Source organism: Diplotaxodon limnothrissa, linkage group LG7 (genome assembly GCF_057381915.1).
Source record: "Diplotaxodon limnothrissa isolate DT_005_m linkage group LG7, D_limnothrissa_male_GT1.1, whole genome shotgun sequence".
Classification (NCBI taxonomy): Eukaryota; Metazoa; Chordata; class Actinopteri; order Cichliformes; family Cichlidae; genus Diplotaxodon; species Diplotaxodon limnothrissa.
Genome location: NC_140602.1, coordinates 42137667 through 42209755, shown reverse-complemented (window position 1 = coordinate 42209755; position 72089 = coordinate 42137667). Strand labels below are relative to the sequence as shown.

General features: G+C 40.3%; 2 protein-coding genes across 2 annotated transcripts; both read right to left on the bottom strand.

The window, feature by feature from the left end:
* Positions 1–908: 908 nt before the first annotated feature.
* urm1 (ubiquitin related modifier 1) lies at positions 909–10871 on the bottom strand. Its single transcript, XM_085358096.1, has 5 exons — positions 10837–10871; positions 7923–7993; positions 3585–3666; positions 1983–2031; positions 909–1406 (listed from the first exon to the last, which is right to left on the bottom strand). Exons 1-5 carry the CDS (start codon positions 10869–10871, stop codon positions 1338–1340), a joined length of 306 nt encoding a protein of 101 aa, XP_085214222.1. The 3' UTR covers positions 909–1337.
* A 6465-nt stretch (positions 10872–17336) lies between these two features.
* Positions 17337–70898, bottom strand: sh2d3ca (SH2 domain containing 3Ca). The gene is made up of 16 exons (XM_085358095.1): positions 70846–70898; positions 68823–69089; positions 68256–68706; positions 65336–65375; positions 28535–28663; positions 25845–25994; positions 24788–25065; positions 24558–24635; positions 23731–23858; positions 23243–23615; positions 21914–22043; positions 21609–21724; positions 19130–19301; positions 18926–19037; positions 18641–18847; positions 17337–17513 (listed from the first exon to the last, which is right to left on the bottom strand). The coding sequence occupies exons 1-16, from the start codon at positions 70862–70864 to the stop codon at positions 17338–17340; spliced, it is 2826 nt and encodes a 941-aa protein (XP_085214221.1). The 5' UTR covers positions 70865–70898; the 3' UTR covers position 17337.
* Between the last annotated feature and the right edge of the window lie 1191 nt (positions 70899–72089).

Below are 72089 nucleotides of genomic sequence, written 5' to 3'. Positions count from 1 at the left end.
AAGCGTGATGTAAAACCCTCACTGTGTTAAACATTTGGATAGGCGGCCCCTGTGCGTGATACCACCTTGCAGCCAAAAAATGGACTCCGCTGGAGGAGGGAGATTTTGCAATTGGCAGAAGTAGTAAGACACATTGTGCTTTTGGAATTTGTAACAAAAAATTATACAAATAACACAAATAGAAAAAGGTGCGATATTAATTGCCTAAACACACGGTGACTTGATTTATGATACGAGGTCGATCGCTACGGGAAAAAAGGTAATTTCTAGCGATTTATGCGGTATTTGTAAATTTAAAACGACAGCTGTGATAGTGTACAAATTTATATAAAGAACGTCTTCTTTACTTTAGTTTTTTGGTAGCATTTTTCTGTCGTCTAGGTTTAGAACCCCTCACCCCCCAAAAAACAAGCCAAAATAAATAAATAAATAAAATAAATAAAAATCCTGATAAACTGAATGTTGAAACGGGGGGGGGGGGAAGTAGCAGAAAAAATGTGACAGAAACTGTGGTACAAATAGATGTATATATTAAAACGAAGGACAATTTTAAAGACAATGAAATTGTAAAAAAAATGTAAAAAAAGGAAAAAAAATTAACCTTTTTTTTTTTAGACATTTAGGGCAAAATACATTGAGGAAAAACATTTCATAAAAGGTTTACATGAGATTAAAAAATGCTCTCAAGGGGATACAAATACGTTTTTAGGAAGTAATAGACTTGTCAAATACAAACAAACATGTAACTGGCTGTTTGTATATGAACACATTATTGACAGCAACATAACAAATATGTAAGCATATTAAATATCTTTGAGTTGGTTTTAATTGTTTACATATTTATAAACACTTAAAGCACAGTCAGTGTGTAATAAACCATTTATTAAATGTTAATACATTGCTCTGAAACACTAATGGAAGAGGGAGTAACGTGTGGGTTTTTTTTCCTAAAGTGGTGATTTGCAGCTAATTTTTAACCTTCAGGACAGACATGCAGGAAGAGTGTCTGCATGGAGATGAAGGCAGACCCAGTAAGTGTAGATACTGATATTGGTGCCTGGGAGATGGCCAGTGCAACCAGGATTTGTATCGCTTCCCATTACACCAGTCTAACAGTTTCCATCTTTCTATATGAGAATTTCTCCTCATTCCCATAAAACATCATCAATCCTCTCAGTTGTCGCTGGGCAGGTTGACACATCTGCAACATCCAATAGGGTGATGTGATGCTGGGATGTGGTGGTGGTGGGGCAGTAAGAAGAGATGATGTTGTGAAAAGGCTGAACTGTTAGGAAACATTTAAAATCCTTGCCTTCTTCTTTTTAAAAAAAATGTTTTTATCCTCCATGAAGAGTAGAAATAAACACAACGTTGTCTTGGTCTTGTAGTTGATAGTCCAGTTCCCCCTGAGGTGTAGAAAACACACAAAATAACTGAGAATCAAAAAATCTGCACAAGTCGCTGAAGAAAAAGCTGCGTTTATTAAAATAAATGTGTGAATCGCTCCTGTTCCCACTGGGGTCCAATCAATGCCAAACTTTTCATTTACATCCCATCCCGAGTCTTGTAATTGAATCAATTCATTTAAACTGTAGTGTTCAGGCTGTGTGTTCATGTAAATATGAGTTCAGATAAGAGACCCCAAGGACAATCTTTCCCCGCAGCTTCTTCCTGATTATATGAAACATTAACACACTGAAAAAATAAAAACAAAACAAACAACCAAACAAGTCAACTTTCCACATCCCCCATCTTTTTTTTGCATTTTTAGTTTTGAAGATGCAAGCATATGTAATCTCAAATAATTTGAAATTAAATGCAGTGAAATTCACGAGAAACAATTTTACATATTGTTAGGAAACACACACACACACACACACACACACACACACACACACACACACACACACACACACACACACACACACACACACACACACACACACACATTCTGACAGTAAACATAACTTCCCAGTGCTCACCATCAGTTCCCAGTCTGCATCATTGATAAGTACCAGGATCCCAGGCCTCCTGTGGGAAAACACAACACCATTTTCAGTCAGACGTATCTCCCAAAGGCAACGCAGATTCAACCACAGGCACACACACGTGTAAAAGGTAGAAACAGGTAGCTCGCTCTCATTTCATACATGCTGTACACAAACATTTCATCAATTTACTACAAAAATACATTAATAAATAAACACCTAAAAAAACCTAAAATAAAAACAAAAGAGATAAAAAGCCTAATATTTAAAATAAAAAATATAATAAAGTATTGCACAAAGATGAAAATCTTTAAAGCAGAAGTCGAAACTATGGGATTTTTATGTTTTTCCTCCCAAATTTCAATCTGTAATAACAATTATAAAAAACGACTATAATGTTTTACACACAGGTTTATTAAAATATGTACATATTTTTAAAAAAATAAAATAATAACTATTGTCAACTACAGATTTGTGTTGGTGCATGGCATGGGGATTTCTTTGACAGAGGCTGACAAACTCTACTAATATCATTCACGGACAACACATTTAAAAAGCGATGAATTCTGCCGAACGTCAAAATCTATGCAGAGACAGGAAGCAATCAAATCAGCTTTTTATCATTATTATTTTTAAGTGTCAGAGATATGTTACAAGTATTATCTGTCATAATTCCTCAAAAACCGAACGTGATAAGAGAAGGTAGAAAATGAGGATATAAAAAAAAGAAAATGTAAATGAAAATTATCAGGGCCCCAAAAATAACAACAACAAACAAATTTAAAACAATTGTCATAATTGTGAACGATTACAGACAACTGTCTTTTAATAAAAGATGCTAATGTGGGTTTTTTTCTTTACTGAAGAGATAACTAAGTCACAATGCCTGTGATCATCTGTCCTTTATCCACCTCTTAGATGCTCTGTGAGAGGAACCTGCGAGAACAAATACACATTTGCAAAAGCATGCATGCACACCCAAAACAAAGCTGTGCTGACAAAGAACAAAAGAATAAAAGAGAAGCTTGTAAACTATATCACACACACAGGATCCATGGAGCATTTTAAAAGATAATGAAGCAACACCTTAATGATGGTTTGCTCAGAAAACAATGTGTGCTGCAAGCATAAAGCACACACAAACACACATCTCTTCTATAAGGTTTATAGGTAACCCGTCTTTTTCTCCATTCACTGGTTAGATGGTGCTATAAATAGTCCTGCACAAAGGCAGCTGTAAAAGTCAGCCAATCCTATAAGGCTGCTGTGAGCCCACGATCCACACACACACACAAACACGTGTGTGCATACAAGCACAAATACACAAGCATGTGTGATGCGTGTGCACAGGTAATCATCTTACTGAAACCTACAACCTGAAGGCTAGACTCTCCCCCCTCAACATTTCAGCAGTTTTAGCTGCTGGAAAGATTTTTTTTTTTTAAAGCCCCCCTACACACTGTTCCCAAAATGCAAAAATGCTCCCGTAGAGTTATTCTGATCATGTCTGAAAGTTTGTTTGTTGTTTTTTTTTTTCAAATGACAGTGTAATGTAATGAATTACATATCTACTTCAGGTGTGTCCAGTGCACTCACACAGAGTCTCCTTGGACGAACAGCTCAGGTCGTTCCTTCAGCAGGTTCCTTTGGATCCAGACCAGCAGCTGCTTCATGTCCCCTAGAAAACACACAAACACACACACACGACTTCACAAGACGTTGCATTGACTTGCATTCATGTCCTGGAGAATTACCCTAAGCCTAACCATAACTAATATTTACTTAAACTAAAGAGAGACTGCTTACTAAAATGCAATGCTTTACATATTGAAGACTTATTTTTGTGCCCAAAACAGAGGCAGGTCCCCACTGTGTGACTGTGTAAACAGATTTATGTCTTATGTGCACACACACACACACACACACACACACACACACGCAGACGACAGGGGTCATAGATCAAGGGTTAAGGGTCAAGGTGCATGATTCCAGCCCCCTGGTCGATGTGACGCGACAGAGGCACCAGAAGGGACAGGAAGTGTGTGTGTGTGTGTGTGTGTGTGTGTGTGTGTGTGTGTGTGTGTGTGTGTGTGTGTGTGTGTGTGTGCATGTATATTTATGAGTGTATGTGTATGTTGGGGGGAAGGAGAGGACACTGAAAATGGGGGAAGGTTGTCTGATGTCAATGGCCAAGAGCAACATTTTTCACCTTGGTAGAAAGAAATAAAAGAAATTATTTTAGTGTATAAATGATCAAATGGACAATCTAAAGCCTGAAATTTCATTGTATTAACTGAAATGTGTTATTTCATTATATTAAAATAGTAAGGAAAAATGTAAATACATAGATTTTTTTCAAATCATGTAAGACTAATATCAATTCATCTGAAACTTTGTAATTAAGGTGATTTGTTTTGTAAGTACTAAACAAACAAAATCAAACGCAAAACCAGATTTTCAGAGTAGCAACTTTGCTGTCACACATTAAATGCAATGTCTGAGCTTGAACATCAGCGTTACTTGAATTTTCTATGAGTCTGACCTCTTGAACAATCAGATTGACCTTCCCTCAACAAAAGCCTGAGCTAATGACGGCCCCAAAAGCCAACGGCAACGAGAGGTTTTAGAGTAAATCCCTGCTAAATGAATAACAATGAATATATATTAGAGTTATGGCTCTCTTTAACGTTAAGATTCAAGGTGTCTGGGCGTTAGCTGGGGTTCGTTTAAATATGGTGCACTGATCTAACGTGAGCACACAAAACTGCAACAGAAGTAAAACACGCACACAATCGCAGAAATTTATTGTTTTTTCTTATGAGTGTTTTCTGGTTATGTGTCTGCGTGTTTGTGTGTGTCCGATCAAAGCTGTCTACTTGACATACATTGGGGTTGTCGAATCGTGAAAACAATTCAGAGCCAATCTGCAATCGCTGGTAGCCATATGATACACACAGACGCCCTATCAACTAAGCAGAAATGGCCTCCTTGACCAGTTTACACAGGAGCGAATGAACAGAGGAGACGAGGGGACGGAAATGTACAAGGAAAAAGGGAGAGAAATAAACAGTGCAGAGGAAGAACAAATACTCCAAAGCGAGGAGGAGTGCGGCAGCACATATGAGGATGAGTGGATGACACTGAGTCCTCCAAAGCCAGGTGTAAAGAGAAGAATCTGTACCAGGTAGGCAATGAATCACTCAGAGATCCGAGAGTTCAGACGGATCAAAGGCAGAGCTAAAAATCATAATAACACGGCACAAAGGCTGCAGGCTTTACATTAAACAGACTCAGAAAATGCAAGCAAAATACTGAACGATCACAGGGAGGCACATTTGGATTTGCTTTACTTTTTTCAATGCATTATTCTGCTCATTTATAATGCACACTTTCAGTTAGCATTTAGCAGGATCCAGGGTAAGAGATTACACAGAGACAGGCATTGCAATGGGGCTCATGTGCTACTATATGACAAAAAGAGTTCAGGGTTTAATTATTCTTTCATAAAATCAAGATTAAACAACAGTGACTGAATAAAGTAACACATAAAAAATAACACTAACATATATATAAATACATTAAAACATTGAGATTTGCAAAGGCATAAAACGTGATGCATAAGATCTTTGGGAGTGAGGTCAGGCACGTGCAGTTTCAAGCCTGTGTGCAGGTTAATTGTAGAGCTGTCTGCCAACTCAGTAGTATAATGACAGAGCTAGTTCTCTGTGGTTGCAGGACTTCATATAAAAAAAGAAATAGCTCCCCCTTTGCAACATGTGCACACACACACACACACACACACAAAATGTACAAGGCAGGGAATATTGACCTGCACCTCTGTGGGGCTAAAAACAGAACTAATCACTACAGCAGTCATAACTCCTTCTTTGTGGTGACTCCTTTCTTTACACTCCTGCCTGCCTTTGACTATTAGTATTTTTCCCCACCATTACCTCTTATTCACGCTTTCATCCTCTCAGCCATTTACTTTTTTCTTTGGCTCTCTCTTTCTGCATCTCTCTCTTTCTCACCCACACATACACTCATAAAAGCACTCTTCCCCCTCTTTCACTTCACATTTTTTGCCTCTTCTTTTATATTCCAGTCTTTAAACAAACAGGCAAACATACTAAAAGTTTCACATAGAAAATAAAGCAGGGTTGCTTTAGCTCAATATACAGATTAGTGATAATTCAGACTTTAATCAATTAAGCGCTTTTTTTTATTTATTTATTTTTAAGAGGAAACATCAGGCACTGCCTTTTCAATCGATTTCTTGTAAAATGTTACACAGGCCTACAAATATAAATCAACCCCAGCCTGAACCCAAAAGAAAGACTTATATGGATGCAGTGCTTTACAGTTAAGAGACAATGTATAGAAATTAGGTTGGGAGATGAAAAAGGAAAAGATGGAGGTTGCGGAGAAGCTTCGAGGTTCAGGCTTTACGGTCCAGGTAGAGGGGAAAAGAAAATGAGGGACCAAACAGACAAGGCAGAGAGAAAGTGCGTCACAAGCTCGTAATGCATCCTGGGATTGCGGCGTTGCGTGGGCGAAAAGCAGACACAGAGGGAGGGGAGAGAAAGGGCGCCATTTTGATGTCGATTTAAAACCATTGCTGCTTTTTCCTTTCCTTTGGTGCCGGTCTTTTTTAATTTTTTGCTTTTCTGCCTTTGTGCAATTACGACAATCGTGCGAGTGGGATGAGCTATCCATCTTTTTGCTGATGTGACGGGCAAAAATGGCGTGGTCCTTAGACTATGGGGGTTTTGTTGCGTGAGAGAGGGTGAGATAGAGAAAGAGAGGGGGTGGGGTTTTTCAGTTGAGGGTCATCAATCACCGGCTGGGGTCAAAAAAGAAATACGAAGGATTCAGAACCCATTATATCTGTCCCAATTGCACCCTCTCTGAACCCACACGCACTCTCACGCACACACTCAGACGTCTGCTGGTTTGTAGCAACATTTCCAGGATCAGCAAACCTACTGAGCGAAGCTACGCCTAACATCACGAGAACAGAGGCGAGTAGTGTTCTGTCAGAATGTGTGTACACCTGTGTCTTTAAAACCCAGAGCTATGCTATAAAGCAAAACATCACCTCTTTCTTTCTCTCTCACTCTCACACACACACACACACACACACACACAGGGGTCAGCTGGCACAGCAAGGTCACATGAAGCTGACATTCCCTGTTCTGGTCAACTTTTGTCTTTTTGTTGTCGTGGTAACGTCAGGACCATGGATGAACACCCTTTGTTTAAACAAATACCAAAGACACATATTTCTCTGGTTTGTCCGCCGTTTCTGTGACACGCACACATATGTTTTCAATAAATTTACTACTCATTTTAACCTCTAAGAAGCCATATTTTTAATATACTCATTTTCCTCAATGACCCTGGTCCTAAGTTGATTTTCTGGGGAGGAAAAAGTCCAGCTGAAAGCAGGTTTTCCTTTCTTCTAGGCTGAATGACCTGTATTAATCCAATCTGTTTGGAGCCAGAGGTACAAAACTTGCAATGTAGAAATAATCAAATAATCATCTCTTTAAATCCCTGCCTATCCTTTCCAAAGCAAATATTAGACATTTTTGCACATTAAAAAGTTCTCATTAACACATGCACAGGATTACAAATTGCCTGCTGTGAACAAACCAAGGCAGTGCATCTGTGCACTGCTAGACAGAGGACCTGCAGACCACTCATCAAAACAAAGACTGATAAGTGTACAGTTTTTTCTTCAACAGTCAAGCTGTGCTGTATATATAAATGTACCATCATGAACACATATTGGGTACTAGCAGCTTTCTTTGATTTGTCAGAACTCAGAAACAATGGTATGGTCCTTAAGGTTTAATAGACACTGATGCAAACAGTGGAAGTCTTTTAGGCTCTAATTTTGACGTGTACAAACAGGGGACTGGTGATACTTACAAGGTTCTGACTGGCTTGGAAGAGTCACGTGATGCTTCTTCACACCATTAAATAGCAGCTCTGCTCCTCCTCTGTACAAAGAAAGAGCAGATATGCAAATAAAGAATGTGTGTGTGGCACTTCATCGAATAACTACCAAAGCTAGGCATTTATAACTTCTACAATTACAATCACATTTAAAATAATTATAACAACATAGTTAGAGAAGGTAGAACAGAAAGGACTTGGGGAGAAAAACATTATTTTAATAGGTAAAACAAAAGACTACAAAACATAGTGTAGAAATAGATGATTACATCTAATGCAGTTTAATTATTATGTAGGGTACTTTTTTTGCAGTCTCTGGCAGATTGATAGTGATTGTAGAGCCAATAAAATCAGACACAGTGACACCGTCACCCCTCAGTGGAGAGGACATAAATCTTATGTAACCTCCACAGGTCTATGAAACAACATTACTTGTGAACTGTGTATATTATCTATACAATTTCTTTGTTTTTCTGCTTTAAAGGTTATGCTGCCAACTTAGGTCCGTGTCTGAATTACCTACTAAAATAAAATTGCTAATCAGTTTCCCCAGCTTTGGTGTTCCTCTTCATCTTTTCAGACTGTTTGTTTACTACTTTTACATTTGGGTCATTGTCACTACTAGTAGTGTTGAGATGATACCTGAACCCTACAGAGGTTACCCAGGTAGTCCAACTCCTCCAGGTTGGCACATCAATACATGCCACTGCCAGAATGTTTGCTCGGTCTCTCAGCCCAGTCCCAAGATCATGGAGGAGATTCCAGGATTCAGGCAGTTACTCTAGGAGAGCTGGACAAGGCCATAGAAGGTCCTTAACACATATCTGGTCATTTGTGCAAGGAGGAACATAGAAAGGACTGCCAGTACCCTGCAACATGACCTCCACCAGGCCACTGATGAGACTGTTTATGCTTCTTTAGTCAGAGACAGACTTCATGAGGGTAGTCCGATGGTCTGACACCCTATATTGGGCCCTGTGCTCTTCGCAGATGAGAGCGGATTCACCCTGTGCACATCTGACAGACATGAAAGGGTCTAGACAAGCCATGCAATACATTATGCCGCCTGTAGCATTGACTAGTTTACTTGTGTGTCAGTGATGGTCTGGGGAGGCATATCCATGGAAGGACCCAAAGACTTCTACACGCTAGGCAGCCTGACAGCCATTAGATATTAGCATAAAACCTTTGGATCCAGTGTCAGACCCAACACTGATGCAGTAGGTCCTGAGTTTCTGCTGGTGCACAACAATGCCTGGCCTCATGTGGTGAGCATATGAAGGCAGTTCTTTGAGGATGAAGGAATTAATACCACTGACCAGCCCCCACGCTCGCCTGGCCTAAATCCAACAGAACACCTTGAGGACACTATGTTCCATCACCATGTCCAGGAGCTCAGCAATGCTCTGGTCCAGATCTGGGAGGAGATACCCTCAGACACTATCGTCTCACCATCATCTCATTAGGAGCATGCCCCAATGTTGTCAGGTATGCACACAAGCATGTGGGAGCCATACAAATGACCATTTTAAGTTATTTTTAATCACTTTGATTTTCACATTGTCTTTGAATTAAGCCCTTTGTAGGTTGACCATTTTCATTGCATTACATTTTGTTACATTTTTTTGTGGCTAGTGATGCAATACAGCTTCATGGCAGTATTTTCTCTTTTTTCACCATTGCCTCACAGAAAGCCAGGTTCAGATGTAATTTAACTTTCTATGTTTTACCCATGCGTGCACATGTTCTCTCTTGGTATTCCAGCTTCCTCCCAGAGTCCAAAGACATACTGCCATCAGGTTGCAAATGTATTGTCAGTGGATGAAGGCAAGCAATCAGAACTTGACAGTTATTTGCAAGGACCCTGTAAGTGAAACTGCCACTGTGTAGCAGAGCCATCAGATCGTTAGACTGTAGTTTAGGGGGTTTCCTTAAATTTGTCATCTCTTTGCATCATAGAAAATCACATTACGTGTGCTTAGATTTGATATTGCTTTCTTTCAGTTTGCACTTGTATCAGTCTAGGACAGCTAGTCTCAAATCCTTATTTTCTCAAGCAATTCTGACTCTAGCCAAAGTCTGAGGTTCACAGTAGTCGTTGATAGTACTTCTACTGGTTACCTTATACTCAGCACTCTAGATTAATCTTACTTACCGAGTTTGTCAGTCTAGTACCATCATCTGCCAAAAAGTGATTTACAATGTTTCTATATAGACTGTAATGAACAGGATATATGAATTCGTTACATATAAAATAAAGATAAAACAAAGAAATGTTTTGCAAGTATTTTTATGACTGCAATTGTACCTACATCGATCTACCGGTAGTCCTTTTTGGTCACTAATGTTTAGAGAACTGTTATGTTATCTTTATTGCGATGTCTGCTGCCCTCTTGGCCAGATTCATCTTAAAAAAATAATACATTTTAATTTCAATGAGACTTCCTACCCGGATTTCAAAAAAAAGATCAAATGAAAGTCTATTTGTTTAAAAAAAAACTGACTGCAGCTTCGTCCTTGTGACAGAAACGCTCTCTCAAGCTCATGTTTAATTGATATCATTCATGAGCGATATGTCACATTGACATATTTTTTTGACAGATTATAGGCAAAAAGTCATCCATAACCATTTAAATTCCAGCAAACTTTTTTTTTTGGAATACCGGAAATTACTTTTTGGTACAACGTTGGGAAAGACTCCGTGCTGAGTAAACGAGTATCAAGCAGTGGAGGAGGCAGTCGGCTGGCAGGACTTTCCGCTATAGCAGTTTTCAGTTGTGCAGCTGAGAGCGTTTTCTCCCTGTTCACACGATAACCGTCTTAAGCTAACAGCGAGGCTCTGTCTGTGTAACTCAGAGACGAACACACACACTCGATAGTCGCTTACCCAAACTCCAGATGAATCGCTATGGACGCTGCCATATTGTCGGCACATGCAGGAAGTATTGGAGGGGAAGTCGGAAATGACGTATTTGGAAGCGGCAAATTATTATCGTTTTCTGTCAAATCACGTGGAGACGTAACCGTCAATCTGTTTAAATCATACATTATTATTATTATTATTATTATTATTATTATTATTATTATTATTATTATTATTATTGCGTTGGAAACAAACATATTTATTATTTATTAAACAAACCACTAAAATATGGATTCATATGCAGACTGTAAGTAAACTATACAAACATTTATTTGAATTCCATTAAAAGTTACTAGGTTACTGGTTTTATTAATTTACTTGTTTGTGAACAATTAAATCGGTTACTTTTACTTGATGTAATGATAAGAAGCGGTTTTGAGTTCTTGTGTAGATATGTCTGTCTGTGGACACATTTTGTCAAAGAGCTCAAGTCACAACCTTGCAAGTCAGACTTAAAATATCTTACAGGCGTCTACCTTGGACGTAAATGAAGGCTGAGTTTAAATATGGGTGTGATCCAACTCATGAATTCTGCATGGCAGTACTGGGAGGAGTGGTGGAGGGAAGTAGGAAGGCACCCTTTCCATGTAATGCCACTGTGCCACACACTTTTTGATTTGTAACTCCCTGGAGCATCTTTATCTATCACCTTGGGAGTGTAACAGCTACTGCAAATTGGTAGGTGTATACTCGTATAAGTCAACATGACAGCTGCCACTGTGCAAGATAGTCACAAAAATTTTAAGGAGGGGACTCCAGTTTAGGGGTTTATATTTGAAAGTGTGAATTAAACCTTGTTTAGTTTTTTAGCTGTAGTTAAATGTTTCGTAGTTGTGAAAATTAGAATGTGTTTTAAATTAAAAAATTCTTTATCTACGTTTTGAGTTATTCTCTTGTATATTAAGGCCTTTGAAATGTTTCATATTTGTAAGGCAAATATTACTCCATGCTATTGTTCCCATTTAAAAGCTGATATTCCCTTGTACTTTACCTTATTTTAATTAGAAGGTATTAGTTCTCTCTCGTCAACATGTATTTGCACTCTGCCTATTAATACTAAAGCATGCATAAGCATGGAACTACACTGTCTATTGCACCTTTCACACATGCATCCTCAGTCATGCTGGTGACAGTTCCAGCCATAGGCTACAGAATGTGAAGGATGAGGAGGGGGTGGGAGAGGAGATGGTCAGAGGTTTGAATTGCAAATCTGCTGCCGTCTGTTGGCGTCCAAGCCTTAGCAGGCCCTTCCTCGTCTTTATTCATGTGTTAATGAGGAGTCACTGCAGGGGCAGATAGACAGATCGACCAGGGGCCTGGAGGGTGTGAGGGGAGTGTGAGGTGTGGGTGGGGACACAGGCGGGAAAATCCGGGAGTACTCTGATGGCGGAGGTTGCAGTGGCCGTTCTGAAAGACAATGAAGACATGATGATTATGATTGCAGTCTTTTGTCCCTGCTGCAATGAGAAGTATCCAGACGAGTGAAAACAGCCACGGGGCGAGCTCAGAGGTGTGGGTGGGATTTTTATGGCCATAAGTTTCATGGTTATAGAGTGAGTTATCCAGTAATGATCACACTATCGCTGCTTGTCATGTCACATTTGCTAAGCTGTGTTGAGGTTCATGTACAGCTGTTATGCATAGTGTGCCACATTTCTGTGGAACAAAGACGGATTTTACTTGCTTCTGTTTAAAGAACAGTCACAGCAGTGACCATGACGCCTTCAGTTCAGTAATGAGTAAACCTGAATCTTTTTTTTCACATGCATTATTCCTAAAACTTCAAATCACATTTTCTCTGCTTTACATGTTAAAGGAAGCCAACTGATGGCTCAAATGTGCATCTTCTGCAAGATTTTTTTGAAAGGGCCTATTTGAAGTTTTAAAAAAAAAGGACTAATCTAATTATCATGCTGCAGTTCTTTTCTTCCTCTTCCTCTTCTTTTTATTTTTCATTATCCAATACCAGGCTTTACATACCAGTTTTAATAACAATTTTATTGCTGTGCTCAAAATATGAGTTAAAACATATGTAATTATCAGATATCTGAACTGGATTATTCTTAATTAGCTTACAATTTCATTCTATGAAAGAAGATTGGTGACCCGATCGGCCTGCTATCATGCTCCACCTTCAACACACATACAGTATATCTACCCAATTTTTAGTCATGTTCTCCTTTCAGGTTAGATGAGAAATAGGAATCATCACTTTCTTCCACTAATATCTGGCTGCAATGGACAGCAGTTGTTAACGTTATGCTACCAGGCAGCAGCAAATCGAGCAGCCAAGGTCACACACGATCAGATGACAATGACCAACACAACGGATTAGCTATAGAAAGAGTGGGGGTAGAGATTAGGGGTGAATTGATGATGGTTGGCTGGCCGACTGGCTTTCAGGTCTGGGAGATCTAGGGTCTGTTTCAATAAGGAACATAAAGAGCAGAAATTAACATGTACCATGATACCAAGCAGGGCGAATCCTCTTAGAGATTACATCCATAACATGTTACGCCTATGGAACTGTATGGAAAGGGAAGACAAAGACACAAGCAAATTATAATTTTTTATTTTATTTTATTTTATTTTTTGCCTTAGCAGATTGCAGAGCATCCTATTGTGTCTGATTCTATTGTATTCTTTTTTGTTTGGTTCCTTTATGCTTACAAGCATAGCTGATGTAGATGTAGTCATTTTTCAACTTTATCTTTTTTGAGACAAATTGTTTGACTGGAAAAAGCTGACCTCTTCCTCAGGATTATTGCCTTCTTACCGTAATGTCACTATTGCATTCTTCATTAGGGGAATAACCACCAACAGCAGTGTTCCTGCAACATCTGTGTTGTGCTATACATAGACATACATTGGCAAAAGCACACAAACACATGCATTCACACTTAAGGACACACATGCACACACACGTGTGCGCACACACCCTCCATCTGTCTTTTCTCCCTCCTGCTGCCATCAGAATGGATCTGTCTGCAAAACAATGTGGGATGCGTCACACAAATACATATCATATGCTTCATTTTCCCGTAAACACGAGGTAGATACCTGTGCATTTTCATGGCTATTAAAACACTAATACAGTGCCCTGCATTGTGCACAGTCTAAGAACAAGTGGACAGACAAGAGCTAATCTTGAACCTTTAAAACCCGTGAAGTACTCATGCACCACCAGCTACCTAAACGTAAACTAGACTGGGATTGAAGATGGTGATGACAATGGTCACTGAGAGCTAAGGTTGTAAACTGTATATAAAAGAAGGGCCACCTTTTGTTTGATCAAATGGTGACACCTACTGGCTTCCAATCAACATTGCAAGAAAATGGCTTCTTTGGGCACCATTATTTCCTTTTATCCTTATGAGTTCTAAAATAGCTGTTTTAGAACTCTTACTCATCATTTATACTATGAGTAATAGTGGTTCAGCTTTTTATGCTAGAATATTCAAACAGAGGAAGTTTTTTTTAAGTTTCTAAAAAAGTAGCAGTATCACAATGTAGAAATATTCCAAACCCACATTCTGAATTTTCAATCCAGCTATCCATTTTCTTCTCCTTATCCTAGAGAGTAAATTTCCCCCAAAATGTCAGCACTGAAAAGTCTATCTTCAAGATAACACATTTACTCCTAAGACTATTTATTCCTACAGGAGACATAAACCTTTTAAAGTCAGTTACAAATATATAGTTTCCCTTTTAAACACTAGGGCACCACAGCTTTAATCAAACTAGAACCACACACATTAATTAATTAAATAAATAATAATAATCAGCAGTTTTTGCTCATCTCTGATTCTCTGTTGCTACACCGCTGGGTTCAAACCAAATGAGTTTTTATTGTTTAGACTATTTGGAATTTTCTTATATAAAATGTTGTCAGTTCTCTATCATTTACTATGATTGGGAGTTCTCAAAGTCTACATACTTAGCTGAACAGAAAAAAATCAAACAAATCAGCGCTTTGGTATTAAGTCATTTCAGTGTGGTAGTTCAGGAGAATAACCCTGCACTGCATCTGTGTAGTGTGTGTGAATATTAGATTAAAGTGCTTGTCTGGATGCATGTGTGACTGGGTGAATGAGGTTTGTAGTGTTAAGTCTTTTGAGTGGTCAATGAGAGCAGAAAAGTGCCATATAAGTACCAGTCCAACTGCCATATTTGTACTTGTTTGTAGTTTCCTTGTTCTTTTTTCCTTCCCCTCATCCCCCAGTTGCGGCAGATGGTTGCATCCGTGTGGAGTTTTAATTTTGTGGCTGGTTGTTGTATGCGTTTGCAGTGTATCTGATGATGAAGAAAAATGACGACGGTATCTCTTATCTTTTCATCTGATTTGAGGATTACAGAAACGTCTCAAACAAAAAATTACCTTTAAGAAGGAGTCCGATTGTTAAAATATAAATGTGTTACGTACAGATAAAACTACACATGCCATATTCACAGCAAAAAACAAACAAAACAGAATGCATTGACACAAGCAATTTTATTTGAAAAAAGTGAACTGTACAGGACGTAAAAAAAAGAAAAAAGAAAATAAATGAAATCAGTCCCAATCATTTCTTGACATGCTGACAAAGCAGCTTCCTGTACAGCATTCGACAGAGGACAAATAAAAACATATTACATCACTGTAACCAATGTTACCAGTAATCAAACCTAAACCAGTAGGCATACTCTTGGTCTCGAAACACACACACAATAAAAGTGGCATTTCTTCACGTATAGGTCTTCAATGTTACAATTCATGATTCAGGGTTTGTTTGTTTTTTTTGCTGACTAAACCACGCCCCCTGTTGGACCACAGTGGGACTGTCACATGGCTCCTTCCTTCACGAACTCTAGATCTGTACAGCTTATCCCAAACTAGAAAATGCAAATCGAACATCTATTTAAGAATATCCCAGTAAGGACAATTTTCAGAAGCATTTCTGTTTAACTGAATTCTGATTTGACTTTCATCCATTCAGTTATAAGAATTTTTTTTTTTTTTTTTTTTTTTAAACATCCACAATGGAAGTCTCTTCCCCAGGGTTCTCAGCATTTGGTTGAAACGATTGCATAGCTCTGAGAGTTAGCGCTAGCCCTCTCAGGCCCTTCAAATGTTAAAGCAAAAACATAACACTGGATAGTCAAGCAAAATGTAACCCCAAAGAAATAAACTTTCTTCAGTCATTTTTAGCTGTATTGCTGAAACACAAATTCAAACATACAAGCAGTAGACGCTTTTTTTCAGGTGTACTACAAATGTGGCACTATTAATTCATCTTTAAAGATTTTCCACAGACACAAAATATCTGCACTGAATGTTACATTTCCTGACTTTGACACATTTTTGTACGGAAGTTATCGAATTGCTACTAAAGCAACATTTTAGTTGGCGTAACATTTTCTGGATCCATGCATCAAACATTTTTTTTTTCAGCAAATTTGCAAAACGGAGCCAGATTCAAACTAAAGCATGTTCCCTAATGTTTACATCTTAACTGAGACATTGATTTCACTAAATTTAAAATGTAAACGCTACATTTCTCTTGTCTTTTGTAATGTTGTTTTAGCTCATTTTGGTGCACAGGACAGAAAATATGAGAAGGCTAAGTCAAACAGGCAACTCGGGGAGCTTGCCTTGACCTCTTAATGTTTTTAACCACTCACAAAACCCTCATATTGAAGTTGCTGCATAACTTGTGTGAATGTTTCATTTCTGGTACATTTATTAATGCATGCCTGATACATTTTTAATGGGATTCAGTGGGACTGCATGATACATATTTCATGAGATTTTATGAGCAGGGTTCCCTCAGAATGAGCACTGACAGATTCTCTTCAGTTTCATGAAGCAATGTACATAATGTTTTGATATCCTTTGATCATAATGAATAAATAAGACAAAAAAAAAATAAAGCAGACATGAAACTTTAATGACATACAAAAATGAAGAAACGCAAACACACTTGCCAGCAGACAAACACTCACTCATTCGCACAGACTAAACATCTACATGAGCTATGCAAGTTTGGCTACAGTGTGAGACAGCAGTTGAGTATCCGTGTTTTACAGGAGCAAAGCCAAATTCTGCACCTCGGTTTGGCACAGTGTAAATGTTGTACCAGAAAAACTGGTCACCCTTCTGCTCCATCTTCTGTTCCGCTTAGATTATCTTTTCTCCCTTTTCATTTGAATATTTCAGCAGTAAGTGAGGAAGTCCACAAAGGGGAACGGAAGAGACTCTGTACCTCTTTTTAAATCCACAGTGAGTGCAACACATTGCCAGCGAGACCCTTTCCGTGTTCCTCTTGCTCACTGCACATACTCTTTTAGCTGCCTCTTCTTTCACTCTCACCTTTTTCAGTGTCCAAACTGAGCACTCCCACACCATCCTTTGCAATGCAAAACAAGGCCATACCACTATGAGCGGTAAACTAAAGCACCTGCCCTGTAGGTTTGTCTGGGCAGGTGCTATAGCTCGCTGTGACGCACAGGAGGCTCTAGCTTGTGTGATAGGGCGGTGAGGACCTTGTCAAACTTCTCGTAACGCTCCGATTGGCTGCCCTCAGAGCCACGGCTGCCCCACAGCAGACGCATCTGAAACTCCGTCTGGAAGATGTCATGTATTTCAGCTCGTTCCTGAATTCCTGGAGAGGAGAGGAAGTAACTTATAGAAAAAGCATCTAACAAACTTTACTGTTGCAAACTTAAATATGTAACCCAACCACATCAACAATAAACTGTGAATGAAAATATAAACTGCATTTATAAATAAAATCACAAATAAAATAAAATGTGAAAACTTAATTACATAAAACATGGATGGAAAAACTGTACAGAGAAGCACAACTCAATTTTTTAAAAATGGCCTAAGAGAGTTCCACCCAGTCCCCACCGTTTATGACCAGTTAATACCAAATGACAGACTTTGCAAACATGTGAGCCAGTTCTTTTTGCTGGTGAAGACTGTGAGACAAGGCCGAGAGCTCTAAAACTGGCGCTTTGACAACCGATAACTTCCGTTGCCGATGCTGCTGAATTTTCCACGCTTAATGATCATTCCACGCATTGCAGTAAGTCTACAGGGAAATCAACGTAAATGTACCCAGCGCTTAATAAAAGGAAGTACAACTCCCAAACCCTAACCTGTAAAATGGATTAGAGACGGATTTTGGCCATAAAATGTTTAAGCTGAACTAAGTTTTACAGCATGAAATAAGCATCTCCACTCTGGTCTGTAGAACTGTTGATGAAAGGAGCAAGCTGAGGTCACGGTGATCAATAGCAGAATAACGGAAAACAGATGTGAACTGATAGCTATTGACAGATTGTTCGATAATGCAGTAACTGATTCAAACTGAGAATCAGTGGAGGGATATTAAGAGGTCAATACAGTCTGCATGGTAGCAACCACACACGGTTATTACATCACAGTGATGCTGTGACACTGAACACACATTTATAGCAACGCATCGAGATGTAACAACATGTCAAGCTGGCAACAACCAACTGATTACTGACAGGAAACAAGGGCTATGGCATATATTTATTACGCCACTGGGCTATAGCACCATCAAATTTGTCACATAAGTCTTAAAAATCCTACAAAAATCAACTACAGCACAAACACAAAGGAAAGGTCCACTGTGAGTGACTGCAATTAACATAACCCACTAGTCAAAACTTACATCCTGCAGTAAAAGCTACAATGTCATTAGTTTTGCAGAAACCTGAAAATAAATAAAATATTGGACTGGATATAGGTTCCTCTTACCCTGTAATTTCGTCTCTGCATTGGTTCTGTAGAGCTCCCCGTGATGTGCGATGGTGCGAGCTGCCTCTAGGTGGTACATGACTACATCTACTCCCACCTCTGCACTCTCCCAGGGTTCCAGTACATCCCCAAGAGCCATACCACGCTCCAGTAAAGACAGGACGGGAATGATGTGAGGGAAGGTGGTGTTGGACAGAGCACTGGATTCTGAAAGCACGGGATAGTTTTGACTTTAGTGCTGTCAATGAATTTTTGTACAAGACCAACCAGCCACAGAAATCTCACCTTTGCCGTCATTTATATTCTTCATGAAAGGCTTGAGTTTCTTCTCGTATAGAATAGCTCCCTCTGTATGTCTTTGGCGTAAGGTTACCCATGTCTGCTCCAGACGGGATATCTGAGGGAGTGTAAGACACAAAATTAGAATGCGTTTGGCGCTAGCCTTCACGGATTTTCCACGCTAACGACGGTGGCTTCTGACTCTCTTACCTGCGGGAGCTCCAGAGCTCTCATCACAGCAGCAAAACCAAACATGTTGCCCAGGCTGCTTTTCAACTCTGCTGCTAACTGGATGGTCTTATGGAGCAGGGCCGCCCTCTCCTCCGTGCTTCCTGTACAGCCAAGCAGGTCCACAGCCATCATGATAGACATGGTGTAGAACCTGAGAAACAAAGTTTATTTGTTTAACACTTATTTCAGAGGCAAGTCAAGGTCTATTAAAGCCATCCTGAATTCACATCACTCGAGTGAAGTGAGTTGGAATAATCTGAAGGAGCCTTTTAAAAGAAGAAGAAGAAATTTATTATTTAAAGTACTCTAAATAATTTTACAAAAACTTTAGAATGGGACTTATAGTTGAGCAAAAGGGAGCTGTAATGCGTAGGGTGATGCTTCACATTTTGCTTTATAACAAGTTTGACTGCATTCCCATGCTGTTTCATGAAAGAAATATTTATTATGGAAGCAGAGGAACAAGGGGAGCGCAGCAGAAAATCAGAGTAATTGAAGGCGATGATTTACAGAATACGAATAAGAATGGAATCAAAAAGATAATCAATAGCTGGATTAGAGCTGGGCGATAGAACGATAACGATATGTATCGCGATATAACTTTTACTCGATAGAGAAATTAAGCTATCGCGATAGACCTCGCTGCTCTTGTCCTCTTAAAATAAAAAAATTAAAAATTTTTTTTAAAAAAAGGTCAGCCAATCCAAACTAAGTAGCGCAGAGCCGAACCAATCACAGCCGCAGCGTCACGTCGCGTGACTTGTTACGTACAGCACAAGTGCCAAGCCGCACGTGTTTGTTTGGGAAGCAGCCAGCGGGTAATGGAGCCAGCGCGTAATGGAGGAAATGAGTGTGCCGACTAGAAAAATCAACCGAGCGTGACCGAAGAGAAAACAGATGATGGTTCCAATGCCGGAGAGATTGTCGAACGGAAGAGCCATAGAAGTTCCGTAGTGTGAAGGTATTTCGGCTATTTCAAGTCTGACAAAAAACAGAGTAGCGTGCACTGTAAATTGTGCCGAAAGCAAGTCTGGAAATACAATAAACTGGTGCATGCGTCACACTGTGCGCCACGTTATTGTTTCGGTGAAATGAATTTCTACAATACTGTTAATTCTACTCTCTGCAGTGTTTAAATGCTTACATATACACACAGTTACTGTCCCTCCACACATACGACTCGGTTCTGCTTCTATGCCGCAGCTTTGTTTACTTTTTCCCACCGAGGCTTCTAGACTTCTGATTGGCCAACATTTCTGCACGGTTAGGAATCTAGCGCCACCTGCTGCTTTGGCATGTTCATAGCAGCGTTTTCCTTCATTTCCCCCTTTATGTGTGGACGGGATTCTTTTTTAAAACGAAAACGGAAAATCTCCGTTTTCAAAAATACCCGTGTACGTGTGGACGTAGCCTCAGTCTCTGACTGGAAGCGCTAATTCGTCATTCGGCTTTTGTCAGACTAAAGTAACTGTTAAAACTGTTTGAAAAGCTCAGCTATACAACAAGGAGAGATTGAGAATTTCCTTTTAGTTCTCAGTTTATTTGATATTGACAAAAGTTAGTCAGTTTTGTCTGTTATTCTGTAAAACAAACTAAGATTTATTTTGTTACGTTTCGGTGTTGTCGGTGTGTTGCTTTTGGCGTGACTGTTATGTGTTTCCTGTTTTACTTTGAAAGTCTGTCTTATCTCAGTGTTTTCAGTTTACGCTTCCTTGTCTCGTCAGTTCTGATTTGCCCCAGCTGTGTTTCCCTCCTGTTGTCCCTTCCCTGATTGCTCCCTCTATGTATTTAAACCCTGTGTTTCAGTGTGTCATGGTCGCGATCTTCCCCCCCGTTGTAAATAGTTTGACGTCTTGTGTGTGGTGATGAAAATAAATGTCTTATTTTTGCTTTGATGTAAATAGGTGTCGATGCTTTCGTTTTGGGATTTTTGTGGAGAACCGTAGTAGTTTTTTTTGTTTTTTTTTTTTTTTCCCTTATTTTTATTTTTTCTGCGTTGCACCCCGGTTGCCTAGGCCGGGGTGTAACAATTTTTAGAATTAATATTTTGTTTCTAAGTGGAATTGACAATTTAGTCTGTTTCGTTTGTTCTATTTTGAAACTTAAATGCTTTAGCGGCTGCCTTTTGTGTAGTTTGCAATATTTGCCTTTATTTATCTGAAAAAGTCTCATGTTCCTTAAGTACATCTACCCTGTTGAACTTATTATGGGAAATAAATATTTAAATAAAAACAAGCTGCTGATTATTTCACATTTTACTTGTGAGCAACGGCACATTTAAATCTTACAAATATAGTTATTTGGCTTATATCGTGATAGATATCGTTATCGCCTGAAATGAAAAAAACATATCGTGATATGAAAAAATCTCATATCGCCCAGCTCTAAGCTGGATTAAAGAAAGGGTTACTCAGTGATGCATAAAGGAAGATGTTAGAAAAAGAAAAAGCATCTGCACCTCTCCAGTAGGTCAAGTCTCAGTTGGTGTCCATGTGGTAGAGTCAATAACTCAAGCCCTGAGGACACTCCCATCATCCTTTGCATTTCTGGGGTTACACCTAATATTCTAGCAACCTGCCAAATAAAGGAGAAGAAAGTGTGTTCATGGTTTTATGCTTATATTTCTGTTGGGCTACATGCATGTTTATTTTGGTACATAAATCTTTGGCAGTAATATGCATCTCAGTATGCATTTATGTTTAACTTATAAGTTTAAGCTTGCTGCGTTAGCTGCGTGTATTTATTTCTGTATTTTCTTCGTACCGTGCAGTCCACCATGGTAATATGTTTAGCTGCAGCCCTTGCATCCACCTCAGCCAGCAGCTCTTTGACTCTCTTCAATACAGACATCTCCAGAGGCTTATTCTCAGCCGGCATAAGGCAAGACTCATACCTGCACAAGAACGATTACACCACATTAGAAAATACCAAGGCAGCACAGGAAACGGGCACTAGCGAGGATACCAGAAGAGGCCCAACTTGTTTAAAAAAAGATTGAGAGGACATGACTTTAAATTGATTACGGGGCTCACGCCGGTATCTCAGTTTGTAACCTAATAGAATTTAGTGCCTTCAATAGCAAAAATGGTCCCTGAGTGAGCACAAACATAGAGCATGGGGGCTGTGCAATTTCATGCTCATCATCTGCTGACACCAATACATGTACTCATAATATTGACCATCCTCATTAGCAATCTGAGTATACTGTTGTAATATCAGCTGGTACATGGGATGTGATGTGTCCAAAACAACCGCAGCTTTTTCCTGCCATTTTTCCCCAGTATTGCTCACACCAATTTAGCAAATCTCCCCCTGCACCAGAATTTCACAGGGGGACACAAGGATAGCCAGAGGTACTGCCAACTCGGTGCATCCTGTCATTTTCATTTTACAAGCTTCATCTGCTGTGTCCTCTTAAGGCACCGCAAGCCCAATGAAATACAGTATCTGCTGCGTCTATGACCAGAGCAAAAAGCCTGGCCTCGGGCTGTTTCCCCACAGGATTATCAGTTGCTTACTCAAGCCTGTTTTCCACTCCGTTCATTCATGGCTTTACTGCAGAGCCTGTCAAAACTTCCTCACTCACTCATATTTTCGCACTCTATAACTAAATGTCAGCAGGTGTATTGCCCTTTGAGCAGAATATTCTTCAACCTTACTTAACTGTATACTGACCACACGATAGGCTGGCTATTCACCCTGCTTGTTACTTGTAACACATAAGCTGGTTTTGTTTGATATCCTTTCATGTAACAGCTGCCTTCTGGCTAGGTCTAAAACATTGCAGTTGTTGATATATCTGTCAGTCCAAATGTTAAATCTAGCCATATAACACAACATATAACAAACCGAGAAAAAATTTCACATTTTTTGTGCCTACTCTTCGTCCTATGGCCATAATTCATTAAGAATTATGAAAAACTAAAAACCGAATCATAGTCATGACCTTTCCTCTCAAAACAAGCAATAATATAAGACAAATCATAAAACTCACAAATGCATTTTAGTATGGAGTATGTCCTCGTCATATAATATACAATATGGAAACACCATGAAATACAAATCTGGAAGGCTGGCTTTATTGTTTCGTACCTGGATGGCTTAAACGAGGAAGATGTCTCCACTTGTGGGGCGCTGAACACCCCCTCTCCTTCCTCTCTTGCTCCCTCCACTGTCCCCTCCTCCACTCTCAATCGCTCTACGTAGCTTTTAGTTGGTGGTTTGGGGGGCCCAGAGGGACAAGGTCTGAGGTCACAGTAGCTCCCTGCTGTTTCTGAAGAATGTGATTGGTAGTTGGGATGATGGGCCGGTGAGGAGTGTGCTGAGTGAGAGGTACGTGGGGGAAATTCTGGAGGGTTGTCACTGGCTGAGGGGCTGACTTGGGGGTCGCTGGAGCGACGCATCACAGGGGAGGGAGGGACAACAGCCAGGACCCGCCCACCTGAGTGGGCTCTCTGCCTGGTGACTAAAGAGAAACAGAGAGAGAGCAAAAAGGAACCTTAAAAACTCCGCTGAGTGAGTTAGGGAACATGATTATGTTTTATTTATGCGCCTGAGTCTGTGACTGCCTGGTTACTTACTAGCACTATACGCCGGAGACAATGGGGTTTCCCCGACAGGTGACAAGGGGCAACGATACTCCTGAATCTGGTCCATGCTCATTGCACAGTTCCGCATTGCGTCTTTATGGTGGTGGATCGTCGACGGGCTGCAAACACAGCATTTTTAAAGAGATGTTAAAGAGATGTTAAAAATCTAACATCTCTAACATCTCTAACATCATGCTAAGGTAATATAGGGGACCTCATAAAGCAGTGCAGCTCAGATTCAGATGACAGGAGTGGTGTGGTTAAGGATGTACGGATTTATTCTTGGTGAGAGAAAAGGGAGACGTTTTAGTCGTCATGATAAATAGATGTGTTATTTTCTGAGCAAAAATCAAGTTTGTGACTTAAGCAGGAGCAAAGACGTGGAGTACAGTTTAATCTCTTCTAAACTGGTGAAAAAAAATAGTTAAATAACGTTTAAGATTCACAATCGCCATTCATATCCAATTAAAACCGTTATCAGCAGTAACGCCCACTTTCAAACCCAGTTATTTTATCCAATGTGCCTTACATCCATTTCATACAAATAAGGTCAACATGTTTTTACACTGTACACAACAACGTATTTGTCTGCTCCTCCTTGGTAGATTCAATTTCAAGTTTCAAACACCCTTTGTCGCTGAAACTTGACTGATCCAGTGCAGGACTGAATAAGACAGTGGGCAGCTTCACTCTGATTATTAGGGAGGTGCTAATGGTGTCAGTGAAGTGAGGGGTGGGGGGCTTCAGGAATGTGAAAGGTAAGTGCACTAACTCTGTGCTCAAAAACAACACCAGTGCCACAAACACACACACACAACCTGCAGTTGGGCACAGGTTCCGGCTCTGGTTCTGGTGTTGCCACTGGTGTCTCAACTGGACTTTGACTGTCTGAGTCACTAATCGTGTATATAACATAAAGCAACAATGACGTTACAAGACTGCAGAACATCATCAGGATTTTATTATCATCTGTCCAGCAGGGGGTGTTTGCGGGTTGAACAGCATCTCCGCTTAAACACCGACCTGACTCCCAGATCACTCGGCTCACCTGTGAGGTATGATCTTTTCAGTTGTCAGCCCATCGGTCATAGTGACACTCCTCCTCTTGATGTACGCTCCCCTCTGACTGGACGGTGAGTAGGCAGAGCCTTGCTTGCTGTTGGAGAGGGCAAAAGTGGCTTCTAGGTAGCGCAGAGGGAGAGTTCTGCTTACTGGACAGTAGATGTGGACGCCGCTGGACTGGGAGACCGGTTTGCGTTGACCGACGTAAAACCGCACAAGCTCTTGTACCGAGTCGAAACTATCAGACTCCAACATGTACTGCACCTGGAGAGGAAGAAATAAGAAATTGTGTCACGCACAAAAGCCAACTATCCCTCTAAAATTCAGTGTATACAACTTTCAAAGTACAGTGCGTAGAAGAAGCTGGTAAGTGCTTCAAAAGAAGAAGAAGACATCAATAAGCGGTGTAGCAATTAAAGCTTGGAAACAAAAACTAACAGAGGCACAGCTGGTCAACAAGGCACACCTGTGCCAAATTAGCCTCCACATGTAATTATCTCAGTCATTAGAGGCAGCAAGAGAAAATAAGCCTTTCTAATGGATGGATTTGGCATGCACATAAACACAAATAAAACTACAAAAACACCATTCAGATTAATATTGCAGGTACAACACGATTGTTTGCACGCAGGTTTGACGGAGCTCTTAGTTGAGCTGAAAATGGGAGGAAGGCGCCAAACCGGTAAAGACAGAGGACACGTTCGCAGGTCATACAAGGGTGAAACAACACTGAAGATGGATGCACGGATTCCATTCTGATGCCATCACTGGTACTGTGCATGCTGACTCAGTGGGAAAACTCACTGAGGCATCTAAGTGTAACAGAGCCATTGTTAATGTTATTAGTTACGCCTGTGCTTCTGCTGCTACCATCATGAAGGGACTTCATGCAACTTAAAAGACCAGTGGTAGCTTTTTGTGGTTTTCTGATCTTCGAGGACTAAACAAAAAGACATTTAAAGTAGAATCCAACAAAGTAAACAGGGATTAGATGATGTTTCAAGCAGTGCCGATTATTAAGCCCCTAAAAGAAGAACATGTACCTTGGTCTCATTGGATTTCACCAGGACTTTACTAATCTTGAAGTGTAGCACCTCATTATCCCACCGACAGGTCAGAACATAGTCACCCAGGTTGAGCAGAGAATCGCGCACAAGGAAGTCTCCATTGCGCAAAACCAGAGTCTCTGATACCTATAGATGGAGAAAAAAAAAAATACAGAAAGGATGGTTTTAAGCTTGAAAGCAAGACAGCTCACTGATCTGAGCTACAGCTTGTGCGTGAACGTTTAGTTTCTGACACTCTGGTTGTTGAACAATTGAATTTAGAGGATTGTGATTATTTATAACAATGCCTTAGGACAGTTTGTGTTCCTGAAAATAAAACAACTATCTGTCTAGCTGCCAAACTTGTCTGCCGTGCTGCTAAGGAAAGTTTGATTTCGCCATGAAGGATAAAATAATTGATTTTCTTAAGATGCATTTCAGAGTTCAGCACTATTTGTAAAAAAAAAATAAAAAGAAAAAATAAAAAGAAAGTTATTCTTAAATTTTATTGACAAAACAAGCAATCCAGAAGCATTGTTAGTGTTAGTGAAACACCTCTGGGCTGTACATCTTGCTGTTACTAAACACTGCAGATGGTTTCTGTGAGAAGAAATCACAAATATTGATCTAGTAGCCACACAGGAAGGAAAAAAAAATATTTCAAACTCAGCAGTTTTCCCTTTACAGCAGCCTTCAAGGAGGGAGAGAAAGCAGAATGTGCAAAGCTTTAAATTCATTCAATAAAAGAAATCAAGGCACAGAATATGAAAGGCAACACAGTCCAGGGTTAGCAGTGTCAGATACCAGCAGGAGGCAGTATAAACACAGGTCAAAGGCTCAACAGAAGGGCACAATATTCTTTCTCTACCATTTTCAAACATACCAACAGTATAGATTTAAAAGGACATTAACAAATATGTCTAAAAGGAAAGCCATATTGAGCAATAAACTAGAATACAACAAAAGGAAGATGATCAAGAAGGAGGAACGGGATCTATGAAAGCTAATGTACAGTAACCATCCACAGGGTGCCTGAGATCTATCCACTAGGCATTGTTTTGTAAGCAGGGGGCTGGGGTTTCCCCAAGTTTACACTGGGGTAAATCCATGAATAAATGAATATTTTATGTAAATCAAAGAGGAAAGACTCACAGATGGTTGATTTGAATCTGTGTTTCTATGTGTGTGTGTGTGTGCGCGTGAGAAACAGAGGTTTATCAAGAGACAGAGGTCGTCTATGAAATACTCTCCACATGTGCATGCAGTGCATCAGAGTCTGTGGCTGTGTGTCTCTTTGTATCTATGTCTTAGTCACCAGCTGTGAAATTCAATTGCGTACATCAGCAACACGCGCAGCTGTCTGTTTGGCAGAGATTCCTCCTCCTCAATGCTAAAGCAATTTCTACTGAGCTGTGACAGATGATGGGATTCATTAATCAGTGTCACTCTGTGTGTAAAGCATTTAAACTGGGCTTTCAAAGCCAGAACTTTGGCCAAGTAATCGCTCAACTAACACTACTGGAGGACAACCCACTTCAACCCACAACAAAAAACAAAACAAAACAAAAAACACTCCAATCGCTTCACTGAAATTCTGAATGAATTGGTAGTGAGGGAGGTGGGGGGGGATACAAACCATGGCAGCATTAGATCATTAACTTAAAAAAAAAAGAAGAAAGATTCATACTACGCATCTAAGAGGCTGTGGCATGAAGCCTGAATCAAAACTTTTTCAATCATATCATAGATAACTCCATTCTTAAACAGGGTAGTCAAAACAGCTTTGGTGTGATCAAAGCGAGTCAGTTTACAAGCTGCAGCTAATCTTTGAGGCATCTTTGCTGGAAACTTTGCTTTGATTCTGTCCCTGATAAAAGCACAAAAACAGAAGGTAAGCTAAAGTTAGAACACTAATTTGTAACACAACAGTTAAAGCACGTTCTGCAGTTGAGAGTGTTAGTTATCACAAACAGTGAGACGGTGTGCAGGTAGTGCATCAGAAGTTGTGGATTAACGTGGATTAAAATTTTTCTTTTTTTTTTTTTAAACTTTTGATTGGGTGGACAAAACACACAATGGGATTGCCAAATTAAAAGTTCAAATATGCACAAGTGAAATTTGCAAATTGCTCGGTTAGTACAAAACCCCAAAAGCAAAGGGTCTTCAAAGTGCAGCCAGTGATGCCGCAGTGATGGCTCTTGGTAGGATTTTATGCAGCCTGCAAGCCCAATACTGCAAGTTTTATTCATTTGCAGCTTGAGACATACTATGATGCCGTAAACAGAGCAAGACCAGGGGGAAATAAGTTGTTAATATAATGTTCCTAATAAAATATACAGCCCATAACAGCGATCCGTCTAAAGGTTAAAAAAGTAATAAACCAGAATAAAGGAAAACTTGCATAACCTTCCAAAATAAAAACCAACAAAAACCTTCAATAAAGATTTTTGATTTGTGCATTTTCCCCTGTGCGTTCCTCACAGAGGAAAATGCACACCTTTATAAACTGGCAATCAGTTTAGTCAATTTTCAACTGCATGGATTGACGATGAAAAGTAGGCAACCCCTTACATGTATGAGTCATTCTTTTAGTTACATTTATGTACCAGTATATTATCATGCATATATTCGGGACTTTCAGTGTTGCAAGTATAAAGATTCTACATTGTGCTTCATGAAGTTTGTACCTCTCTGGGTATGTGTCCATGGTACCAGCCATGGCTCCTGATGTCAGCAGGGCTCAGTTTCAGCTCCTCCTCTAGTTCTTTGCGGAGTTTCTCAGGAGGAGACTCCAGCAGGTACTTCTCCTTAGAGAACTGTATAAGCAAAAACAAGAGAAGAAAACCAGACATCAGTTAGGGGTGAACTTGTAGCTTGTACAGTGTACTTGCATGGAGAAAAAAGAAAGATAAGAGGAAAAGTCTATACATGTCTTATTTGGCAAAACCCCACAGAGATTAAGATTTATTTACAAAGGCGATTTGAGTTCATATACATACACACACATATACACACACACACACACACATATATGTATATGTATATATATATACATATACACATATATACATGTACACATGTACATGTATATATATGTGTATGTGTATACGTATATATATGTGTATGTGTATACGTACACGCGTATACACACACGTATACACACACGTATATACGTATACACACACGTATATACGTATACACACACGTATATACAAATATATATATATTTTTTTTTTTTTTAATTAAATAGTATGATAATGTAATATGGGTGTACGGTTAAACAAAGCATCTTTTCCATAAATACGCAGACATGCACAAAAACACACACTTGGTGTTACAGAAGGCAACACTGCAGGGAAGCATCACTGTGTGCTTCCTCCCACACAAACATGCACGCACACACGCACACACAATACAGAGCAGAAACAATCCGATCGACCCTGACCTGATTACTAAGAGGAAGAAATCATCATGAGCGAGCTCTTATTATTCTTATGTATTATAGAGACGTTGCTTTAGTCTGTGCAGCCTGAAGTGCAGCCACTCAGGAAGTAATTTGTGTTTCTGCAATATTACAACAAACCCCACACATTAATACAAATGCGTTACACAAACAAATGGAACATGATTCACATTTCAAAGTCACATATTTCTTTACAGTAAATGACAAGTGTTTGATTACGTTCATTTTTATTTACATAACATAAAAAAATTACTCCTCATTTGAAACTAAATCATGAAAATGCCATGTGCTAAAGTACTCTACTATTTGCTTAGGTGAGGAAGATAAAAACAAGGGAAATCCCACACTGGGATGCGTGGGTAATGTGAAGACACCATAAGAAATGATGATTGTGGAAAGATTGAGGTCAGACAAGTGACCAGAGATGATTAAAACAGAGGATGCACATGCACAAATGTGTGTGCACAACGCTTGCACAAATTTGCACAAAGCAAGAGAAAACCACACAGGAGTAAACACAGTAAAAAGGAAATCATCTTGCCTCTGCCAATATGAAGAGAAATGAGACTAGAGACCAAAATAAACAGTAAACAGCCTTGTCACTAAGGCTAGCCTGTCGTTCCACCTAATATTTTCCCTCAGTCAGCCTCTCTTCCGTTCGGGTTCAGTGTTTTTCATCTACTTTCTCTCAATTACTCTTTTTCCCTCTTGCCCACAGTTCCTCTGTTCATTCCCCACAGTCATAAAGTTTCAGCAAGACTGTTGTCTGACTGTTGTGTGCGACAGGGAAGCAGGCAGAGACAGCAAGTGTGTGCGAGTGAGGAAACTGATGATCTCTGTGTGAAGAGTGGGTTGACTGTGTGTGTGAGATACAAAGAGCCAAAGATTCAATCTTATCGTCTCCAGGTCACTGCAAGATGAAATTATTAACTTCCTCCAGTCCCCACTCCTCTCTCCATTTTTTTTTTTGCCTTCCTTCTCCAATCCTCCAGGGAAGATGGAGGAATATCACCATGGAGCCTCACTCTCTCAGATTAGATCCGAGGTGTGTATGTGTTTTTGTGTTTGTGTGTGTGTGAAGGGGAGAAGAGGCCAATAAAAGAGCAGAGGGGTCAAGTGTGCAGTTATTGCTTTTCCTTGTCTCCGTGAAAACCCATGAGAGGCCTGCCACTGAACTGATGCTCAGCAATGGATGTCGTGTGTGTGTGTGTGTGTGTGTGTGTGTGTGTGTGTGTGTGTGTGTGTGTGTGTGTGTGTGTGTGTGTGTGTGTGTTTATATATATGGGGCTATGAGCGAAATTGAAATGTCAAGAGGACTCTGTTTATGATACAGTTCATGGAAGAGATTCACATTAGAGGGACACATTGACAGAGAGACCAAAGAATGGACAGACAATAAACAGCATTAGATGAGGGACGCAGACACACAAAAAACATTGGCTTTACTGTTTTCTAATATACCAAAAACACACGCACTTATCTAAATCATGACATACATGTAGCGCAGTAGAAATTCTCTTTGCCGTGTTTGGACACCTCTTTTGTTCTTAGAGCTTTTCTAGCTTTTTAAAGCCACTTTTTAAGAGTTGTCGCTGCCATCAAATTCATAATGTGCTAATATTTTTCATAAACAGTTTTTTCCATGCACAGTACATCAGTCAAAAATGGTGCCAAAGGGAAAAAAAACAAATAACACAAATACAAATATAAGCAGTGTTCTCTTACTTGAATTTGCTGTTGGTTTAGTAGCTTCACAAAAAGTACATGAACAGATTTCCTTTGAAGGATGTGTACATACTGAGCACGAATTCCTCAACATAACAGTCATATAGGACAAAAAAAAAAAACAAAAACTAAACAAAAACAGACTAGTTGCATTATGAGCCAACAGGCAGACAGACAGGAGGAGAACAGAAGCCACCACACAGCGTAACAGTCAGAAACAGACAGACAAAACAAGTAGCATACATAAAGACAAGACATCAGACATTCAAAAAGGCACAGAGGCAGACAGACAGACAGACAACACAAACTCATTAATGTAGACAGTGAGGCAGACTTGCAGGGAGACAGGTAGCCCATTAGGGGATGAGAGAGTTTGGGCAATTTAGCAGCTGATTCAGGACTTTGCTTCCCCAGGGGGTTAGGAGAGAGAGAAGGATTTGTGTGTGTGTGTGTGTGTGTCTGTGTGTGAGTGCATGTGCACACACAATTCCAATGTGTGTGATTGTGCATTCACATGGATGAATGCACAATCACACACATGTGTGTATGTGTGCATAGAGTAAATGTGAGTTCTTGGGTGGTGCTTTTAATGGTTGGGGTTCTGTTCTTGAAGGAGGCAGAGTTGATGAGAAAGAAACTCGGGCTTTAAAAAAAAGATAAAAGCCCGGTTAGGATAAGGAGGGTTTCATGGAAATGGTGTATAGCTTGAACGTGACTAGGGGGAGAGTCAGGAAACAGGCAATAGGGGTTAGGGTTTTATGTGTGAAAATGACGTACAGATAACACAGTGCAATCCATCACCTAATTTACACCAACATGCACTTGCGCCACTGCTCCTCACAGCAGGCCAATTAGACGGTTTCATCTCATGACATCACTGCACTCTCCCAGAGTGAAAATTGACACCGCTATCACTCAGCATCAGTGGGAGAGAAGAAAAAAAAAGAACCACCCAAAAGGAAAATGAAAGAGATGATAATGGGGAGAAATGCTAAATATATGCACATATTTATACATATATTATGCATGCACACTATTTTTGTTGTTTGTGTGTTTGGTTCTATTCTGCCTGTTAATACAAAACTGGATATTTCCTGCGTTTATTATTTTTGCTTTCTCAGATCATTTTCCAGTTAGTGTCCAGTGTCCAAAATATAAACAACTCTACAAGTGGAAGTGTGGGTGATGGTGATGTCAGGTCGAAAATATAAAGCCACAGGTATTTACAATGCAAAACACAGTGGGGTAGAGCGTTAACTGAGGCACAAACCAGCGTGTTGCTGTTTGTGCTTGAAATCGCTTCTTTGCTAATTTTTGCTGAAGGAGTACAATGCCAAGTACCTCGAGCAATTTGAAGTGATACGTCTACAAACAAGCAACACCAGAAACGAAGCCATCAGTGAGAAATGGAAAGCAAAATGTTTGCTGACAACTATTAAAAAAAAAAAAAAAAAAACCTCCAGGGAAACAAAAATAAAGTCCCTGGAATTTAGCAGAGTGGATGTAAGGCGGGAAAAAACCCAAACAGAAGGACCAAATTCCAACAGGCACAACCACCGACAAAGGGATGAATGCACTCTAAACAGACTGCAGCACTTGGATCTGAGCTCATGTCAGAATACACCTCTCTTTTTCAGCAAGTGTGCTGGCCTCTCACCCCACCGTCATGGTAACACTCTGAGCTGTGGTGGCACTGGCGGTTTTAGCAGGAGGGGTGGGATCCCACCTCATCTGCACACACCAACTCTGAGGTCAGGGGTCCAATTCCAGAAGAACCTTTTTATTCCTTGATCCGCTTTCTTTTCCTCCTCCTCACTGCTCCCCTTCAGCCACATCTCCTCTCACTGGAGGCGATAGAGACCCAGTTCATCGTATAAGTAGCCGTCAATCCTCCTATCTCCGATTACACACCCCCACCCACTCTGCCATATACACATTGTAGGGGTTTATGTGTGCATACGTGGCCAATATCACCCCACTCCAGCCGGCTGTAATCCCTCTGTGCCCTCCAGCCTGATCTACACTGTTATATTCACGCTGGTTCTCATGGGTGTAGTAGTCTCTAAGTCGCATGTAAAATGATATGAGCATTAGAGGGGAAGGGCAGGTAACACAAGCCTTCTTTATTTTTTCTGAGCAAGGTACGAGCAGCGTTGAATCAAAGCTAATTCAACTGCTTTTGCAATGATGCAATAAAGACGGCTCAAAAGTGGATCTGATAATCTCGTTCGCCAGTTAGAAAGTGAAAAAGAAGCATGGTCTGTGTGATGTGTAGTGGTTTGCTCAAATGTTTTAACCACATTATCTACAATGCACGTTAAACTGCTCTAATCACTCTCTGACAATGCAGTCAGAGAGGATTGTGCGTTAATTAGAGGAATACTCTATCGCCTGGTGACTAATTAAATATCTGCTCAAGTCAAAAAATTTAAAAACAAAAATGCAATGATAAAAAAATATTACCTTTTTTGAGCTGACCTTGATTCAACCAGAGCCCAAACCTCTGTAACATTTAACAGGAATGAACCTTCTTAACATTTTTTGGCAGTGTGCCTGGGATTTTGTCAGACTAACAGCTTTTACAATTCATCTTTCTCTTATAAGCAAGCTCACATGCCATTCTCATGAAAGAGTCAGACACCAACAAAAAGAAAAACAGAAGAAAAAAAAAAAAACAGGTTTGTTTGTAGTTTCCCCATTTCAGTTTAACATAATAAGTTTTCCTATTATGTTAAATAATAAGTGCTGTAGCTTGCTTGGCTGAGCAGGCAACCCCCATACTACAGGAGAGACCTGGGTTCAAGTCTGCCAAAGACCATTTCTATCATGTTATTTGCCCCAAATCTATACCTGCCGTCCTGTCAACTCTGTGAACCATCATGTTGAATAAAAGGCTAAAATCCTAGGATACAGCCTTTTCTTGAACAGTGGCCTGAAACTTGACCTGAAGTTGTCTATATGAGGTCCTTTAGCTAGGCATGGATGATGTTTTACTTCAGGAGAAATGTTGAAAGTTAATCTAAGGGACTTGGAAAGAAAAGTGTCTGGACTTCTTTCAGTTGCTTGAAGACGTTTCACCTCTCATCCGAGAAGCCTCTTCAGTTCTAGGGTCAGATATTGAAGAGTCCCAGATTTAAGTCCTAGTCCCCAAGAGGGTCATGAACCCCCTGTTGATCTTGTACCCAATCACATGAGCCAAGGTGTGAAAACAGGTGTAGGTCACAATCAACCAAGATTTTGGGTGAACTCATTGTGAAACCTAGCCCCACCATATCATGTGATTTCGTGAGGTCAAATGGCGGGGATGTGAGTGGGCATTAAGGCGTCAGGGAAAGGATCTCAAAACTGGATTATAGATGGCAGACAGTTGATGTAGTAAACCAACCCCTCTGTTCAAAGATGGTTGTTCACAGTGGACATAGATGGCTTCTTTCACTCCTCTTTCAAACCATCTGACTTCTCTGAATAAAGTGTGAACATCGGCATCCTCGAAAGAGTGACCTTTATCCTTTAGATGCAGACGGGCAGCCGAATCGTGTCCCATGGAGGTGGCTCTTCCATGTTGTGCCATGCGTTTATGAAGTGGCTGTTTGGTCTCTCCAATGTAGAGGTCTGAGCAATCCTCGCTACACTGTACAGCATACACTACGTTGCTAAGTTTGTGTCTTCTTGATTACAGCAACTGTCAGCATGAATATGTCAGTCAATCTTGAGGTAAAGGTGAAGGGGTACTGAAAGATGTCCATTTAGAATTAGGCAGAATAATGGGAAAACCACTACAGGAGGTTTGGAGGGGGTGATGGGGCAATGGGGCCTTGGTGGACCTGCATGGAAGCCAAGGAGGGTTAGGGTTCTCTCCTTTTCTGGAGTATATCAAATTTTTATGAGATGAGAAAAACTCTAATAACCATGCATAATAATCATTGCAATCATGCAATAATGCATGCAGTGACTGAGGCTTTTTGAGCAGAAGGTGCAGAAGAATTGCTTCAACTGAGTTAAGGTTAAAAAAACAAAACAAAAACAAACAAAAAAAAAAAAAACATCTTCCGCAATTAAACAACAAAATCAAATAATGGAGATATTAAAACTAGAATTGCCCTAAATCAGTTTGGCCCATCCCAGCTTGGCCTGAGAATCAAACTTGGCAGTTTGTGCCCCCCCCAAAAAAAGAATTAAAAACCCCACTGAGATAAAAACAGAAATTTTGATACCTCATGTTATCGGACAATATCAGAGAAACAACTAGTCTCTCAGACATAGAGAGTGATGCCTAGTATGCAGCCAGAGAAAGGGAGAGAGAGTATGAGAGTGATAACAGTGACCTTCTATTGTCATTAGGAATGAATGTCTCTTATACGTACGCACTCAAACACACACAAAACGCTCTCCTTTGGAAGCGCTGGATGCTGATATACTGTCCCACAGAAATACACACACACACACACACATGCACACATATAGAGCACTGATTCGAGCTGTCAGTCAGTATTGGTGTCGGCGCAGAGACCCCCTGTATTGAGTGACAGCTGGTGGACAGGATATGACATACAAATACACTCCCACTGAGACTGTAGGAAGCACAGTGCCACTGCGCTGCACGGCTCCACTTTCACAAAACTACGCTTGCCTTATGCTGCAATAGCTCTGATTTTTTTTACTTTCTCGGGACTTCTCAGGTTATTGCCTCCTTTTTTTTCTTATCCCAGTCTATCTATAACTCAATTTCAAGTCCCTTTTTTCCCCAGGCATGAAGTGGTAGTGGCAAAACAAACCTATAGGGAAGAGGTAGTTGGCGCAGTTGCTCCTCAGATTTTATTTATTTATTTTTTAATCCATCTAAGAGAAAGTTCAGTCACTGCTAAATTTCCCAGTTGGGTGGCTCACTGGCCAGGCTGCTGCTGTAGCAGTCCTCAATATTAATTTGCAACTCCTCCCATGAGTTTGCAGTTTCTTGCTTGACAACTACACCATATTGGACTGCAGCTGCCATCAGTAGTACTTTTTCTACTCTGGAGATTCAATTCAATTCAAGTTTATTTAAATAGTGGCAAATCACAACACCAGTCACCTCACGGTGAGCCAGCGGCTTCAACTAGAATCTGCAGTAGGTGGAGAGTTGATTCATGTGGGGCTACATGGGGATGACCCATCCTTCATAGCAGAACAAGAACTACCATCGCCACAAATGAATGCAAGACCAGGGAGCTGGAGACTCACTTAAGAAGCAGCTCACTGCATTACTCAGTTGTTTATTGCCACAAAGAAAATAGCAAATAATATCAGCACTAAGAGAATTTAAATTTGCAAGAAACAGTGAAAAAAAGGAAAATAATGTGCATGGAGTTTGGAGCATAAGTCTGTATATCCTCCACCAAATCAGAGGAAAACACAGTGGTCTCCAAGTATGGCAGAAAGAACCGCAGAGATAAAAGACCCTAATCCACCTCTTAAGTCTGCCATCATTAGCCATTTCTGGGTCTCTTTTTCGGTTCCCAAACTCAAACAAAACACAGAGTTAATAAAACGTTTTCTTCCTCTTACATAAAATGTTCAGTGTGGGTGTTCTCCCAGGTGTTACAATAAAGCTTAATATCCAGACACAGATGAAAAAGAGGATTTATCAAGTTTAATGGAGTGAAAGGAAGGAAGTTAGCAGAAAGTTAGCGGGCTAGTTTTCATCTAAAGATGATAAACCATATTCTGACTCCAAGACTTTAAAAATAAAACAAAATGTACAGCTCTGCTATCACTATCACTAATAACTACAACGGCAGGGAATCAAATCCCGCAGTGCCAGACGTGTTCCGCTGCTGAAGCCAGTGCATGTCCAGGCCCGTCTGAAGTTTGCCAGAGAGCACATGGATGATACAGCAGAGGATTGGGAGAATGTCATGTGGTCAGATGAAACCAAAGTAGAACTTTTTGGTATAAACTCAACTCGTCGTGTTTGGAGGAAGAAGAATACTGAGTTGCATCCCAAGAACACCATACCTACTGTGAAGCATGGGGGTGGAAACATCATGCTATGGGGCTGTTTTTCTGCCAGGGGGACAGGATGACTGATCCGTGTTAAGGACAGAATGAATGGGGCCATGTATCGTGAGATTTTGAGCCAAAACCTCCTTCCATCAGTGAGAACTTTGAAGATGAAACGAGGCTGGGTCTTCCAACATGACAATGATCCAAAACACACCGCCCGGGCAACAAAGGAGTGGCTCCGTAAGAAGCATTTGAAAGTCCTGGAGTGGCCTAGCCGGTCTCCAGACCTCAACCCCATAGAAAATCTGTGGCGGGAGTTGAAAGTCCGTGTTGCTCGGCGACAGCCCCAAAACATCACTGCTCTCGAGAAGATCTGCATGGAGGAATGGGCCAAAATACCAGCTACTGTGTGTGCAAACCTGGTAAAGACCTATAGTAAACGTTTGACCTCTGTTATTGCCAACAAAGGTTATGTTACAAAGTATTGAGTTGTATTTTTGTTATTGACCAAATACTTATTTTCCACCCTGATTTACGAATAAATTCTTTACAAATCCTACCATGTGGATTCATGGATTTTTTTCCCCACATTCTGTCTCTCACAGTTGAAGTGTACCTCTGGTGCAAATTACTGACCTCTGTCATCATTTTAAGTGGGGGAACTTGCACAATCGGTGGCTGACTAAATACTTTTTTGCCCCACTGTAATTGCCCTTTGTCTGGTTGTGCCATGTGAGCTGCAGCTTCTGCTACATCTCAGCACATTAGGTTAAAGCAGGTTGAACTGAGAAGTGGCTCCACAGAATCATTTTACCTTAAATGCTCCACTCTCTGCTTAAGGTTATCCAGGCAAATTTGAAATCAAGTCTGAACCCTGGTGATGCTTCATCACCTGACCTCCCACTGCATCCTTATAAAATCAGTTAAAACTGGTGAGTAAAGCGACACTAAAATCAGAAAGAATGAAGACAGACAAGTTTAAAAGAGAATATGTTTCCTTTAATATACTACTGTATCTGCCTTCTCTATAGACCAAACAGTCTCAGTGTCCCTGTATGACTCTGCCATTCATATTTTAATCTCCCTTCTTCTGTGATGCACTTACTTTCTGTTTCCTGTTTCTCTCTTTCTCTCTCTCGCTGTCTCTACACCTGGTCAACAGCATCTATCAGCACTTTGATGAGAAGACCATTACAGATAGTAAAATGTGTGTGTGTGTGTGTGTGTGTGTGTGTGTGTGTGTGTGTGTGTGTGTGTGTGTGTGTGTGTGTGTGTGTGTGTGCCACAGCCAAAGATATATGACAATCAGCTACCTAAAGGGCTGAATGTCCTCCATGTGAGAGGGTGGTTTTGTTTATCACAGTTATACTTACAACCACAATACTAGCACTCTGGTGAAGTGAATTTGGGTAAATTTATTTTGTTTTAGTCTGTTTTGTTTTTCTTAAATCTGTTGAATTTGTTGCACATGACAGCACTGTCTCCGGCACTGACAAATGTGCACAAAAAGTAATCAAACATCCCACAAATTCCAAAAAGAAAGAAAGAAAATTATCTAAAAAATATTTTATCCCCACAAACTTTAACAGAGGAACCCTTATACACATACAAATGAAATGCTGACAGACACACACACACACACACACACACACGAGCGAAGAAGATTTTAATGATGTTTGACTGTTAAGCACAAGCACACTTGTCTCGCTCGCCTCCTAAGCCACGGTTTCTCTAAACAGGCCTATAGGCTATGCTTGCTCTCTCTCGCTCTCTCTCACACACACCCACAGACACACACATGCAACTCTAAGGGAAGTAAACACTCATTTCCCAAAAGAATTTGTAAAGACACCCCCCACCCATACATATCCCCATTTTCACACTAATGAAAATACAAAAATAAACCCAACCAGAAACAGAGAAGTAACATGGACACAAACAAGATCATACCGCAACAAGGACATGCAGATATACACAAATACCCACAGACACAAGTGCACACCCAGGTCGAGCTGGCGATGACGCCAAATCCATTTTGCTACAGATACCGCTGACATGTTTAGTCATTAAAGAAACAGTCACCCAGAGTACAATACAGACTGAAAACACAGATTTAATTAGATGTTTCTCAGGATGAAATAAGACTGCTTAGTTCAACGCAATTCAATTTAGATTACCTTAATAGCTGCTTCTGCTGATGACAAAGCGCTGTATCCACACACACACACCAAGAATTGCTGTAATTGGATACACCCACAAATTTAACACGATTTACAAACGTGCAAAGTCCAGCTGCAGAGTTGCTCAGTGTGTAGGCAATGGTTGAGTCTCATTTTCTAAGCTCTTCAATCCATCAGCTTCTTACTATGATTGTAGGTAAATGGACTGTGTTCATGTAGCACTTTTCTAGCTATATTGAGCACTCATTGTCCTTTCCATATGCACACTGATACACTGATAAATAAGGCACTCTTCCTACCACACACACACACACACACACACACACACACACACACAGATAGTTGTACAAAATGCCCAAAGACGCTTGAACTTGCACACACAGGATTGAAAGACCAACTTTATAATTATTATTCTCCCTCCTGAGCCAACTTAAGTGTATGCAACAATTGGAAAATAGTGATATCTCCGATGTACATCTCAGAAACAATCGTCTATGGTAAGATTTAGATATGAATTCAGTGATTGCTTATTGGATGTCTTGTGACAAGATATTGATAATGCTAAATATTTATTATTTAATGTTACAGAAAACTTTCCAAGGGCCTTAAAAACACGCTGCTTAAATGTCAATGCTTTAAAACCTCTAATAAATCTCTAGAAACACAAACATAAAAAAACATTTCTTTCATTTTTAACATTTTTAATACAGTCGAATCAACTGTTTAATACAAATGTGAGTGAGACAGACAAGTAAGAGTGATATCCTGATGCACTGGTTAAAACAGAATCACTACATAGAAGAAAACACACAAAAAGGGCTTTACGAACCTCAACCAAACAATATTACTGCATGCATTCACACTACTCTCTTACAGTCGACTCAGCAATGCCACACCTATAGATGCCGTTGTCATGGTAGCGCCATACCCTGCATGCCCCAGCTGGTGTTTCCCTGAGGAAAAATGTCTGGGTGTGTGTAAGTGTGTGTGACAGAGAGAAGGTTAATGCGCCGCATGTGTGCTTTGCTCTGTCATGTGCAGTGACGTGCACCGAAGAGGAAAACATGGCGGGTTGAGAGCAGTTATAATGGTATCCCATTGTATGTACAATTGTGTGTGTGTATGCACACATGTGATCTGTTCCCAAAGTATTAGTCTCTTAACACTTGAGTCATCAGTTTTCCCTACGGACAAGTGGTTAGTTGAGTCCATCACCCCTGACTGAAGATGATTTCCAATTCAGGTCTTATTGAAGATGGACAAAACAGCGGATGAAGATACAAAGCCTCAAAACCCTTTACTGCCAGCACAGTGCTGGTAGTGAAAACACAACAATAGATGAAAACAAAGTCATGAAGCCACTTCAGCAGCCCACTCAGTCACACTATGTGTTGCTCTGTTACCATGACTCATGCTTTAAATTTACACACATTGCAATATGCGGTGACCTGTGTTTCTGCCGGCATGGCTGAGAGGACAAGTACAGCATTTATTAGTCATATTTCCAACTGAGTTCTTTTTACAAGACCATCAGGCACAGGAACTGGTCTGGTCACACTTCTGATACAAGCACCAACCTCCGAGGCTGAAAGGAGTCAATCCTCAATGGCTTCCATGTAAAAATGCCCAATTTACTGAAATTACCTTACCCCATTCCAATTTGGATAGGTTGGAGTAATTTGGGATGAGCCTTTTAATTACATAAGTCAAAGAGATAGCAGTGCCCGGAGTGCTGTAAATTCATTATCTCAATAAAAAAAACAAGATTTTCGAGAAGAAGATAAAACAGGGAGGGTTAGAGTTACCCTAACCCCATCACGCCACATGTCACAACATGCATGCAAAAAGTCCACTTTTGAAGTATAAAAATCTGGTTAGTTTTTCTTATTTACCCTAATCAACAGACTTTTTTGTTCATGGATGCAGCTTGATAACTAAGCACCCTGACCCCGTTAGATGAAAACTTGGTGATGCGTTCACTTGCAGTTCAATAAAACAAGAATAAAATTGCCACAATCGTAAAAATTGAAGCTGGAAATGGGAGTTTAACAAACCAGTGTAGTTACAGTCAACGTCAAGAAAGACCACACTCAATCACATCTGTGCAAAAAAACCTTTAAACTCATTCTCAAAATATAGCCTGCACATAATATAACTCAAGATGCTCGTTAACCCCAGCTGGCACTGCTAAAACAACCTATCCATCTTTCCTGCTTGGCCAAAGCTCAGAGTAATCTCAGAGAATTGAGGATTTGCTGGTCAATCACTGCAATTCCACCTGCCTTTCTCTGCTGCTCATAATTCACCTTTCCCTCACTGCGGTGCAATTTATAGACCGCTCAAATGTACACATTTGTCTGACTCATCACATGGCTTTCCTTTACTTCGCTGCTTTAGCCAATTTTCCCCTCTCATCAGGTTTCGCTTCCTCCATCTACCGTGCTATGGGCAAACACTGCAGCCTTTTTTTCTGCGCCTCGTGCTTTTATCTCGATATGTTATGCTCCGTCTTCAAACACTGATCTTTTCCTGAACTCGTCTGTTTGTTTGTTTTTCCCCATACGCCTCCTTCTCTGACACATACCTGTTAAGTAGGGAGAGCTGTGAAGGATGGAGATAAGAAAGTAAGCCTAAAGAGGTCAGCTGTCTTATTTCTTGCTTTTCTAACCTGCATCATGCTTGATCTGTCTTAACATGAACTTTGGTATCCTTCCCACTTATTCCATTCCACCTTTTGTCTCTCTCCTCCCATTCCTTTATTCCAAAGTTGATCTTCACAGTCATTCTTTCTAGTTTTTCCTCTCACTCCGCCCGTACACCTGCCCTATTCTGCCATCATATCATTCCCGCCTCTGTGCACTTCCCCTCACAGATCCACTCAGCCGGTATGTCAGTGTGTAGTTGCTTACAAGGAAATGTCTGCGTTGATATCAAACAACAGCCGAGGCATCACCTTGTTGCATCAGTCGAAAGGCAAAGGGAGAGAGAAAAGCGATGTATTAGAAAGCAAGAAAATAAAGAGGTAAGGGAAATCTGTAGTTTAAAGCCTCGTTCTCCTCAAATTATACCAAACACACCTGCCAATTCGATGGTCTCTTTAAGCTGGAAAATTTCCCTTTCATGTCCTCTGACACATCAGCACTGCTGATGCGCTGCATTGCTGCCTGCTGGTTCAACCTGCCCGTTATCTACCTGCATGTTCCAGGGAATATTTACTAATTATTCCCCTTATTTGTATTTTTCTGAAATCATATTTATTTATTTAAAATACCAATATTCTTTAATCCGCAGGATAAATATGATCTTTCTGAAGTTTAACCTCCATTTCACTCCGGTTAAAAATATTATCACCTTGTCTGTAATTGAAACCCAGAGTTGTTAGTGTCTGTGACAGCCAGGACCAGCTGGGACAGCTGAAAGATGCTCTGGGCAGTTTATTCACTCTGCTGGAAATACAAATCTAATCTTTAATTTTGGCAGTGCAGAGAAGAGGCTGCGGCTGGTGGGGCAGAGGGCTGGGAGACTGGTGATTGTCTGCAAACTGTGGTTGTTTCTAAAAATGACCTCATTATGAGAAAACGGCTAATTATAGTATGGTAAATCAGTCGCAATAAGACTTAACTGTGCACCGCTTCAGTCTCCACCACTTACACATGGACACGCACACACATGCAATTTCCCCTAAGGGCTTTGCCACTTGCCGTCCTCTGCACCTCCTTCTCTGGCCTCACCCATTAATGGCTAATTTGCTGGGTTTTGGGGTTAAAGGTCTTTACATTGATTGATAGAAGGTCTCAAGCCTCACAATACTAGCCCACCTCTGTTAACACACACACACACACCCCCCCCCCCCCCCCCCCAATGGAAACACATATTCATCTAGCTGAAGACATGCATGTATGAATTTAAACATACTGCAACCTCCACACAAATGCAGACGCACGTACACACACACACACACACACACACACACTCCTTATTTGCCATTTAATCACAAGCCACTACCATTACCATCCATTCTGGGCCAATCTATCTTTACAATGACAGGTGTGGAGGGAAAAAAACCCACAATTCATTTCTCCAGGTCTGGTTATAAGGGACAAAAAGGAAGGAAGCAGCAATTGAAGGACACACGACAGTGAGGCAATAATGGGTGCTGGTTAAGGGCCACTGGCCCAAACATCTGAAAAACCCACCCTTTTCAGGATTAGATGGTTGATGCATGTAACACCAAAATAGGAGAAAGAAAAATACATTCACATTGTTGGAAATGACAGACAATGAAGACATATTACACATCTATTACATCTACTGTTAAGAGTTAATAGAACACATTTGCTTTATTTGTGGGCCATCATAAAGTTTTGACTCCTTTGTGTTCATTTAATTGTCACTCTATTTGTGTTTCATATCAACAATGTCTCAGATTAAGCTGAAGCCTAAGCTGCAACCTTGTTACCAGGCATTCACACACATATGGTGACACAGCAACTAATTAATTAGTCACAAACTGACAGCACAAGGATTAATCAGCTTTGCAACTTGAAACACAGCCAAGAGACGTGGACGCACATCTGACAAACACATCTACAGCTTTTGATGCATTTTTTATTATTACTCCCAGAGTTGTCAGTCAGTTGACTTATATCTCTTTATGTTGGTCACAGTGTTTCTGATTGAAAAATCACCTACAGTATACAAGTATTAAAGGATTAGGCTCAAGTTTGAGCTTTAAACAAAATTGCAATAGGATTAAATCAGGATAGACTTCAAAAGGAGGACTTTTCCCTGTGTTCGCTGTAGGTAAAGAAAAAAAAGTGCTCAGAGTGATAGTATAAATCCAGTGTGACTGCATTTCCCATCATCAGGCTAATCTTTTTTTGTGTGTTGTGGTATATTTTGCTCAAATATAGACTGGTATTGCAATCATTATACCACACATCAGCTTATAAGTCCAATTCTTTATTAATTCACTTATTTATTCCTGATCTTTTTTGAGCAGGGAAAAAGGTAGGTTTGCATCAGCACCTGTGCTTTGTTATCTGTGAGTCAGAACACAATGTGCAACTAGAATAGAAAAAAGGCGTGCAGTGACTCAAGTGTACAAAAGCTCCAATGGCGTGAGCTGAAGTCATTGTTTTCCTTTATGGATACTTCACTAAATCACACTTGCATTGTTAAGAATGCAACGGATAGGCCTGGAGAACTACAATTATGGCAATCCTGTAGCGATTCTAAGGAAAAGCTCAACACTTGTTGAAATAAATTATTTATTTGCTTTCATGGTAAGAATAAAAAGAAACACTTGACACCACTACTTGTATCTTGCTCTGTTAGCTTTATATTGCCTGACACATACAGTATAGTAGCCCAGCACAAAGGCTCAAAACTGGAGATAATAGGTAATATGATTCCAAAATTCAATATTAGAATATTACACACCCACTTAAGATGGATTTTAATGTCATTCTATCACCATTCCAGTTTTGGATTCAATTTAAATTACTTTTCCTGAATACAAAGATACAAACAGTGTCATGCAAATCCTCACTTTACCCTACATTACAATGCAACCGAGTCCCGCTTATTGGAAGCTTTGTCATTGTGGCATCCTTTTCCCTACTGCATCAGTATGCATGCACATAAATTCTGCCAAGTCACAGTACACACAGAGACCTATTGACTGGCCTTGTAACTTGACACACAAGCACACACAGAAAGAGTTGATGATGATGTAGTTGATGATCAAACTGTGGAAGAGAGACATCAAAAGATGTGCAAGAGGGTAGAAAAAAGAAAAGACAGGGAAGAAGGAAGATAAGTGAAAGGGTAAGAAAAAAAATGTAATATGATGAACAGACAGAAGAATTAGATCAAGAGAAAGAAAGAAAAATGTTTGATCACACAAAGAGGCTGCAGACGCCTGCTAGTCAGTTTTAACTCCCTTTTAAAAACATATACACACACTCCTCCTTGTCACCCACAGCCAAGCAGACCAGCAGAAAGAAGCACGCCCTAAAGCTGTGATGCCATTGGCCGGCAATGATGTCATTGCTCCCTGTAGGTTCGGCAGTAAGCTGTGCAATTGGCTGACTGAGGCAGACAGTAGGAGAGCACTGCTGAGGTATCAGTTCCATTCATCCAAAGGCTGAAAAGAAACGTGTGCGTGTGTTTGTGGGTGTGACCACTCCCCACTGAGGCACAGCTATTAGGGCTGTGTCCATCATTCAGAGTCAGACATTACCTGCTGGGATGCTCCCTAATGGAAGCTTTCTCTCACACGCACACACAATGAAATTTCACTACAATGCACACGATCAAATATGCATGTAATCAAGCATGCGCACACTCACAGACACACAAACACACAGCGGATGGGGGTTGGGAGGGTTGAGATGGGTGTTGTCTCCCTGTTGTTACCGGACTGTTGTCATGGTGATGCAGATGGAGCTTTTACTGCTGGCTGGGACTCTCACTTTGCAATAAAAATGCACACACATGGACACCACTTTTCATTGATGCTTGCACATGCACTCCCTTTAAGAGCAGCCTCGCCTCTGTCACAGCTTTCAGGGAAACAAAAAAAAAAAAAAATAATACAGGAAACTGAAAGGGACTTTCTTCAAGTGTGGAAGAGTGCTTGTGTGTGTGTGTGTGTGTGTATGAAAGTCTTATGTTTAAACACTCCCGTGAGAAACTCCACAACAGATCCTCCAAGAAATGCTCATGAGACATTAGCCTGTTGTATCCTGTTACAACACGCTGCACATTGTCTCTTCCTCTCTCTCTCTCCCCCCATTACATTTCCATACCACCCACACCTTCCATCCCTCACCCCTGATACCCCTTTTATAGAGAATGATGTCACCCATGGGCTTGTAATTGCCAGCGTAACTGCTGGAATTTCTGCCAAGACTTCACGTGTGAACAAAAGATGCAAGCCAGCCTTAATTTTCATATGCTGTAGATGTAAATGAATGAATCCAGCATGCACATTACCGATACCACACATGCTGAAAGCCACTTAACCAAGCATAATAACACACTTCTAAGATGTCCTGATATAAAAAATAATTGTCTTGCTGGGGGATGTTATTTGCCTGTGCCATGTCCATTATTCTCTTTTATCTGGACACTTGTATTACTTCCTTATTGCATTCAGGAAGCATAATAAGTGCTGTCTACAGCTATATCAACACAGCCTCTTCATCTGTCTCTCTGCTTAAACTAATCACCTTTGCTAAAACCGAATCATTATGGTTATGCCTAAGTTGCAGATGTTCCAGCACGTGATCTATGTGTCCACACTGCATTAATTCCATTTTACTGGCAGGAGTATTACTCTGATCGGTCTAATTTGAAATGTAATTATGTTCAAAAAGCTAAAAACTGCTTAAGCCATAAAATCTGTCCCATCTCTAATCAGTATCTGTATCTGATTCACATTAACACCCCAGTCTGCTTCATTAGTAACTAAAAGAAAAATATTATCAGCACCTTAGCGGAATCTTAAATCTCTTATTGTGTATCTGCAGCTTGTTCACTTGTCGACACAAGACACACACACACACACACACACACACAAAAAAAAAAAAAAAAAAAACCTACCCAAAAACAAGACAGTTGCAGCAATAATGTGTCAATCTAGGCATGCCTGCTTAAGCATGTACTGACTATCTGCTCCTATGTGAGCGCGTGTGCGGATGAAAGCGATAAGGCGCTCGTTCGCCGGCATTCTCAGCTGCTCTCTGCAAATCACCCAGAGACGCTTTAATGGCCTCAGGTCTTTTCATAAAGGAAAATGATGCATTAAAATCTCCGCAGAGGTCCAGGGCCTTCTGTAACTCAAACACACGCTACCCAGTGGGATTTATTAGAAATTAGAGCAAAACGCTACAAAGGCACGGGGAGCTGCAAGACCTTCACCAAAAAAGAGAAAAAAAATTCTCCCAGAGAAAATTCGTTTGCGCTTAACAATAAGCCTAAATCAGTGAATGAATCATTGGAAAATTAAGCTTCAGAATAGGGCTACTTAATATGCTAGAATTACTACTCAAACATTCTTTTACATATTTGACAATATTGCAGAAAACATGTGGAAAACCCAAACGTCCAAGTAGGAGGGACTCCTTCATTCAGTTGGATTTGTCTAATGTGCTCTTTGGATTGGGTGTATATAGACTTAAAGATCAAAAATCCCAGAAAGCACATTCTTTTTAATAAAAATGAAATTTTTGTGATTTGTGATTTTGTGATCTGATTTTGTGGTCAAGTTTACTCATTCACCAAAAGAATACTCTCACCATTATCAGCATGACCTCAACGTCTGCGTAGGCGCCGTCTTCCAGATTGCACTTATTGTATGTCATTTCAAACCAGAAGGCCCTACTTTTTGTATGAAACAATGGAAATTAAAGCATGTGCGCACAACTCGCCCATGCCAGAATGGCTATTTGTTTCATTTGGTAGAACTGAGTCTTTAAAGCTGCAGCAGCCTAAGATCCAAAAGCCTCTGCATTCTCCGAGGTCAGAAGAGGTCAAAGATGAAGAGAGCAAACAATTGGCAACCTCCTGCCCCAAATCCCTTCACTATGCCACACTCCCTCTCAGCTGTGTTTTTCCCAGCATCTGTGAGCTTTGAATGCGTATGCGCGGATCTACAGGCATGTGTGATTTCCTTGGTGAGACGCTGGTGAGGGTTGATTTTCAGCATCCATTTCACTTCGAAAAGTTTGTTTCCAAAAACCAACAGTTTCCATCAATCATCCTAAAACTCAACATTAGAACTTGTAAATGAATGAAGACACGAGGACTTGGAGATGGCGAGAGAACAGTGTATTATTCTCAATCAGTGGTGAACAAAGTGACTGCACATACATAAACTCTAAAGCTAATGGGCAATGCAATCAACCTAGAGTTCAGTCTGTAATTAATCTCTTATGTTCACAGTGAGAAGGTTTTCCCAATAAGATCATTTCTCTTCATTTAGTGGCGCGTCCATGCTTTTTTAGCATCCATTCCTCTCTTAATATAATCATCCTTTTTGAAACTTTGTGAGGATGCAGCAACCTCAGTGGCTAGAAAATGAAGCCAGTAAACAAGTGCCAAACCTGCAGTTCTTCAAATGGACACTAGGCTACAGAAGCACAAAGGTGCCCATGTTAAAATGCCCAGAAAACTAAACACTGAACAGTGTTTAATTGACACTTGCAGGTTGAAGCATTTAGAAATGTAAGTAAATGTTCTTTTTCAATGGAAAATTTAAGCAAAACTATAATCTAACTACCTAACATTTTGGTTTAACAATAACTAAAATAATTTAACCTTGCAACTCTTCAGGAGCTCCACAACACCGTCACATAACGAAACTGAAAAATATTTCCTACCTGAGATGTTGTATCTTGAGTCAAGCTTTGAAACAAGCTGCTTAAAGTGCTGCTTTTCCACCATGTAACAGCATGAGTCATTTCCATCTGCTGTTTGCTCTTCCTGTCACACAGATTGGAGCACTCCAGCGACTTTTGGTGGAGCCATTCGTTTACATTTGGATCGCACATCTCCAGCTGCTAGCATCTCCTCCTACGTATCACGGTTGCACTTCATTTTGCTGTGTTTTTGCTTCAAGTGGTGAAACGAGTTTGTCGTTTCCACCTTATGCAAGAACAGTTTTCTCACGTATTTTGAAAAGTACTGTGCTTTTTTGGAAAGTAGCTCGCTTTTTAGATACTAAAACATTGGATACGCCTCATGCTCTCATGCCTGGGCTTATCTTGTTATTCCACGCACTATAATATCACATCTTAACATTTTTATAATCACATAAAAACGTATACAGCTATTATCGCTAACGATATTAGACTGCACAATCCTAACTGGATGTGAATTGTTATTCAACTTCTAGATTCAAATTTTAACACACTACGGACGGACAAGCGCCTGTTTTTATGCGTTGTCGTTAGCAACAACGACGGTAAAACCATCGCGTGTCCGCTTGTTTATTTTCCCACATAAACCTTTCAGAATAAAGCTCAAGATCCTGTTGAGACTTTTCAAAATAAACTAAATCACGTGAAAGAGTATGCAGAGAGTTTACGGATGAGAAGCAAAAAAAGAGTCAGGTGCTAAAAAATAAACCCTAGACTCAAACTTTAGAACGGGCTTTTCCCCGCAGCACGCCGTGTAATAAATACTCACAAAGAAAACAGCGGCCGTTACAACTTATGTCTAAAAATGTATAGTATCATGCATCAGTTAAAACATTCGATCTGGGTACACAACGCCCAGCTGGAAACACTTCACGCAAGTCGAGCTGCCCGAGATTCACAGAAATTGTACAATTTTTTGTGATTTATATCGTTATCGGACAACAGATGTCTTCTATCGGAATATGAGATTTTGGTCATATCGCACAGCCCTACTACCACCCCTAGCTCCTCCCACACATAGATTTTTGCTTCTGCATCCATCTCTTATAGACAATGGTTTCTATTATCTGGTGTGTTTTACCAAGATCTCCATATGTAGATTCAAACATCTGAAGAAGTAAAACAACCTGTGACTTCAAAGTCTGTAGAGGCAACGGCACTAAATGATGTAAAAACTTGAATGCAAATATTCACGTTATTACTTTAAGTCCTCCACCGTATATGTTTAAAGAGAAGAGAAAAAATATATAATAATGAGCCAAAGGGCACTTTATTTTCACATGCAGCCAGGTATTCTTGAGAATAATCACTTCTCCGTCATCGCCTGTTTAAAAAGCCCAGACTGTAATTGAATGCATCGGAGCATTTACCACAGGTTTATGTTCTTATGTTATTTTATTTTAGAGCTTTCTTCTATCATGTCAGGAAAGAGCAGACGATTACATGCAGCACTGAGCCAGAAAGCTCTATGATCCTGGCCTGCAGCTTCAAGTCACGATATGAAGAGACCATTTCCTTTTTTGCATTTTCACTTGTTTGAACAGTGAGTATGTTATGAGTCTGAGTCTGCATAACCACAGAGTTTCTGAAGATACATTTTTTACTAGACAGTCTGTATTATGCACACAGATATCACTGATCACATTCATGCATATTACAGTACTGCTGAAACGAATGCCTTTACGTGACTGCCTGTAGGTCTAAGACTGATCACATTCAGAGCTGAGCATTTAATTTGTACAATCAACCTTGTAAACAGTTTACCGTTATTAGATAAAATGCTCAGTGAACCAACTGTCAGTACATATGTAAATCCACACTTCATCCCTTTACAAATGGAAGCGCTTGTTCTATCTTTTTGAGTAACCTGCCTGACAGTGACCTGGAGCTGGAAAACCACTTAAATTTCTGTGCTTTATCTGACGTCCTAAGCCAAAATGAAGATTTAAGGGTCGCCCGAGCACAATGTATCAGAGGGACAAATTACTGCTGAAGAAATTAAATACTTGTGGACTCATGCTGTTAAAGCAAACTCAACACTTTCCAAATCAGTTTCACAGTAAGAGGCTTTAAGCACAAATGCATTAAGTCCGCAGTTTGGCTTTGGCTGCTGAAAGTTGAGTAACAGCATAATTAAATGCTGGTTAGGGGCTGCAGGTATTTTGCTTTTTATTTTATGGATTTTTTTTTTTTTTTGCCTTTATTGGATTGATGCAGTGGAGGAATAGACAGGAAATGGACAAGGAAATTAAATGCACCAAAGGCCTGACCAGTCGGACAGTCAGATTAGTTGAAAGTCAAAGACTTCCAGACTTCACTGTGCAGAAAAGTGACGTTCTATAGAGGACTAAGAACAAACTTAGTAGAAATTTGGTCATAAAACACTTGAGTTGCATTCAAGGGAACCACTAACAGCACATTTGTATTAATCGACTGATCAACACCGTTCCTCTGCCGCCACCCCCCAGCCCCCTCCTTATGTTATATGTGTACTTGTACTCTTAATGTAGCTGAAACTGAATAATAAAGTATATAAAGTGAGAATTAGCAGTTAGAGTACATCCCTTCTTTAACAGTTCTCCCGCAGAGCAGAGCACTTTCTACTGAATCCAACTGTGCAATCATTTTCTATAGTGCAGCAAGTCCTTGACTTACTGTAAGCATATTTAAATTTATATTTATGCCTTCTTGACAAAAATTTTGAGCAGTCACACTAAAAAAATAGCTTTCCTTTTAAAGGAGCAAAGATAGAGGAAGGTTTTGTAAAGCCTGTAAGGAGATAAGACGGATAGATAAGGATCCAAAGCACTGACAATGTTATCTTTTCTTGTCTCCTACCAATAGAGGGGGGTCCTTAAAACTGTACTATAGTCTCATCTTTCCCTCCCAAAACTGGCAGCTGTATTTTTTAACACAAATAGTGTTTTTGAGAGACTAATCTGAAGCCCTTTTGGAAAGGAAAAACAATATGTAATGAATATAATGAGTAAATGCTCAAAGGTTTTATTTAGGAAGACAACAGCTATTTCTTTGACTGTATTAGGGGTTTATCATTCATTCCTACTTAATGTGTTAGTTTGAGCCATAAAAACTCAATAAACCAAAAACATTTGCAAGTATTAAACAGTTTTTATAGAGCTAACTGCTCTAAATAATTGCTGATCAATTACGTTGGCTTAAACTATGCTTTCTGTTCAGCTAATGCCCAAACAATATTGTTTCATCATCTCTACTATGAAGCAATAACTAAGCGGACACACACACACACGGAGTCATGCAGACGTGAAACATACGTACGTAGCTGACACTGACACACACACACACACACACACACACACACACACACACACACACACACAGACAGGCAGCCTTGCTCCTCATTAGTGCCAAAAACATCACAGCACTCTAATGAGGATATGGGCTCTGAAACAAGGCAATTTAAGCAGACACACACACGCACACAGCTGCCCTTCACACTGCCTGCCTGCAGGGTGTGACAGGCAGGCACGCCAAAAGAGGATTTGTGGTGAAAAGCTTTGGGGAGGAGGGCGAGAGGGAGAGAGAGATAGGAGGAGTGGAGAAGAGGGGATTACATGGTGAATATTTCAATACTAAAACATACCAATTGGTTTGGGCTCCGTTTCTGGCTTGGACAGATACACACACTCAGAGTCGCACACATACACACACATAAAGGCATTAACAGGGCCATATCTTCTACAGCTAGCTTAGCAATGACTAGACAGGGACTGGGGTGATGGGTAAAGCTAATATGAAACAGAGGACCCCCTGGGGATCTGACTCACAAAATGATTACTGGTAAACCTGCTCTGACAGAGCGAGTTGACCAAAACCAACCAAGGGCTTCCTACCAATTTAAGACAACGTCATCTGTCATGCAAGAGGAGATTTTTGTTTCTTTCAAGCTAATAAAGTCAAAGCAGAGACTGTGTAGCGATATGACCATCATATAGAGGACTTAAAAGGGACAGTGCTACTAGGTTCAATCTCGGTTATTAAATTTTGAGCTCCTCCTGGGAATGTAGACAATACATGGACACGACATTACAGAAGGGATTCCAATGCAATAACGCTGGCTAGTTTAATATTTAAGATCTATTTGTAGCAGGATTTCTAGAAAAATCCATCTGCAGTAGGTCATAAATGTACTGTTTCATCAACATTTTCTATTGTTGCTTTGAATTACTTAATTAGTTTGACAAATAAATAAAAAACCCCGGTCAAGTTCTGACAGTCCCTAAACCCTGATGACATTCTCCAAAAAAAGAAAAAGAAATTAGGCCAACTCTTATTGAATCTAATCTAAACTCTCAAAGTTAATTGTGGTCTTTTTGAAGAAAAGAAACAGTAACTTTTGGTATAGACTATGCAAAAAGAATTGTTTTTTAAAAAGTGTAAACAAACTACCAGATTTTCACATATGCATCGCCTTATTCTGGCCTAAATCTCTAGATCAATGAGTATCAGTTTGCTGAAAACTGGTTCTCTCTGCCCATGGGACTGGATGGCAGGGAGGTGGCATGAACCACGGCTGGAGGTTGACAGATACAGTTCCAGATATGGTAAAGCTGCAGGAATGCTAAAGGACAGAGAAAACGGCTGCTGGCTGGCATGATGGCTGCCACATGCTGTCAGGTCAGCAGGGAATGAGGCTACAGAGGCGAGTGAGATACAATTGGTGGACTGGGGGGGTTGGGACGCTAGACAAAAAGGATTAGCTTTAAAAACAATCAAAGTAGAGGAAAAGATCATTCTGTGTATTTACATGTCCGTGCATCTGTTTATGAATTCAAGTTTTTTCCATGTGTGCATTAGTGTGCATGTGTGTGTCTTTTTCTGGAGGTTCAAACCACTGCAAGAGTCCAGCAGGCAGTTATATTGTCCCAGTTACAGAGACGCGCTGGAAGCACTGGGCACATAATGAATACAATGGTTAAGCTGCATGCCTGTGTGTATGAATGTGTGTGTGTTCATACTGCAGTCTAGACCAGGGGATCAAGTGTAATCTCCCTTCACTGATACAGCTGATGAGCTGAGGTCACAGAACACCGTCACTGTGTTAACATCATTTCGGTGTGTCAGCCGCACAACAATGTACTGTTATTAATTAATTCATAAATTACTCTAAGAGATGATTATAGTATATGACCCTTTTGGCTGCAATTATGCTTTTAAAACTTGGCTGAGAAGTATTAACATTAAAACTTTCCAAAGTTTCCCCTGATTCTCCTGAATCCAGTGCATTGGGTAAGCTACATTCAGTGGTTGAAGACAGTTATTGTGACCGTGTGCAACAATTTTGCGATCTTGTTGCATTTAAAATGTTTGCTTCGAAGATGGGGAGCAGGTCTGTAACCACTCACAGTCAGTTACCATCCTCAAAGTGACTTTGTTGTGTCAAGAAGGCGATGGCTTCAGTTTGCAAATGAATGGGGTCAAGCTGGCGATTGCGTGCAGTCTTTTTGTGATAATACAGCGATTAAGTGTGATAAATTTGTGAAAATCTAAACTCGCCATCTACAAACACAGTTATTAACATTAAATAGAAATTAACTACTTATATTCAGAGTCCAGCCTCATAGATTTGAAACGGAAATTCAGAAATTCCTCAACAAAGAGCAACGTACTTGCTGCAGGATGGCGATTAAACTGCACAATAACACAGGCACTCAGCAACCATGCTTTTTACATAGAAATATAACTAGAAGGCAGTCCTCTATTGCAAAGAAGTTCCACTCTTTGGCACAGACTGACTAACACCGATTGCAGTGAGTTTGCATTTTGCAAATCTTCACCAATCTGTCTGACGGTGATTGCCAGTCCGAGTCTGATCACAACCTGCATGGCGTCAGGTTGCGACCTGTGTGGTCACCTTACTATTGAAAGTGGTCACCAACAGGTTATGGTTTTGCACGATCAATTTCCAGCCTACAAGTTGGCTACTGCAACTCCTTTAAATCGGTCCTTGGCAGTGTATTTGCCGGGTAACCACCAATGTTTCCTAGTCGCAATGAGATTGCTGTCCTAGTTTTACTCAAGTGTAACTGACAAGATATGAAGACTGATTGTGTAGCTGACTTACACTTACTTCGACAAGTGTAAATGTGTTCTGACATCATTCTTCATCTCATCTATGAGCTTTTTGGCTCATTACTGTATATCTGGGTTGTCTCTGGGTTTAAAAGAAAGTACAATACTCTCAGTTTTTGCCATTTTTTTTTTCTTTCTGTTATTTCTTGCTATTAATGAGCACTGGTGAAGCCAAAACCAGTCTATATTTATTACCGGTAGCGCAAATATACACCATAAATAATTACTTTACAAGCATGTTGAAAATACTGAATAACATACTTATTTGTCATTATGGAAAAAAAGCACAACTGTTGCTAGATTTTAACCATGAATTTTACATAAAAATATATCTGTGTCTTTTCTTGACATGGATTCTATAACAAATCATTTTGCTGAGAAGTAAATAAAAAGTACAGAATAAGTGTTTTAGTATTGCTTGTTACACTGTAATTACCTGGTAAAATTACATATTCAAACCACCAGTTAATTCTCACTCAAAGTACCGTAAATAACATAACAGCAGTGAATGTTATATTCATCAAGCAGAGCGCTTCAGCTTTTAGGGACATAAAGCACCAAGAGAAGAGATATCACAGCATTAGTGGGTCCTCTAATGGCTTCACACACCAGTGAAACAATCACTTTGGTTTTTATTTATTTATTTATTTATTTATTTCATAATGGAAGATCACCAGTTGCAAGTATCTAACACAAAAGGTGTAACAAGTGCAAATAATCTAACAAATGAACCCCTGGAGGGAAAGAAAAAGAAGCAGTGTGGTGTTGAAGTGCACAGGTAATGATTGAAGCCTTGAGCTCTCTGTCGCACACAGTTTGGGTTACGTGACACGCAGTATTGTGCTTGACAGTCTATGTTTAATTGGAATGGATCGGGGAATCAATATCAGTCTATAGACAAAAATCACATTGCTTGTAAACAAAGTTGAGTTGCTGTGAATGTTTCTTTTTTTTTTCTTACATTAGAAAGCGCCCACTTAACGCTAACTGTTCAACGACTGCTAATTAATTTACCCCCCACTCGCACACACTTAGCCCCACCAAAACCACCACTACACAGGAACCTCATGACAGATTTAATTAAAATAACTTCATTACTCTGAGCTCTGAATCACTTCACTCTAAACAAAAGCAGATGCCTCAAAGAAAAAACTAGAAGGAAAAGAGCCAACAATCTCTGCGTGTGTCTTTCTCTAAGACGGACATATGTATTAAATGCAAAAAGACAACCAAAGTAATCCAGGATGAAGACTCTCTCAGCTAGATGTGACACTGACAAAATGTCCTGCTGCCAGAGACAAGGTGGGACAAGTCAACGCTTAACATGGGGATTAGCCTGCTTAAACACAGCGAGTTGTAAACAACTCTGCATCCTTCCTGTTCATTGTAAAGGCATAATTATATCAGCACAGTTGGCTGCAAACACATGTAGCAGGGAGAAGAGAAGAGAAGAGCCACTTCAGTCCAGCTCAGTATTACAACTTCAGGCAATAACATTCTTTTGTACCCCAAAGTCTGTCATTTCTTATTATCTCATCCATTGCTGTTATTTTCTTCTTCTATTACTCCTGTCATGTGAAAGCCTTGTTATTCCCACTCTGAACATCCTTGCCCCAGTAGATCCCAAAAAAGCATCACTACCCACTCCTCCCGAACTGAGCTGTTAGTTTGTTTTCCTTTAAAAAGTTGAAATTTTGAAACAAGCTTTTCGCCAATGATCATTCAATATCAAGCATCACTAATGGAATTACAGACACAAACACAAATATACCGCTGGTGTCATTTTGTCCAGGAATAAGGGCAGATATTGGGTTTCCAGCAGCAAGACTAAATTAGACCAAAGTACAACTGATACCGTAGAATACTGTACCGCACACACTTTCCCTCTCTGCCTCCCATACACAACCATGCAAAGTGCAAACGCATATTCCCATGGTTTCTTTCTCAAAGCCACGCACACAAACCCTTGTCCTCCCTCACCAGCTCCCTCTAACTCACTCCGCACATTGTTTTCACACAGTCTATCTGACACCCAAGTACTGTACAAAGTCTATGATATCATCAGACTGCCAACTACCAGGCAGGCTGACATTACCAGCTGCCGGGACAGAAGAGGAGCCAGCAGTCAGCACACCTCCCACAAATATACAGAAGCGTGAACCTTCACAAACACACACATGCATACACACATGCATACACAAATGCACCAAATACAAGGAAACTTGGACCGTATACTGCACATATGCAGAGTATTAAACAGTAAAAGCACAACACACACACAAATGCTCACTCACCTGCACCTGCATGAAGGATCCCCGATAGAAGCAGCATGCTGCAGCCGAGAGGGCACTCCACAGACTACACCTCTCCGTCATGGTGGGCACACACCTCTGCTACCTTCTCTCAAACCTCACTCTTTTTTCTTCTTCTTCTTCTTCTTTTTCTACTACTTCACCTCTCCCTTTTCTGTCTCACGCTCTCTTCCCCACCCGGGGTGTCCAATCTAAACACCAGCCCTTGGGTTAAGCCTGTCCCACCCCTGCCTGCCTCTCTGTCTGGCTAACAGCCACTCAACATAGTGCCACCACTACAAAAAAAAACAGAAAAGAAAGAAAAACAGGCTACAAGCTAAAACCGCTAACACCAAAGCTGCAGCTTGCATGCAGCTGCCTGTGACAACATCAGCTATTACCTACGAGCGAGCTGCTAACAGCTGGTACTGATAACAGCCAGTGATATTACAGCTCCTGACATCTTCGCTGCTTCTGCCTTGCACCGGCTTCTCTCGCTTCTGCTCTCGCTTCTCTCCCTCTCACTGCACTTGCTGCACTTCACGCGGCTGCTAGGGATTACCTCATTGCTTGCTGATGAAAGGAGTGTGGGTGGGGGGAGGGTGGACCAGTGGGAGAGAGGGTGGGAGGGTTGGATGGAAGGAGGGAGGGAGAGAAGAGGGGAGGGGGTTGAACGCTAGGAGGCACAAGCAGAGAGGAGTGCTGTCGTATTGAAGGCAGAAACCCCACCCACCCTCCTGATGACCCCCGCTCCAGGGCTGAGACAATGCTGACAGGGGGGGTGGGAGAGTGGTGGGGGGTGGAGGAGATGACGGAGGGAGTGAAACAGAGAGAAAGTAAGGAAAAGATGGGGAGGAGAAAAAGAAAAGATAATTAAGAGATGAGATGATGAATGAAGAAGATGAGGGTGCAAGGAGGGTGAGAAGAGTACGTGTGCAGCCTCCCAAAGGAATCTAACCTTTCTTTTGCCATGAAAGACACCCGACAAGACCGCACCCCCTCCACAAATGCTTGAATGCACACTCACACCTTTTATTCCACCTACATTTTCACATGCCACTATATGTTACTATAGCAGCCTCCAAAACGCATTGGCTTCCCGTGGTGAAATAACGTTGGCAGAAATCTTCCCGTGCATGTGTGTGTGTGTGTGTGTGTGTGTGTGTGTGTGTGTTGCAGGATATAATGATGTGTCTCTACAAAGCCATGCAGACTGCAGCTAGACAGCTCATTACGGGCTGAAACACACAGGCAGGTGTTTCAAGGATAACATGGTGTGATTTTCACCGGCCCATTTCACATGGAGACACACATAAACACACGCGCACATACCGGCAGGGAGATGTCAGGAGGGGTGGGGCTCTGTCTCCAGAGGCCCGAGTGAGTGACATCATTGAGGACGCCTCGCCATGGAAACACTGCCAGAGCCTTGACAGCATCCAAAATTCTGACACTGCATTTAGTCAGGTCCGCACCAATGCAGGAAAGCGAGAGGCGGATACAGGAGAGAGAAAGCGGCTGAGAAGGAGAGCGACATGCTCCTTCTTTTCACTTTGTCATCTGAGGTCATCTTTCGCCCCACTAACACAAACATACACACAGAATCGGATGATACCAGTAATCACCTTTCTAATCTGCCTCCTGAATGCATGTTAGTAGGTCACAGCCAGAGACAAAGAGCCTGAACGATAAGGAGCTACAAGACACAGGACGGATTCATTAACTGCAACGTCTCCTCTTAACGTAATCTCAAACCATACAGTGCTGGATTAGACAGATTACACAGCGGGGACACAAATAATCTCATAAGAGGGGGGCCTTGTGCCTTTCTATTCTCAATCCTCTGTAATACCATGGCAAAACAATCATAACATACATCCTGTTACATCTGCCACACATGTGGGAGAAAAAAAAAATCTACAATTTGATGCATGGAGAGAGTTTATCATTAAATGTGTCAGAATTAGGGTGTCTTAGACTAGCCTGAAGCCACTCCACAAACTGATATTTATATTTAAATATGTATCTTTGGTAGTCTGCTTGCTGCTATAATTGTAGCCTGTTTGGCTACCTTTCAATAAGTATTTGGTTCACACAGCTGGTAAAGGAAGCACAGCCTGTTATTGTTTTAAAGCAAATTCTGTAAAACTCAAACTTCATCCTTGGATGAATTAATTTTTGTCAAACAAATATCATCTGCTGCAGTGTGGAGCTGCGGCATTTTTTTTCTTCCTTGCTTCATCCTTACTTTGTTCCTGCTACTGCTTCCCCTTAAATCCATCTATCTTTCTTTATATCTCTGCATTGACGAGAAGTGTTTCTGTCAGAAAACGTCTGTCTCATTCCTACATTTTCTTCAAATTCTTGTCAGTTTCTTCTCTGTTGCTCTCACTGTCATCCATTCATTGAACCTTTCTCTTTTCAGTGCTTCTGCATCAGTCATCTCCTTCTCTCTAGGCTCTGTCAAATCCAGCATTTCTCCAACTGCTCTTGTCACCGTACTCCTCCTCTCATCTCTCCTGCCTTCTTATCCTTGTGATCAATAGCCTAACCTCAGACTTCCAGGCTTTTCTTCCTTCTGATCCTTCCCGGCCTATTCTCTCTCCTGTCCTTCCCCTCTCCTCCACACCATGATCCTTCCACTTTCCCCTCCTTTCAGTCCTCTATCTCTGCATCTCCTCTCTTGGTTGGAGGCGGTCTTCAGTTAAATATTAATTAGTGAGCCCCATCCCGCAGGCTGATAGGGAACACAATGGAGAATCCCTGCATGTGCCTGCAAGCATCACACTAATGAAAGTGTGTGTGAATGTGGAGAGACACACAAAGATATGAAGTGTGTGCATGTGTATGTACTTGCTCAACTATGCTTATGAGGACTGGTGTGATTTTGTTTAAGTAAGGACATTTTTGGCCTCACTTTCATTGAATGTCCTCACAAAGATAGCGATACAAGCACGTGAGTGTGTTTGCTTGTAAGGGAATAGAGGAAAATATTTTTATGAAAACGTGTGTGAAATGAAAAGATCTACTGAGGGTAGATCAAGAATATTAGCGAAAGCACATCTTTATGTGTGTGTGTGTGTGTGTGTGTGTGTGTGTGTGTGTGTGTGTGTGTGTGTGTGTGTGTGTGTGTGTGTTTGTGCCTGGCTCCACTGGGGGTTAGCCAGGTACAGCTAATGAACTGCAGGTCTGATTGTCATCAGTGTGTTTTCACAGGACAGATCTGGTTAATCCGTATCGAACCACAGATATGCGTTTCAAAGCCTGCAATAATGATACAAAGAGAGAAAGAGGTCTGTTGGGAATGCTGTGCCTCCATCCACACAAAGGCCTTGAAAAATATTCATTTAAGTGTTAAACAGTGCAATTAAAACTCCACTCGCTTTAATCACATTAAAATGACTACACTTTACACAAATTGGTTGCTGTAGCAACTAGACACATCTTAGTCAAAAATTAAACACTGTGTAATACCATCAAGACAAGTATCTCTGCTTCATGGTGACCTTAAAAAAAGAGTGGATAAAGTTGTGGGAATACTTGAGAATGCACTGGTCATGTAGTAATTTTTTCTCTCTCAGAGGCTGCAGTTTCTGAGGTAGTAAAAAATGATGTTGTTTACACCAGTGTAGTAAAAGTATAACCAGATGGAAATATAATTACTGTCGTGGTCTGGCCTCCCCAGACTCTAGACTTCAACAATTTTTGAAGCAGTGAGGGATCATCTTCACAGACAACAGAGGCAGCAAAAATCCAAAGAAGCAAACTGAATGTCCTTAAAGGAGACTGGATAACTATTCCTGACGACTACTTAAAGAAATTATAACAACGCTTGACTAAGAAAGTTCAGGTGCTGTTGAAGAATAAAGGTGGTCATACCAAATACTGACTTTCAAGCTTGTTAGAATTGTACAAACTCTGTTTTTCACTTTATCTGCTGTATTTCCATGCATGTTTGCATGTGTCTCAATAAATTGCTGCATGTGCAAATTTTCCCTCCAGAACATTAAAAAAAAAAGAGGATTGCCTAAAAGCTTTTGTTCATAACTGTACTACTTCACTACTTTGGTTTATATCCAAATGGCAGCAAAAACACTTTCCATAAATGTCCCCTGTGCACTGTTTAGTGCTAATTAGCAAATGTTAGCATGCTAAACAAAGACACTATATGTATATTATCTATCAACATCATCGATGTGAGGATGTTAGCGTAGCATTTAATATTCAGAAATGTTACAGTTTTATTAAAAATAAAAATTAAATATTGAATTGTTTATTTACTTTAATGAAATGTATTTCCCAAATTATATCATGACTACCTCTACATTGCCTTTCTAGAAGCCATAATAACTGTTCATATCACAACATACTGAAATATACAACTATACTCTGATAGCAATATGATAGACCAATCTTGGGTTATAATATATGCCTACCCATATATCAATCTTGCTTCTGTTTGTAACTGTAAGGACATTTACAAGAATATACTAAATTCTATTTTAGTTTCTAATGCATTTATTTCTATACAGATATGAAAATCCAAAATCTGCTGGAAAGGGACAATGGTGGTAGAAGCTTTGAGATTTCAATTTGTAGTCTGCTTGGTCATAGAACTTGGACTACAATCTTTTGCAGGTTTGGGTTATGTGTAATTAAACAATCCATGTCCTGAAATGCAATCTTGAAACCACTGGCTATGGCAAGAGAGCAGCCATAAAAAGCTTCTTTGACCTCATAAGAAATTTTTAAAAAATGGCCGTTGATTGAGAGGCTAAATCAGTGGATTAGATAATGGTTTTCCAGTTTTGATAAAAAAAAATAATAAGAATTTAGCATTGGAGGACTCTTAAAATGAGTCTATTATGCTCCTTCACAGCTCATGTTTTGTATTCTTGAAATAATATAAATAGCAAAAAAAATTTTAGGTCAGCCTTTACCATTGTAACCGTGTATATACATGACAAATATTGAAAAGCACAATAGTTCCACTTTAAACAGGCTGGCTTACATAATGCATATCTGAACTCTTGCAATCACAAAAGACTCAGAGTTGCTTTTTCATTACAGAAAGTGAAGCTTTCTGCACGAGTGTATTCTGTCTGTTATAAAAAAGGGATAGTAAACGAACACTTTTCAGGGGTGTGTTACCAGCCCTGATGGTTTTCACCCACTCCCATTTGCAGAGGCGCCACATTAATTCAATCTACTGTAATAGTCACACATACACACACACGGGCACACTCGTCCATGCCCCCACAGGGCACTGCCTTAATTTAATCAGACAGCACAAAGACTCACACAGACTTTAGAAATTTAAACCATTCGCATAATCAAACATGTAGTAAGGCGCATACACACAGCTGAGCCCCTTCGCACGTGCACACACAGATTCATTTTAAGAGTCCTGTTGCAAACATATGTTAATAAATCTCATATGAACCAGCTCACCTCCGCCTCTTTTGTCAAAGTACAACCAAACCACAAAACAGGAGAGGAGACAAAGCACAGGCTGGGTCACAGGCAAAAATAAACACACAATCATAAAGACAGTAACCACACGTTCACTTAATGGGCACAAAAACAAACTCACACTGAAGCTAAACGTTTTTGATTTTTTCTTAATAAAACAGTGTTGTCTGATCTATTTACTGACCAACTATAAACCATTTGAAGACACTTATTACATCTCTCATTAAAAGTCCAAAACCAAAATCAGTCTATGTACTGCTTGACCAACCATGTGTCGCCATGAAAAATAGATGATATTGGGTATTATGGATATTTTATGATAAAACTGAAAAGATGAAGTGCTTGTCTTGAATGCTTTTGGGGTTTTCTCACTGATTGCTTATTTTCTTTCTCACATCAGATTGGTTTGTATGCCTTTCTCTGCTACAATTTGTCTCATTTTCACTTTATGTGCGATCCTGTGTTTGCATGTGTCTGTGTGCAAATGAATGTAAACGTGTGTGAGCGGGCACATGTGAAAACACCTCCCACACCCCCCTCAGAGATAGTCATTGGCTCCGTCTCTCACATTATAACACGGAACAGTGAGGCCAACTCCTGATTTAAACATCAGCTGTCATAAATGTTTCAGAGAAATGGAAGGAGATGGAGGGATTGCTGGCAGCTTTCAAGGACTGGGTGGGACAGTGGGTGATGGTGGTGGGGAGAAAGAAACAAACTTGGGTTATAAAGCATTGCAAGGGTTTTAAATTGGGAAAACTGGCACGAGTTGATCATATATCAGACTTTTTACAAACTTGGTGTGAATAACACACTCATGAGGCACCCTGTGTTTTATATGACCACATCATAAACAGCAACATTTTCTAGGCGGTAATTGTAGAGTTTATGCAGTGAAGCCATGGCTTATTTCAAGGCACACTTCTCTAGCTGTAATGCACAGTGTTTCATAGTGGATGCAGGACATGTGGCCTGAAATTAAACTGGAGCTCTAACATATAATTTATAAAAATGTGAGGGCTTCATCTAATCTAACCTTCTAGAAAAAGAATGGAGGCTCTATTTCAGAAAGCCAGTGACCATGAAATTATATTTGTGCCCACCTGTGAAAATATTTTCTTTTCAATTTTGAGTTGATTGGATGTAGTTTGGATTTTGCTTTTAGCAGACCATTGTGGGTCTGTTAAAGCTGTCAGTGGATACTTGTTTAAAGTGTCTGTCACCATCAATACATAACATTCATGGTCATTTTTCGGCACGGTACTGGACAATAACATGAAGAATCACAATGAAAGAATGCAGAATTAAAAGTATAACAAAGTATAAGGTTGAAGAAATGTTTTGTGAGTTGAAAAACTCAGTAACTAAAATAGTTTTGTCACAACAACTAAAAGACAGGCCAGTAGCCATAAATAGAACAATGCTTTGTTTGGGTTTTGAGCCTGGTTCTGCTTCCCGTTAAAAGGGAGTTTTTCCTTCCCAATGTCACAAAAGTGATTTCTAATAGTGGGTCATACGATCCTGTTCTTATTGTTCTTATCTTCAACGCTATGCTCTTCTGTTGTATGTTAGTTGCCCCTTGGGGATAAATGAAGTCTTTCTGATTCTGATTGTTGGGATTTTCTCTGAATGTATTATTGTAGGATCTACCTTAAAATGTAAGGTGCCTTGAGGTGACTTTTGTTGTGATTTGGAATTCTATAAATACAATTTAAACTGAATTACAAATGAAGTGATCACATTTTTACAATAGTTGTACTGCTAAGCTTAATGTTTTTTTTAATGATCTAAGTTTGTTTTAGTTAAGTTTAAGATACTGACATATGCACATAATTTACACACACACACACACACATATATATATATATATATATATATATATATATATATATATATATACACACACACACATATACATATACACACACACACACACACACAAATGTTTGGTTTTCAACATTTTACAAAAAAAGGTCATTTCTAACTGTAGGTAATTTGTCAGGCCTGTGAAATCTGAACATATTTGTTTTACAGAAGGAACACGGGTCAAGGTCATAGGAGAATACTTTTACTGCCTGGCTCTGATGTACAATCAATAAAAAAACAGATCCCAAGAGCCCAGCAGCTTATTTTACTCTCTCTTTCTATTTTTCTTCCTTCTACCTCCCTTTTCAACCCTACCTTCTTATTCTCACTTCCACTTTGATCTCAGCTGATCTCATGCTATGTTTTAAAAAGAAAATGCATGAATCTGTACCATGTTCTCCAAGGTCGTGGAAAAAGCTTCTCACGATCTCTGCTCTTTGAGGAGCTCACACCCAAAGTGGATGGCCCCACCTACTGGCTGCAGCACACAGTGCCGGCTCTAAGGCGCAGACTTCCTCACTCCAAATTCAATTAGCTAAATGGCAGGCTGAATTAGGCTAAATGCAGAGTAAGCCTGCTCAAATGAGCATAGCTGTTGAAAACTGAGGGGCTAATAATCTGCCACAATTACATCTGAGCACTCACATGAAAAAAATATCAAATTTAATCATCTTAATAATCATGCAGTTCAGGAGGAAATTCAACTGCACATTCATGGTGAAAACTGCAACTAATATCTGCTCAAGTGTAAGGTTTTAAATGTGTGTTTGTGACAGAAGAGTATATTAAAAAAATATATAATGATAATGGAAAGGTAAAGAGTGAAAAATTATTGGGGCTTTTTGTCCGTGTGTCAAAGGTAGAGATTTTTGAAATGCTTCCTTAGGGCAATTTTAAAATACGCCCAGACACAGAGCAGAAGAATAAACGGCATAATCATAAAAGAAGATTAAAAAAACAGATGCAGACCCACCTGAACATATTCTGATCGGTCCTCTGCTGGCTTCATGTGGCTGAAAAGAGAATAATGAAGAAGGACAAGAGGAGAAAAGAAAGATTAAAGACATAAAATGCTCAGGATTGTAATAACAGGGGGGGAAGCCTATAAACCTTTGATACACACAATCGTGGCTTTGTGTTTGATCTGCTCTTCTAACAGGTGCAGCACATGTTAACACACAAAAGGTCTGCCTGTATTCCCACAACAGCAGCACGCTCTCCAGTGAGTAAAACACTATTGCAGCGCAGCTTCAAGGAGAATAGAGAGATAACAAATCCCACTGAGCATCTAAGGTTGCTAAATATGGAGCTGGCCTCTTAAATCTCAGAGGCACCATAACTCACGCTTTAACACTCATGATGGATCCCTATCATGTGTCAAAACTCACTGTGCTGCAGTCCTGGGAGCCTCAGTGTGGGCACTAGTGTGCAGATACGGTGCAGTGGCAAGCAAAAGGGGCAATTACACTCCCAGACAAGTTTTAAGATCACTCAGCACAGCTCACACTTGCATGAAGGGTCTCACAGGGCCCAGAGCAAAGCTGTGTTATACATGACTACAGAGAGGTCAGATCAAAGGCCCCTATCATGGTAGTAGGCTTGGGAATGTTAATAGGTCCCACAGTAGAGGAGCGCCACAGTGCCACAGCCACAGTTGCTTCTATGCTTTTAACCCTGATTTTCTTTTTTAATATTGTATAAGTATAGAATATTTTAATGCATAACTATGCATCTGATAACACTAGCGAGAACAAATATTACCCCGGATTTACATAAAATTCAGAAGCAGTAGTCTGTTTTAAATATGTATATGCTCTTTTCCAACACTTTCAAAAAAATCTCACAGCTGTGTATGTGCATGTTTTTCATGTCACGTCTAGTGGAAAAGCCTGAAAAGTTTATAAAGGAGGATGCAACTTAAGGTCCCACTCAGTGCCCTGAAACTGATAATAAAGTGCATAGAAGACTAAAAAGAAAGCTTTCCTGGAATTTTTGAATTCATTAGAGATAATCTGCCTGCAACATTGTACCTCATCTACTGGATAATATACTTCATTAAAACTCAGTTTCACAGTTCTCCTGCTGCTACCTCAAGTTGCCCTCAACTTACTCAAGGATGAGGACAGTGGGTTATGTACTCTATTAAACTGACTTCTCACTTGATAAACACTAGACACGCTGAAAAAAATGTCTTGCTGATGATTTCATTGCGTAGTTCATAAAATCTCAGAAAGTTAAGGAAAAACATCTGCTGTCATGCAACACAATCCAACTGTCTGACCAACAGTCCACAACTAAAGAAAATGACATTGGAAAGCCAGCATCTGTGCTGTTACGAGGATGTATTAGCATACTTGACATGGCTAACTTGCACAGCTGTGATTTGATGAATTGCACTGTTGATGATATAACACATGCTGTCATCTTTTCAGAGACTGTCTTGCTTATTTCAGCTACACAGTGTCAAGGCATATTCCGCATCTATTCAAACAGCATGGCTAAGCAATAAAGTAATCCATGTGCTAAAGTCACCCATCACCCAGTGAAGATGTTTGGCATGTATACCAAACAAAGGGCAGCAAATGTGGCCCCAAACTGCTGAGCAGCTGAAACCTTTTATCAAGTGAGAATAGGAAACAGTTCTCTTTTTAAAGCTGCAGAAATTTGTCTCGTCAGTTCTGAAACATGCTAAACATGATCCGATTTTAAGGCACTGCATTATCATTTCATTTGCAATTTAAACAGTCTCGACTTATTTGGAAATGAGGTTATCCTGTACTTGTTTTAGATGCAGCCATAACAGCATGAGTGACAACATGAGTAGATGCTGAATGTCCATGTTTTGTTGCTTGAGAGACAATGACACAGAGGACCTGTATCTGCCAGCTGCCCAGAAACAAGATGACAACATTTCATTCTTAGCAGAATCCCAAAGTACCACACACTACCAACACTGAGAATCAACTGAAAAAGGTTTTCCAGTAAAGCTGGGAAATACGAGTAAAGAGCTGCACTGTGGACAGGCCGTGGAAGGGAAATGGACGGTCAGGCTGAGCGATGGAAAGACCTGTGATTTAGGGTTGAACTGACACAGGAGGGAGAACTCTTTGATCTGCCTATACTGAAGTTGGAGTACACTATATAGAGCTGCATTTCCCACGGTCCCTCGGCTAGAACTAATGGGTTGATAGTGCACGCTCACACACACACACACGAGCCCCCGCGTGCCAGCATAACCACAGCCAACAAGCACGCGCTCACATACACACGCAGTGCAAATCCCACTCTAACACGAGACACGCACTGACATGCCATGGGAAAGTTACGAGAACATGAGATCGGTTGAAGTCTTAGTACATTTCCCCAAACTCTTCTTCAACTTTTGGCTTTGTTGATAAATTATGAAACGCATGCAATAAGCCCACAAAAATCTTATTTCACTTGGGTTCTTGTGCGTAAGAACAAATCAATGCGAGAAAAAAATCATAAAACTAGGAGTTTCCCAGCAGAATTCAATCGATAAAAAAGAATCGATGTTACCCACAAAAGAATTTAATGAATCCTGTTATATTCCCACTTCACGTGCATCGCTTCGGATAAGTCCTGTCTACAGCAAAGTCTGCACAAAGCGAATTTGCAGTTTAACCCGCAGATCTGCGCCCTCTGGCTTACTCAAAGAACACAACCAGACTAGAGGTGCTCGGCCTTAATTAAGGCTCCCTTCCTCCATCATTTGTTCAGTTTTTCTGTGCTGGAACATGACCATACGCGAGGCTGTGGTATGATTAGTTTATAAAACACAGAATAAATTGGGTAGACCTAGTACATGTAGCAGGTGAACAAATAGCTACAAACACTGGTTTTAAAAATGAAAGATATAAAAAAAAGATCACCTGTAGATGCTGTCAGACTCCTGGTTTTTTGTTTCTGCAACGTCTGTCGCCTCTCTGGACTCCTCTTTTGGCTCTAAACCATGACCTGCATGCGCCTCATCATTCTCTTTGCTAAGGGGAGGTGACGAGTTCTCTTTCTCGGGGTTCGAGTCTGCACCTGCCTCGGTGACGCCTTGCTTGTCGCAAATCTTTGGCTGAAGTTCTGCGCCGCAGCCATCAGATGGCGGCAGATCTACACTTGAAGATGTAGGCCCAGAGGCGACGTTTGAGGTTTCGGGTTTTTTACTTTCACTATCAGGTTCAAGCAGTGCATGGGGCCGAGTATCAGTGTTAATTACATCCTCAGCCTCTTTGGCATCTTTGAGTCTCAGTGAGCTCTGGTCCCCTGCAGGACGCTGGCTTTGACTTCTGTTGATCTTGTCTTTAGCCTTCTTACTGCTGCTCGGGCATCCTGGGTACATGAGTGTGAGAGAGAAAGCATGTTATTTAGCATGTTAAATATTTCCCCATATAAGCCCAAAAGTTCAGCCAGCCTGGAGAGATGATGGTAACTTCTGCTGCATTTACCTTTGGCGCTCTTGTCCTTCTTCCTCGTCAGAAGACGTGGTAGCGTGCCCACGTGTGTATAGCTCTCACTGGAGCGGACATAGCTGGCAGTGCGGGGACGCATGGCCCCCAGGTCATCCACAGTCGCCTCAGCAACCGGAGTTAGGACTGTGCAACCATCAGTGTCATCTGCTCCTGCTCCAGACTTTGATTTAGAGGACTTGGAAGGTGATTTCTCAGTGGAGCGGCGAAAACTGAGGTTGGTTAGGCTGCCAAACCATTTGAAACCTTGAGAGAAAGACAATTAAAGAAGAGCGAGTGTTCAGGTTGTGATCTTGGTCGCTTCTTTTTTCATCTAGTCTCCTTTTTTTCTGCTCTTATTTTAAATACACCGTGGAAAAATGCTTGTACCTCAGTCTATGTTAACAAGCATTTATGGTGAGATGCAACTGTTTAAAACAATGAAAGCTCTTTATAGTTGCAAAAGAGATATAAAGATCATTACTGAGGACAAGGCGGGTGTGAGAATTTCAGAATTATAGGACAGTAATGAGACTGGCAGTGGTGATGTCAAGCAGGAATCTCCGTGGACTACGATGTTTGTGGTACTGTGATCTGTGGTGACAGTTGGGAGGAGGTGGAAGAGACCCTGGACAGGTGGAGGTATGCGCTGAAGAGAAGAGAAATGAAAGTCAGGCAGGTGGAAAAGTGAAGCTGCAAGGAGGTGGCAACCATCCAAAGCAAATGACAGTGCACAAGAGAGGTCAAAAGAAGAGAGCGCAGGCTGGGTGGAGTGGGTGGAAACAAGTCTCAGAGGAGATTTGTGAGAGAAGAGTGACATCAAGAGGGAAAAGAAAGGTTTACAAGATGGTAGTGATGTATTGTTTGGAGACGACGGTACTAATCAAACAAATACAGGCGCAGCTGGAAGTGGATACTTGGAGTGGCCAGGTGGGACAGGATTATAAAAGAGTAAAATCAGAGGGACAGCTCAGGTTGGGCAGTTTGGAGATAAAGTTAGAGAAGCGAGGTTGGACATGTGCTGAGGAGGGATTGCGAATGTATTGGACAAAGGATGTGGGATATGGAGTTGCCAGGTAGGACGAAAAGAGGAAGACCACTGAGCAGGTTTATGGATGCAGTGAAGGAGGACGTGCAGAGGGTTGGTGTGACAGAAGAAGATGCTAGGGACAGAGTGAAACAAGTATGCTGGGGTGACCTTTCACAGTAGCACCCACAAGAATAGGAAGAAAGACAGTAAGCAGATTTAGATTGCAGTGCATCTAAAACCTTTGATTCATATTTATTCTTTTCGCTCATTTAAGTAAGTTGTTTTTGTAGTGTTAAGTAGTTTAATTAGACAACACCGCTATAAAAAATCTGACCCTCAAATTGCTGAAGCTTCTTAAAATGGAAAAGAAGAAAAGAAGAGTAGCCTTTGTAAATCTTGTCAAAACATACAAATTACTACCCAAAGGTACAATTCTAGTGACATATCTAGTCACAGCAATATTGTAAGTTGATAAAAATATATTGTATTCTTTTCCCGCTTGTTCTGCTTTCTTTGCATTTATCTGCAGCTTTGAACTGAATGCTATTTATATAGCTGTGCTTTTGTTTCTGCTTGGCTGAATATGTGCCAATTTCAAGAGGCACTGAGGGGACTTTTACCCTCTTCTTTGCATTTTGCTGCCACAAATTTGCCTTTGTGCAGAAATGTCCACACGCTTTTTTTTTTTATCTTTCCGAGAAGCAGAGATATAAAAGGACTGCGTTTAAAATGACATTTTAATATAAGAACATGTATGCATACAGTATTAAAATAAAGTAAATAAGGTATTTATCTTACCTGACTGCTTTAACAAAAGCAGACAAAAAATATTTGAAGTAGACTTTATTTGTTGTGGTGCTGATTTTTTTTTACATGTCACTATTGTCACATTATCACCAGAACAATGTTTGATCTTCAGATCTGAACTGAACTGCTTACTATACAGTTTAACCGCCCTCCAAATAGATTCAAACAAACACACATGCTACTCACTTAGTTTCCGTAGGCTCATGTTGTAGCTCAGTTTCAATCTGCTCACAAATGGATCATCTGAGAAAGGTTTCTGTAAAAAGCTGAGGAGAACCAGGCAGGGAGGATAACTTCTTGTCGAAGAGAAGAACCTCGATATGAACCGCAGTTCCTCTCTGCGGGTGATACTGCAAACACTTTGTTTATGTGACAAGCAGCCAGAGACTGAGAAGAGTGACAGGGCAGGGCAGACCTGACACTTCCTGTGTAAGGCTGAGAGCACCGGTGGTTAAAGGAAATGAAAAGCCAAGATGAGATGGCAAGCCTTAACGGGGTAAGATAAAGAGATGAATATGCGAAACGTGCGAGGGTGGCTTTTGGCCGGAATGAAAAGGTGTTGACAGATTAGAAAGCGTGCCAGTGGAAACTAGGAGGGGTGCAAAGTGTTCAACGCAGATGTGCTGATTGGTGGCATTTTGCCTCATTCAAATAAAAAGCTGGTTGTAAACTCATTCAGAGGTAATAATCGCTATCACTTTTCAATATCTCTGATTATCAGAATAAGAGTCCTTTGATCTTCCTGCTGCAGCTGTAAACGTTTGATGAGTCATTTCAAATCTCTTATGGTGACACTTCTGCATGAGGAAGATCTTTTAAAGGTTTGACTTTTAAGGAAAGAATAAAATTAAGATTTGTATTAAACGCTTTGTCTCGTGTCGTCGTGTGAGCCCTAGCAGTTATGACAAGAGCAGAGTTGGAAGTCAGGTGGCATTGCTGGAGCCACAAAGTCGACTCAAAAAGTAGGGCAGGGTCAGCGCAGGTGTATGGTTGTATGGTTTGTACCATACCTGTCTCATGCTAGGAATAGATGTTGGTTTTACTTAACCACGACCAGGCCTTGTTTTAATTACCTAACACGGACGTGCTTTTACTGGAAGTGATAAATGTTCAAAAAAATAAATACAGTCCCTTTATTTTTTTTTAAAGCTAATTTTTTTCTGTTTTTCTATATAGTAGTTTATATGTTTTATTATTATTATTTAATCAAATAATAAAGAAAACAAATCCCTAAAATGTGAAATTTACAATTTGATTTCACGTATTATTTATATTTCTTTATGTGTACGAACTTATAAAAAATAAGATAACATCTTTATTAGTAATGTGATTTATTGTGTCAAATTTCAATAAAGATGCTTCTTTATTAACATAAATGAATCATGGAGACTATAGTGTGAAGTGTGCTACTCTAAATGGAATTTAGAATG

Excerpts from the sequence above, each read along its gene's own strand:
- urm1 (XM_085358096.1), bottom strand. The coding sequence starts at position 10,871 with ATGGCAGCGTCCATAGCGATTCATCTGGAGTTTGG. Across the intron at positions 3,667-7,922 it reads TCCAAGCCAGTCAGAACCTT|GGGACATGAAGCAGCTGCTG; the intron begins GTAAGTATCACC and ends TGTGTTTTCTAG. Across the intron at positions 2,032-3,584 it reads TTCGTCCAAGGAGACTCTGT|GAGGCCTGGGATCCTGGTAC; the intron begins GTGAGTGCACTG and ends GTTTTCCCACAG.
- sh2d3ca (XM_085358095.1), bottom strand. Across the intron at positions 18,848-18,925 it reads GAATATAAATGACGGCAAAG|AATCCAGTGCTCTGTCCAAC; the intron begins GTGAGATTTCTG and ends CCGTGCTTTCAG. Across the intron at positions 17,514-18,640 it reads TGCAGAGACGAAATTACAGG|GAATTCAGGAACGAGCTGAA; the intron begins GTAAGAGGAACC and ends TCTCCTCTCCAG.